This window comes from Salmo salar, chromosome ssa03 (assembly GCF_905237065.1).
Source record: "Salmo salar chromosome ssa03, Ssal_v3.1, whole genome shotgun sequence".
Lineage (NCBI taxonomy): Eukaryota > Metazoa > Chordata > Actinopteri > Salmoniformes > Salmonidae > Salmo > Salmo salar.
In genome coordinates this window covers 211,514-283,602 of record NC_059444.1, presented here as the reverse complement: position 1 = coordinate 283,602, position 72,089 = coordinate 211,514, and the positions used below count along the sequence as shown (strand labels likewise).

General features: G+C 43.7%; 2 long non-coding RNA genes across 2 annotated transcripts; both read right to left on the bottom strand.

The window, feature by feature from the left end:
• Positions 1 to 21,706: 21,706 nt before the first annotated feature.
• LOC123741586 (uncharacterized) lies at positions 21,707 to 22,848 on the bottom strand. Its single transcript, XR_006769027.1, has 3 exons — positions 22,808 to 22,848; positions 21,904 to 22,040; positions 21,707 to 21,808 (listed from the first exon to the last, which is right to left on the bottom strand). It is a non-coding gene; the product is annotated as an uncharacterized lncRNA (long non-coding RNA).
• A 25,628-nt stretch (positions 22,849 to 48,476) lies between these two features.
• Positions 48,477 to 57,365, bottom strand: LOC123741885 (uncharacterized). The gene is made up of 4 exons (XR_006769406.1): positions 57,209 to 57,365; positions 56,870 to 57,006; positions 49,314 to 49,423; positions 48,477 to 48,928 (listed from the first exon to the last, which is right to left on the bottom strand). It is a non-coding gene; the product is annotated as an uncharacterized lncRNA (long non-coding RNA).
• Positions 57,366 to 72,089: the final 14,724 nt, after the last annotated feature.

Genomic DNA, 72,089 nt, shown 5'->3' with positions numbered 1-72,089 from the left:
TGCTTAGTGGTGTTGCAGACTCTGGGGCCTTTCAGAACAGGTGTATATATACTGAGATCATGTGACAGATCATGTGACACTTAGATTGCACACAGCTGTTCTATATTTAACTAATTATGTGACTTCTGAAGGATAATTTGTTGCAACAGATCTTATTTAGGGGCTTCATAGCATACATATGCACCCACCACTTTTCAGATTTTTATTTTTTTCATTGCACTTTACCAATTTGGACTATTTTGTATGTGTCCATTACATGAAATCCAAATAAAAATCAATTTAAATGACAGGTTGTAATGCAAGAAAATAGAAAAAACTCCAAGGGGGCGTAAACCTTTGCAAGGCACTGTTGATCAGCATGTTGTTTGTGCAACAATATCTTAATTTTTAAAATGTTTGTTATTTTACCCCCATTTCTCCCCAAATTCGTGATTTCCGATTGGTAGTTACAGTCTTGTCCCATCGCTGCAACTCCCATTGTGACGCGAGAGAGGCGAAGGTCAAGAGCCATGCGTCCTCCGAAAGACGACCCTGCCAAGACGCCCTGCTTGTTGACACACTGCTCGCTTAATCCGGAAGCCAGCCGCATCTACTTTCTTCACTGCCTCAAAATACGACAACTTCTGCACTACTCTAACCCTGGAAACCTCAACCTGCCTCTCTCGCACGGGACATAACTGATCCCCAGCCCCATTGGCACCCCGACAATTAACACATACCACTACTTTCCCCAATGCTACACATTCCTTTGTCTCATGTCTTTCTGCATACTTCTCACACCTAGGAACCTCCCTCCTACACACTGCTGCCACATGCCCATAGTTATTGATCCTGTCATCAGATAGTGGACAGTTAGGGGGGCTAGGGTCAGTCTGTTATATCTGGAGTATATCTCCTGTCTTATCCGGTGTCCTGTGTGAATTTAAGTATGCTCTCTCTAATTCTCTCTTTCTTTCTTTCTTTCTTTCTCTCTCTCGGAGGACCTGAGCCCTAGGACCATGCCTCAGGACTACCTGGCATGATGACTCCTTGCTGTCCCCAGTCCACCTGGCCGTGCTGCTGCTCCAGTTTCAACTGTTCTGCCTGCGGCTATGGAACCCTGACCTGTTCACCGGACGTGCTACCTGTCCCAGACCTGCTGTTTTCAACTCTCTAGAGACAGCAGGAGCGGTAGAGATACTCTCAATGATCGGCTATGAAAAGCCAACTGACATTTACTCTTGAGGTGCTGACTTGTTGCACCCTCGACAACTACTGTGATTATTATTATTTGACCATGCTGGTCGTTTATGAACATTTGAACATCTTGGCCATGTTCTGTTATAATCTCCACCCGGCACAGCCAGAAGAGGACTGGCCACCCCTCATAGCCTGGTTCCTCTCTAGGTTTCTTCCTAGGTTTTGGCCTTTCTAGGGAGTTTTTCCTAGCCACCGTGCTTTTACACCTGCATTGCTTGCTGTTTGGGGTTTTAGGCTGGGTTTCTGTACAGCACTTTGAGATATCAGCTGATGTAAGAAGGGCTATATAAATACATTTGATTTGATTTGAGTTAGTTATTGATCCTGTCATTAGATAGTAGACAGTTAGTTATTGATCCTGTCATCAGATACAGGACAGTTAGTTATTGATCCTGTCATCAGATACAGGACAGTTAGTTATTGATCCTGTCATCAGATAGAGGACAGTTAGTTATTGATCCTGTCATCAGATAGAGGACAGTTAGTTATTGATCCTGTCATCAGATAGAGGACAGTTAGTTATTCATCCTGTCATCAGATAGAGGACAGTTAGTTATTGATCCTGTCATCAGATAGTGGACAGTTAGTTATTGATCCTGTCATCAGATAGAGGACAGTTAGTTATTGATCCTGTCATCAGATACAGGACAGTTAGTTATTCATCCTGTCATCAGATAGAGGACAGTTAGTTATTGATCCTGTCATCAGATAGTGGACAGTTAGTTATTCACTACCTCTCTCTCCTCTCCTCTTTCTCTCATCTCCTCTCCTCTCTTTCAATATCTGTCAGCTCTCTCTCTCTCTCTTTTTATACCTCTTTCTCCGGTGTGTGTGTGTTTGTGTGTGTGTGTGCACGCGCGCCTGTGTGCGAATAAATAGGAGAGAGAGAGAAAGAGGAAGAGGAAGTGAGAGTTTGAAAATGTGTTTGTGTGTTCTTAGTTACCGTACAGGTTTCAGTCACATCCCCAGGCTACCTAGCTGTTATCAGGCTAGTTGTTATCTCTCCCTCTCTCTCTCTCTCTGACACAATCAAAGTAAAGCTGACACTTCAGAAAGCATTTAAGTGATTTGTGACCCTCTTTCTATAGCAACAGTCATCAAAATTACTAAAAGGTTTTAGAAACCATTCTAATTAATGGACAATGGCTGAAGATACTCCAAAACTTTAATCGTTTTTATAATCCATCAGATTTTTACTGAATTATAGCACATACAATATTTTACTGGAACGGACCAATAATTAATGGAGTTGAGAGATTTTGGTGTGAATTCAGGATTTACATTTATTGGACAATTTCAAAAAATGTTCTTGTAAGAATGCACTCATATATACATTTTGTTATATTATCTGGTATTTTTTTATAATTTTTCTATATCGAAAATGATATGTCTCAATTGCATAAATACACCTGGAGTATTTGCATGTATGAATTCATTAACATAAAGGTTGGAACTGGGCTGCAACCATCAAACACTTGCTCTGTCTACCCTAATTGCAGTCACCTGTGTTGTTTAATTAATTACTGTGTTGTCATGTTCTCTTTCATAATTCAGCAAGTGTGTCAGTGAGGGGATTCGTTTTTCCGGCCCGGGTTACCCCGGTACCCCGGAGGGAGGAGTTTGAGCTGGGTAAAAAGGGATTGTATTCGTTTTGGAGTCGGGCTGCCTCCTGGGCGTGAGCCAGGAGCTCCACTCTGGCCGACGGCGAAGTCAAAGCTCAAAACAAAAGTGACGTAAATAAGCACAAGGAGTAATGGCTCCCGAGCGGTGCAGCGGTATAAGGCACTGCATCTCACTGCATCTCACTGCATCTCAGTGCATCTCACTGCATCTCAGTGCATCTCACTGCATCTCACTGCATCTCAGTGCATCTCAGTGCATCTCAGTGCATCTCACTGCATCTCAGTGCATCTCAGTGCATCTCACTGCATCTCAGTGCATCTCACTGCATCTCACTGCATCTCAGTGCATCTCACTGCATCTCACTGCATCTCAGTGCATCTCAGTGCTTGAGGCGTCACCACAGACACACTGGGTTGATTCCAGGCTGTATCACAACCGGCCGTTATTGGGAGTCCCACAGGGCGGTGCACAATTGGCCCAGCGTCGTCCGGGTTTGGCCGGTGTAGGCCGTCGTTGTAAATAAGAATTTGTTCTTAACTGATTTAGGGTAAGATAAAAGGTTACATAATATATATATATATATATATATATATATATATATATATATATATATATATATATATATATTTAAATGAGTAGGATTCTCTGATTTCAAATACAAATGAAGTTATTGCTTTTGATTAAAAAAAGGCTTTAACTACCTTCCAAATGAAATCTAGTTTGAAAATTAAAACATTTATTCCATGGAAAAGAGATGATGTATGTTTCTTGACGATGCAGTATGCTGCCTTGTTGACAACATGACCGAGGGGCGCAGATTACAGTTTGATTTGAGAAAAGCGCTCTCGCCCGATGACTTGACGGCCCATTGTCCAGTTCAACCCGGGCCAGCGTAATAGAACTCCCACTATAGCAGGATACCGTCAGATTAAAAATCAACACGTTTGGCTCGAGATTACACCCATCTATACATACGTTACATAATATCACCATAATCTGAGTGTTCATTTTCCGAATTTGCTTTAATTTCAGCTCATCTAGTTTGTAAACACTTCAGTCATATTAAATGATAAGCTTCAGCCTTTGACAGGTCATTACAAACATTTTCACGGTCGTAATGTTAACAGGAAAAAAACAACAGGCGCAAGCAAGAAAGAGTCTCAGGAGTAAAATGAAACAGATCAATCCAGAGCATTCAGGGCCTCACCTGTTTAGCTAAAAAATAAATATATATAATAATTATTTATTTATTTATTTAGCCTGTTTTCCACGTTATTTGGCATTAATTCATGTCACATATCCGTTTGCAAACAATGTAAGAAAAAAATATTGAGTTAACAAAGCCGCATACAAACATGGTCTCTTTGTTGAGTAAGGCAGCTCCAAAATGCAGGTGTTTCAGACTAGCTCAGTGCTTTCTGTGGTGGAGGGGCAGCCAGCGGAAAATACAGAGCGTATCCAATGGTAATCTCTGTAGTTGCGCCGTGATTGGCTCAGTGTTGTGTCACTCATGGGGACACTATGAATCTAGAGGGAGAGATTCACAGTTCAAGCCCTCTTGGGTTCTGCCATAGATTTACATTAGAAGTGCCCGTACAAGAAGACTCAAGGTCTTTGGCCACAGATAAAATGAGGTCAAATCAAGTTATATCTACCGTAGCTGTGATTGGACTGATCATGTTACTTATAAAATCTTAGCTAGCAAGCAACACAAGCAGTAATCATCATGAATCACATCGACAATATACTGGCAAAACCTTTTCAATCCTTGTCATATGAAGATTATAAGACTGACTGGGAAAATACATTTTGAAAGGTCATCCAACTAGGAATTCCAAACGGGGAACTCGGTCCTCTTTCCTCTTTTTCGACCTGAAAAATCACTGACGTTATAATTCAACCTTGTTCTGGTTGAGTTCCCAGTTGTCTTGAAAGCACCTTTGATGAAGAAATCTTCCCACCGCCGCACAACCTTCCTGTTCAAGTGAGAACAGCACAACAACAAAAATGTCTTGTATGATAATGCATAAAAAGATAATGTGCTTTTCTTCGTGAGGAGGGGATACTATATCATGTTGTTGTGTCTGGAACCATGAAGAGGGGATACTATATAGTGTTGTTTCTGTAACCATGAAGAGGGGATACTATATAATGTTGTTGTGTCTGTAACCATGAAGAGGGGATACTATATAGTGTCTGTTAGTTACAGACCCAACAACATTATATTATAGTATCCTCTCCTTGTAACCATGGTTGACAGGGACAGTCTCTTCCCTACATAAGGGACGCCGATGGCATTACCCATATGGTTGATGAGTATCTCCTTATATTGAAAATGTATGGTCCATTACTAGACGTCCGCGTGTGTTATTAAAATAGGCCGACGGCCTCAGGTCGTGCCCCAGGGCCGGATCTTCCAGGAAGTCATCAAATAAAATCTCTCTGACATTTGATTTCCGTTTTATAAAAGTTCAAAGTTTTGGTCATTATTCCACTGTTCCGGAACATTCCACCAGATGGCGACTTATTGCAAATGGACAAAACATCACCAAACAGACATGGCCGTTTCTCCTAAACGGAAAAGACTTCGAAGACAAAACTTGGTGAGCACAGGTTTGGCCAAATGGGCATTTAGCCCAGAAACAAGATGGCGTCGAGGCTTCAATGTTTTTTGAGTTAAGGCCCATTTTCTGGGATTAAAGGTCAAAAATGTCAATATAGCGCTAATGTGACTGCTTCACGTCAAAGTACATGAACCTACAGTGTAAGGAAAAAAGAACCAGCCATTTATCTATCGTAATTTACGAGAAATAATTCAATGTCCATTCGGTGATCGATAATGAAATGTGGGTTTTTTCAAAAAAGTTATAGATCCAGTTACGCTAACGTCCAGTGAAATTGCAGAGCGCCAAATTCAGAAACAGAAATACTCATTATAAAAATTCAGAAAACATACAAGTGTTATACATAGGTTTAAAGATGAACTTCTTGTGAATCCAACCATGGTGTCAGATTTCAAAAAGGCTTTACGGCGAAAGCATACCATGCGATTATTTGAGAACATTGCCCAGCAACAAATCATTACAAACAGTAACCAGCCAAGTAGAAGAGTTACACAAGTCAGAAATAGAGATAAAATGAATCACTTACCTTTGATAATCTTCATATGGTTGCACTCAGTAGACATTCATTTACTCAATAAAAGTTTGTTTTGTTCGATAATGTCTCTCTTTATATCCAAAAACCTCTGTTTTGTTTGCGCAATTTCTTCAGAAATCCACAAGCTCAAACGCAGTCACAACAGGCAGACAAAAAATCCAAATTGTATCCGTAAAGTTCATAGAAACATGTCAAACAATGTTTATATTCAATCCTTTTAGCCTAAATAATCGATAATATTTCATACCGGACAATAACATCGTCAATATAAAAGGTAAACAAGAAAGGCGTGCTCTCGGGATTCTGCATGAAAAATCTCTGTGACACTTTAGGGTCCAGTCATTCAGACTGGTCTTACTCCCTCATTTTTCAGAATACAAGCCTGAAACAATTTCTAAAGACTGTTGACATCTAGTGGAAGGCATAGGAACTGCAATTTGAGTCCTAAGTCAATGGATACTGTAAAGGCATTGAATAGAAAACTACAAAAATAAAAAAATCCTATTTCCTCGATGGATTTTTCTCAGGTTTTCACCTGCCAAATCAGTTCTGTTATCCTGTTGGGGGTAGGGGGCAGTATTTGCACGGCCGGATAAAAAACGTACCCGATTTAGTCTGGTTATTACTACTGCCCAGAAACTAGAATATGCATATAATTATTGGCTTTGGATTGAAAACACCCTAAAGTTTCTAAAACTGTTTGAATGGTGTCTGTGAGTATAACAGAACTCATATGGCAGGCAAAAACCTGAGAAGATTTCATGCAGGAAGTGGCCTGTCCGACAAGGTGTCGTTCTTCTTGTCTCTGTTTATTGAAGAGTGAGGATCTTAGCTGTCCCGTGACACTTCCTACGGCTGCCATAGGTTCTCAGAAGGCGGCAAAATACTGAATCGTGGCTTTGCAGGCTCTGGCTGAAAAAAAAAGTAGCGCGTTTGGGTAGTGGCTGGTTACAGTACTGTGAGACTCAGGCTCGTGCCCGCGTCGACCGAAAGCTTTGTTTTCTTTCCTCTGTTTAGCTAAATGGACATTCCCGGTCGGAATATTATTGCTTTTTTACGAGAAAAATGGCATAAAAATGGATTTTAAACAGCGGTTGACATGCTTCGAAGTACGGTAATGGAATATTTAGATTTTTTTTGTCACGAATTGCGCCATGCGCGGGACCCTGATTTACCATTTCGGATAGTGTCTGGGACGCACGAACAAAGCGCCGCTATTCGGATATAACGATGGATTATTTTGGACCAAACCAACATTTGTTATTGAAGTAGCAGTCCTGGGAGTGCATTCTGACGAAGACAACAAAAGGTAATCAAACTTTTATAATAGTAAATCTGATATTGGTGAGTGCTAAACTTGCCGGGTGTCTAAATAGCTAGCCCGTGATGGCTGGGCTATGTACTTAGAATATTGCAAAATGTGCTTTCACCAAAAATCCGTTCCGCTAGCGGAACGTCTAGATGTAAGAGGTTAATGAAAACTGAGGATCTTTGCTGTAACGTGACACTTCCTACGACTCCCATAGGCTCTCAGAAGGCGGGAAAAAGCTGAATGATGTAATTCCAGCCACTGCCTGAAAAACATTAGCGCTTTTGGTAAGTGCTCTATCAGAGGACAATGGGACTGAGGCGCGTGCACGAGTTGACCCCGTGTTTTTATTTTCTCTCTCTTTGAACCTAAACACGCTTTCCCGGTCAGAATATTATCACTTTTTTACGAGAAAAATTGCATAAAAATTGATTTTAAACAGCTGTTGACATGCTTCGAAGTACGGTAATGGAATATTTAGAATTTTTTGTCACGGAATGCGTCGTGCGCGTCACCCTTCTTTACCATTCGGATAGTGTCTTGAACGCATCGAACAAAACAGAGGATATTTGAACATAACTATGGATTATTTTGAACCAAACCAACATTTGTTATTGAAGTAGAAGTCCTGGGAGTGCATTCTGAAGAAGAACAGCAAAGGTAATAACATTTTTCTTATAGTAAATCTGACTTTGGTGAGGGCTAAACTTGGTGGGTGTCTAAATAGCTAGCCCTGTGATGCCGTGCTATCTACTTAGAATATTGCAAAATGTGCTTTCACCAAAAGCTATTTTAAAATTGGACATAGCGAGTGCATAGAGGAGTTCTTTATCTATAATTCTTAAAATAATTATGTTTTTTGTGAACGTTTATCGTGAGTAATTTAGTAAATTCACCGGAAGTTTGCGGGGGTATGCTAGTTCTGAACGTCACATGCTAATGTAAAAAGCTGGTTTTTGATATAAATATGAACTTGATTGAACAAAACAAAATGTCCTAGGGTTGTCATCTGATGAAGATCATCAAAGGTTAGTGCTGCATTTAGCTGTGGTTTGGGTTTATGTGACATTATATGCTAGCTTGAAAAATGGGTGTCTGATTATTTCTGGCTGGCTACTCTGCTGACATAATCTAATGTTTTGCTTTCGTTGTAAAGCCTTTTTGAAATCGGACAGTGTGGTTAGATTAAAACCTGTTAGGGCTAGGGGGCAGTATTGACACGGCTGGATAAAAAACATACCCGATTTAATCTGGTTACCACTCCTACCCAGTAACTAGAATATGCATATACTTATTACATATGGATAGAAAACACCCTAAATTTTCTAAAACTGTTTGAATGGTGTCTGTGAGTATAACAGAACTCAAATGGCAGGTCAAAACCTGAGAGATTCCTTTACAGGAAGTGGCCTGTCTGACCATTTCTTGAACTTCTTTTCCATCTCTATCATTTACTAAGGATCTCTGCTCTAACGTGACACTTCCCACGTCGTCCATAGGCGCTCAGAGCCCGGGAAAAAACAGAATGTCGTCATTCCAGCCCCAGGCTGAAACACATTATCGCCTTTCTCAAGTGGCCGATCAAGGGACTCTGGGCTTATGCGCGTGACCCGACCGCCCCCGCCTTTGGGATTTTTTTCCTCTGTTTGCCGAAAAGGAGATTCCCTGTCGGAATATTATCGCTTTTCTACGAGAAAAATGGCGTAAAAATTGATTTTAAACAGCGGTTGACATGCTTCGAAAGTACGGTAATGGAATATTTAGAATTTTATTGTCACGAATTGCGCCATGCGCGCGACACTTCTTTACTATTTCGGATAGTGTCTGGAACGCATACGAACAAAACGCCGCTATTCGGATATAACGATGGATTATTTTGGACCAAACCAACATTTGTTATTGAAGTAGCAGTCCTGGGTGTGCATTCTGACGAAGACAACAAAAGGTAATCAAACTTTTATAATAGTAAATATGATTATGGTGAGTGCTAAACTTGCCGGGTGTCTAAATAGCGAGCCCGTGATGCCTGGGCTATGTACTTAGAATATTGCAAAATGTGCTTTCACCAAAAAGCTATTTTAAAATCGGACATATCGAGTGCATAGAGGAGGTCTGTATCTATAATTCTTAAAATAATTGTTATGCTTTTTGTGAACGTTTATCGTGAGTAATTTAGTAAAATGTTAGCGAATTCCCCGGAAGTTTGCGGGGGTATGCTAGTTCTGAACGTCACATGCTAATGTAAAAAGCTGGTTTTTGATATAAATATGAACTTGATTGAACAAAACATGCATGTATTGTATAACATAATGTCCTAGGGTTGTCATCTGATGAAGATCATCAAAGGTGAGTGCTGCATTTAGCTGTCTTCTGGGTTTTGGTGACATTATATGCTGGCTTGAAAAATGGGTGTCTGATTATTTCTGGCTTGGTACTCTGCTGACATAATCTAATGTTTTGCTTTCGTTGTAAAGCCTTTTTGAAATTGGACAGTGTGGTTAGATTAACGAGAGTCTTGTCTTTAAATAGCTGTAAAATAGTCATATGTTTGAGAAATTGAAGTAATAGGATTTTGAAGGTTTTGAAAATCGTGCCACAGGCTGCCAGTGGCTGTTACGTAGGTGGGACGAATTCGTCCCGCCTAGCCCAGAGAGGTTAACGAGAGTCTTGTCTTTAAAATGGTGTAAAATAGTCATATGTTTGAGAAATTGAAGTAATAGCATTTCTAAGGTATTTGAATAACGCGCCACGGGATTCAACTGGCTGTTGAGTAGGTGGGACGATTTCATCCCGCCGACCCTAGAGAGGTTAAACTCACAAACATTATTTTTACGGTTTTGGAAACTTTAGAGTGTTTCCTATCCAAATCTACCAATTATATGCATATCCTAGCTTTTGGGCCTGAGTAGCAGGCAGTTTAATTTGGGCATGCTTTTCATCCAAAATTCCGAATGCTGCTACTCCCCTACCCTACTGAAGTTAAGGCGGGTTTCGGAGCTCTACGTGATTTCTGTGATTTTCGGAACTCACACACCTACACAGTCAATGGGGAGTGACACAGTGTGAAGCTAACAGACACATAGAGCCTGCAATAGTTACCTTCGTTCGAACTATCAAAGAACCGTCAGACCTGGAGCTCTGAAACTTTATATACATGTTTTGGAGCTTAAGTCGATAGGGCACGGTGAGTTATGTGGCTCTAGAAGGTACTCAGGCTGAGAAACAGCGTCGTACATTTGCAATGACTGAACAGGCAGTTAACCCACTGTTCCTAGGCCGTCATTGAAAAAAAGAATTTGTTCTTACTTGCCTAGTTAAATAAAGGTAAAATAAAAAATAAATAAAAAAAATCATTTTGACCATCGCGAAAATGACAACATTTGGAAAGGTCCCAGAGTCACAAGACTGGGTGCATTGAAACCACTTCGACCCATAGAGACGGGCCCTAAAGTTTCTGTCCAATAGCTCATTCAGGGACCCCATAGCAACGCCCGGAACAAGTGGATTTTTGCACGAATTAATGGTTAATGCTCAGGCTCTGAATGACCTATCGAGCAGAAACTCGGGATTCGGGGTCGCCTCAGCTAGGCCTACACATAATGTCAGAACTGGACCCGCAGCTACAATGTAACTACGTGTTTTAATTTTTTTATGGTTTAAACAGAAGACGCTGTGAAATTTGGGCCTGCTCTGAAATATGTGATAGTTGGCTTCTAAACGAGTTGGACAAAGTGGGTTTGGTGCCAGTTTGTATCAGTTTGGTGTCAGAATGATATCTTACTGACTGATGGACGCTGACTTGATGGCTGACTTCTGTCCATTTGCAATAAGTTTAAACAGTAATGAACCATCTCCAAATTGACATGCTGAAATCAACACCAACGAGCGATGGAGAGGACCCACTATCACTGCCCGGCCATCCCAAGTTCAATGGGAAAGTCAATTGGGCATTTCTGCTGTATATTACTGCATGTCAAATTTGTGATGGTAAATGTCCATTGTAAGACATTGCAAATGGACAGCCATGCGCCTGGTTACCTGAACGGGTTACCAGTAGCATTTTTTTTAAAGTTTTTTAATGCCTTTAGGGAGGTGCAAGGGGTCCATGGCCGGGTAGGGGCACCCCCACCCGTGCCCAACCAATAGAAGGTGCCCTTGGTCATATTGGACTTTTTTTATCTTTAAAAAACGACAGAGTCCCACTTCTCTCTCATTGCACCAAATTCCTATGTCCTATGACTTCCTATGATCAAACATGACAAATAGACCTTATAGGTTGATTCCAGGCTTAACATAGGGATATATATCATTTGGTCAGTATAAATGCCATTTGGACATTTCTTATGCCATTTTGACATGGTTTACACTGACTTTTGGGTTCGGAAGCCGACTCCTATGATCATATATGGCAAATGGACATAACAACCAGATTTGGTACTTTCAATACGTATGTATGGCATATAATGTATAATTGATTAAAAAATGTTGATAAATGGTCCAGAAAGCAATTTTCTTTTACAAATCTTTTAGATTATCAAAATTGGGTCTTGATTTTGTGAACATTTGCCATATGAAAAGTTACTGTTGAGCGCGCTCGCCATCTTTGGGATTTTTGGTGTATGACACTTTGCATTTGCTATGAGGTTTGGATGAACTGCCGTCCATTTGAGTGGTATTTACGATTGTGTGTATGATTCGCCCAATGCATTTTTGGTAAGGGTCTTTCCTTACCCTTCAAATATTTGTTTTCACCAAAATGTTCAGTTGATATTGTATGAGTTGTTAAGTTTGCCCCACCAAGATTTAAATGCTAAAATCACCATTAAGCCAGAGATTGAAGTGACATGGATTTTGCATCCTGAAACACAGGAAATAGATGCCTGAAAAACACAGATTTTCAGGTGGGCGGGTTATGCGCGTTGCTGCTTTTCCATGTGTGTTTGTGTGTTTGTTTCTGTGTGTATGTGTGTGTGTGTGTGTGTGTTTGTGAAACACATATAGTGTCACGCACTGATCTGTTTAACCTTGTCCTTGTGCTTGTCTCCACCCCCCTCCATGTGTCGCCCATCTTCCCCAATTATCCCCTGGGTATTTATACCTGTTGTCGTGTCTTTGGCATCATTAAACTGAAGACATGTTTATCAAATGACTCTCTGTAATTATTTTTACGCGATTAAACTGATTAATCGTGTAACTGTAATTAACTAGGAGGTCGGGACACCAAGGAAAATATTCAGATTACAAAGTTATAATTTTCCTAACATAACTTTCAGATATTATAATATCTGATCAATTAGTCTCCTGATTAATGATGTGTTATTTACCTCGTCAGTCTCATTCCAAACGTCGTAAATTGTTGGTTATCTGCACGAACCCAGTCTTCACTATGAGTCATCCATACATCAATTGTCTTAAAATCATTTATTTTCTAATCTAAGTCATTCACAGAAATGCATAACAAACAGTAGGTATCGTTACAAAGAAATGATAAAGGATTGTGCCCTAGTGGGCTAAACCGACATGGCGGTTTGTTAGACAAAAGGGGAGTGTAGGTCAGCTGAGAAGGCACAACAGAGTTGATAAATATTAACAATTGATACGCTAATCCTTTACACCTGGATCTTGCAGCTAGCTAGCTGCTACCTGAGTGACTATTGGCAACGTCTGTCCCGGAGTTAACATAAATTATTCTGGAGCTAGCCAGCTGCAGAGTTTCATCAGCCACTCCTGGGCTATTCTGGAGCTAGCCAGCTGAAGAGTTCCATCAGCCTCTCCTTGGCTACAATCACCCGATCCGGACCCGTTTTACTGCCGATGCGGAGCCCCATCGGGCCTTCACGACTGGACCACCGACGTTATCTGCCCGAGGGAGTTATCCAACTGGCCCCTCCGTCGCGACGTAGCCCATCTGCGGCCCGCTAATCGTTAGCTGTCTTATCGGCTGCTATCTGAATAGGTCTATCGGATAATTGTCTTGGGCCACTATAACTAACTATTTTGCCAATTGGACTGGTCCCCCCTACTACACGGAACCCCACTAATCTACAGACGGAACCGCACGAGGCGGCTAAAAACAGACCTCCCTCCATCTTCTACCAGCTTGCTACCTATGGCTCGGCTAGCTATCTAACTCTCACTGGACCCTTTGATCACTCGGCTAAGCATGCCTCTCCTTAATGTCAATATGCCTTGTCCATTGCTGTTCTGGTTAGTGTTTATTGGCTTATTTCACTGTAGAGCCTCTAGCCCTGCTCATTATACCTTATCCAACCTCTCAGTTCCTCCACCCACACATGCTATGACATCTTCTGGTTTCAATGATGTTTCTAGAGACAATTTCTCTCGCATCATCACTAAATGCCTAGGTTTACCTCCACTGTATTCACATCCTACCATACCTTTGTCTGTACATTATACCATGAAGCTATTTTATCGGCCCCAGAAACCTGCTCCTTTTTCTCTCTATTCCGGACGTCACAGACGACCAATTCGTATAGCTTTTAGCCGTACCCTTATCCTCATACTTCTCTGTTCCTCTGGTGATGTAGAGGTGAATCCAGGCCCTGGAGTGCCTAGCTCCACTCCTACTCCCCAGGCGCTCTTTTTTGATGACTTCTGTAACCGTAATAGCCTTGGTTTCATGCATGTTAACATTAGAAGCCTCCTCCCTAAGTTTGTTTTATTCACTGCTTTAGCACACTTTGCCAACCCGGATGTCCTAGCCGTGTCAAATTTCCTGGCTTAGGAAGTCCACCAAAAACTCTGAAATCTTCATCCCTAACTACAACGTTTTCAGACAAGATAGAACGGCCAAAGGGGGCGGTGTTGCAATCTACTGCAGAGATAGCCTGCAGAGTTCTGTCCTACTATCCAGGTCTGTACCCAAACAATTTGAACTTCTACTTTTAAAAATCCATCTCTCTAAAAACAAGTCTCTCACCGTTGCTGCCTGCTATAGACCACCCTCGGCCCCCAGCTGTGCTCTGGATACCATATGTGAAATGATTGCCCCCCATCTATCTTCAGAGCTCGTGCTACTAGGTGACCTAACCTGGGACATGCTTAACACCCCAGCCATCCTATAATCCAAGCTTGACACCCTCAATCGCACACAAATTATTAATGAACCCACCAGGTACCACCCCAAAGCCGTAAACACTGGCATAGATATCATCCTAACCAATTTGCCCTCTAAATACACCTCTGCTGTTTTCAACCAAGATCTCAGTGATCACTGCCTCACTGCCTGCATCCGTAATGGGTCTGCGGTCAAACGACCTCCACTCATCACTGTCAAACGCTCCCTGAAACATTTCAGCGAGCAAGCCTTTCTAATCGACCTGGCCCTAGTATCCTGGAAGGATATTGACCTCATCCCGTCAGTAGAGGATGCCTGGTTATTTTTTTTTTAAAGGCCTTCCTCACCATCTTAAATAAGCATGCCCCATTTAAGAAATTTAGAACCAGGAACAGATATAGCCCTTGGTTCTCCCCAGACCTGACTGCCCTTAACCAACACAAAAACATCCTATGGCATTCTGCATTAGCATCAAACAGCCCCTGTGATATGGAACTTTTCAGGGAAGTTAGAAACCAATATACACAGGCAGTTAGAAAAGCTAAGGCTAGCTTTTTCAAGCAGAAATTTGCTTCCTGCAACACAAATTCAAAAAAGTTATGGGACATTGTAAAGTCCATGGAGAATAAGAACACCTCCTCCCAACTGCCCACTGCACTGAGGATAGAAAACTCTGTCACCACCGATAAACCCACTATAATTGAGAATTTCAATAAGCATTTTTCTACGGCTGGCCATGCTTTCCACCTGGCTACCCCTACTGTAGTCAACAGCACTGCACTCCCCACAGCTACTCGCCCAAGCCTTCCCTATTTCTCCTTCTCCCAAATCCATTCAGCTGATGTTCTGAAAGAGCTGCAAAATCTGGAACCCTACAAATCAGCCGGGCTAGACAATCTGGACCCTTTCTTTCTAAAATTATCTGCCGAAATTATTGCAACCCTTATTACTAGCCTGTTCAACCTCTCTTTCTAGTCGTCTGAGATTCCCATAGATTGGAAAGCAGCTGCTGTCATCCCCCTCTTCAAAGGTGAGGCCACTCCTGACCCAAACGGCTATAGAGCTATATCCATCCTACCCTGCCTTTCTAAAGTCTTTGAAAGCCAAGTCAACAAACAGATTACCGACCATTTCGAATCCCACCGCACCTTCTCTGCTATGCAATCTGGTTTCAGAGCTGGTCATGGGTGCACCTCAGCCACGCTCAAGGTCCTAAAAGATATCGTAACCGCCATCGATAAGAAACAATACTGTGCTGCCGTTTTCATTGAACTGGCCAAAGCTTTCGACTCTGTCAATCACCACATCCTCATCGGCAGACTCAATAGCCTTGCTTTCTCTAATGATTGCATCGCCTGGTTCACCAACTACTTCTCTGATAGAGTTCAGTGTGTCAAATCGGAGGGCCTGTTGTCCGGACCTCTGGCAGTCTCTATGGGGGTGCCACAGGGTTCAATTCTTGGGCCAACTCTTTTCTCTGTATACATCAATGATGTCGCTCTTGCTGCTGCTGAGTCTCTGATCCACCTCTACGCAGACGACACCATTCTGTATACTTCTGGCCCTTCTTTGGACACTGTGTTAAAACCTCTTACATCTAGACGTTCCGCTAGCGGAACACCTGCTCCAATATCCAATGATAGGCGTGGCGCGAATTACAAATTCCTCAAAAATACAAAAACTTCAATTTTTCAAACATATGACTATTTCACAGCATTTTAAAGACAAGACTCTCCTTTATCTAACCACACTGTCCGATTTCAAAAAGGCTTTACAGCGAAAGCAAAACATTAGATTATGTCAGCAGAGTACCAAGCCAGAAATAATCAGACACCCATTTTTCAAGCTAGCATATAAAGTCACAAAAACCCAGAAGACAGCTAAATGCAGCACTAACCTTTGATGATCTTCATCAGATGACACACCTAGGACATTATGTTATACAATACATGCATGTTTTGTTCAATCAAGTTCATATTTATATCAAAAAACAACTTTTTACATTAGCATGTGACGTTCAGAACTAGCATACCCCCCGCAAACTTCCGGAGGAATTTGCTAACAATTTACTAAATTACTCACGATAAACGTTCACAAAAAGCATAACAATTAGTCAACTTCGTCAGAATGCACTCCCAGGACTGCTACTTCAATAACAAATGTTGGTTTGGTCCAAAATAATCCATCGTTATATCCAAATTGCGGCGTTTTGTTCGTGCGTTCCAGACACTATCTGAAAGGGTAAATAAGGGTCGTGCGCATGGTGCAATTCGTGACAAAAAAATCTAAATATTCCATTACCGTACTTCGAAGCATGTCAACCGCTGTTTAAAATCCATTTTTATGCCATTTTTCTCGTAAAAAAAGCGATAATATTCCGACCGGGAATGTCCATTTAGCTAAACAGAGGAAAGTAAACAAAGCTTTCGGTCGACGCGGGCACGAGCCTGAGTCTCACAGTACTGTAACCAGCCACTACCCAAACGCGCTACTTTGTTTCAGCCAGAGCCTGCAAAGCCATGATTCAGCTTTTTACCGCCTTCTGAGACCCTATGGCAGCCGTAGGAAGTGTCACGGGACAGCTAAGATCCTCACTCTTCAATAAACAGAGACAAGAAGAACGACACCTTGTCAGACAGGGCACTTACTGCATGAAACCTTCTCAGTTTTTTGCCTGCCAAATGAGTTCTGTTATACTCACAGACACCATTCAAACAGTTTTAGAAACTTTAGGGTGTTTTAAATCCATATGTAATAAGTATATGCATATTCTAGTTACTGGGTAGGAGTGGTAACCAGATTAAATCGGGTACGTTTTTATCCAGCCGTGAAAATACTGCCCCATAGCCATAACAGGTTAACAACCCTCCAGACGAGCTTCAATGCCATACAACTCTCCTTCCATGGCCGCCAACTGCTCCTAAATACAAGTAAAACTAAATGCATGCTCTTCAACCGATCGCTGCCTGCACCTGCCCGCCTGTCCTGCATCACTACTCTGGACGGTTCTGACTTAGAATATGTGGACAACTACAAATACCTAGGTGTCTGGTTAGACTGTAAACTCTCCTTCCAGACTCACATCAAACATCTCCAATCCAAAGTTAAATCAAGAATTGGCTTCCTATTTCGCAACAAAGCATCCTTCACTCATGCTGCCAAACATACCCTCGTAAAACTGACCATCCTACCGATCCTCGACTTCGGGGATGTCATTTACAAAATAGCCTCCAATACCCTTCTCAACAAACTGGATGCAGTCTATCACAGTGCCATCCATATTGTCACCAAAGCCCCATATACTACCCACCACTGCGACCTGTACGCTCTCGTTGGCTGGCCTTCGCTTCATAATCGTCGCCAAACCCACTGGCTCCAGGTCATCTACTAGACCCTGCTAGGTAAAGTCCCCCCTTATCTCCGCTCACTGGTCACCATAGCAGCACCCACCTGTAGCACGCGCTCCAGCAGGTATATCTCTCTGGTCACCCCCAAAGCCAATTCCTCCTTTGGCCGTCTCTCTTTCCAGTTCTCTGCTGCCAATGACTGGAACGAACTACAAAAATCTCTGAAACTGGAAACACTTATCTCCCTCACTAGCTTTAAGCACCAGCTGTCAGAGCAGCTCACAGATCACTGCACCTGTACATAGCCCATCTATAATTTAGCCCAAACAACTACCACTTCCCCTACTGTATTTATTTATTTTATTTATTTTATTTTGCTCCTTTGCACCCCATTATCTCTATTTCTACTTTGCACTTTCTTCTATTACATATCTACCATTCCAGTGTTTTACTTGCTATATTGTATTTACTTTGCCACCATGGACTTTGTTGCCTTTACCTCCCTTATCTCACCTCATTTGCTCACATTGTATATAGACTTATTTTTCTACTGTATAATTGACTGTATATTTGTTTTACTCCATGTGTAACTCTGTGTTGTTGTATGTTGTCGAACTGCTTTGCTTTATCTTGGCCAGGTCGCAATTGTAAATGAGAACTTGTTCTCAACTTGCCTACCTGGTTAAATAAAGGTGAAATAATAATGTTAAAAAATATTCCAAATAGCTTTATCCTTATTCATTAATTTTGTACAACCATTAGATGTAAGTCTCACAACTGAGGCTATGATATAAACAGAGCCATGGTAATGTGGCCGTATTGTCTCTCATGAGTTTCACAAAAGTGTACCAAACGGACCAGTTCGTAGCTGGATTCTTCACTGATCTTTTATGCCTTCTCCAGAACATAAATGTCATTTGGTTCTCCAGTCCTGTGAGGTGGACAAATTCCTGGGTTCTTTCTATGAAACCCACTCTCTCTGTATGCTGTGGCCATGAGAGTGCCGCAGAGGGCAATGTGATGACACTGTGTTTTCTGTCTGTGCCAGTTCTCTTGTTTGTTCAAGACTACCAGCGTTTAGTGTCTCAGCGCCTGCTTTTTCCAGTCTCTCTTTTCCCGCCCTCCTGGTTTTGACCCCTGCCTGTCCTGACTCCGAGCCCACCTGCCTGACCACTCTGCCTGAGCCTGCCTGCCGTCCTTTACCTGTGCCCCCACTCTGGATTACCGACCTCTGCCTGACCTGACCCTGGGCCTGCCTGCCGTCCTGTACCTTGGCCCCACTACTCTGGATTATCAACCCCTGCCCGCCTTGACCTGTTGTTTGCCTGCCACAGTTGTTACAATAAACATTGTTACCTCTACACAGTCTGCACATGGGTCTTAACTGAAACCTGATATATAGTACATTCACATTTTCAGTTTTAAAGTGTCAGAGATTATATGATACAGCAGAGAGAACAGTCCTTCTATACTCCATGTTAGATCAGCTATTATACAGTAGAGAACAGTCCTTCTAGACTACATGTTAGATCAACTATTATACAGTAGAGAACAGTCCTTCTAGACTCCATGTTAGATCAACTATTATACAGTAGAGAACAGTCCTTCTAGACTCCATGTTAGATCAACTATTATACAGTAGAGAACAGTCCTTCTAGACTCCATGTTAGATCAACTATTATATAATAGAGAACAGTCCTTCTAGACTCCATGTTAGATCAACTATTATACAGTAGAGAACAGTCCTTCTAGACTCCATGTTAGATTAACTATTATACAGTAGAGAACAGTCCTTCTAGACTCCATGTTAGATCAACTATTATATAATAGAGAACAGTCCTTCTAGACTCCATGTTAGATTAACTATTATACAGTAGAGAACAGTTCATTGTATTGTTATTGTATATATTTTGTTTTATTTGTATTGTCTGTATTATATACTTGTTATATAATGTATTTGACAAGGTAAACTGAATAAGATGGAAGTAGTTTGTGATTTATTAAAGCTAAAGGAGCAACCAAACTGTCTACCATGTAACATACTGTATCTACCATGTAACATACTGTATCTGCCGTTTAACATACTGTATCTACCATGTAACAACCTGTATCTACCATGTAACATACTGTATCTACCAAGTAACAACCTGTATCTACCATGTAACATACTGTATCTACCATGTAACATACTGTATCTACCATGTAACATTCTGTATCTACCATGTAACAACCTGTATCTACCATGTAACATTCTGTATCTGCCGTTTAACATACTGTATCTACCATGTAACATACTGTATCTACCATGTAACATACTGTATCTACCATGTAACATACTGTATCTACCATGTAACATTCTGTATCTGCCGTTTAACATACTGTATCTACCATGTAACATACTGTATCTACCATGTAACATTCTGTATCTACCATGTAACATACTGTATCTACCATGTAACATTCTGTATCTGCCATTTAACATACTGTATCTACCATGTAACATACTGTATCTACCATTTAACATACTGTATCTGCCATGTAACATACTGTATCTACCATGTAACATACTGTATCTACCATGTAAAATTCTGTATCTACCATGTAACATTCTGTATCTACCATGTAACATTCTGTATCTACCATGTAACATACTGTATCTACCATGTAACATACTGTATCTACCATGTAACAACCTGTATCTACCATGTAACATACTGTATCTACCATGTAACATACTGTATCTACCATGTAACATTCTGTATCTACCATGTAACATTCTGTATCTGCCGTTTAACATACTGTATCTAGCATGTAACATACTGTATCTACCATGTAACATTCTGTATCTACCATGTAACATACTGTATCTACCATGTAACATTCTGTATCTGCCATTTAACATTCTGTATCTACCATGTAACATTCTGTATCTACCATGTAACATTCTGTATCTACCATGTAACATACTGTATCTAGCATGTAACATACTGTATCTACCATGTAACATATCTGCCCCTTTCATCGTATTTTTGCTCTGTGCCCTCGGCAAGACGCCTGGATGTGACAAAGACTTTGTATGACAAACGGGCAGTGGTAAAACAATGGGACTAGGAAACAGTGCTTGGTGACGACAGGAAATAGGTCTTCCTGTCTCAGTTTCTTGTGAAAAGTGCTGAGGGGAGAGCTTTGGCACGGGGGTCCACCCGAGAGGAGGCAGGCCAGGACACGGTGTGAACTGTTGGCTGACCCCCTGTCTGCCACTGGGGACGTACTCCTAGGTCGGACACCCCTTCTTCCCCCCAGGGGAATCAGTCGGGCGGGACCCAGATGCGGTAGCAGCAAAGAACCGCTTCCCCCACCGTCCACCTCTGGTACTGGAGCCAAACTGTTGGTTAACATCCTGATGGGGGTTTGGTGCTACAGAAAAACTTGGTGCCAGCGAGTTGTCCCCTCTTTGCCGCGAAGAGACACGACCAAGGAGTATAATAGTTAGCAGTACAGAGAGACGACCAAGGATAATCCTACTTCTCACAGATCCATCTGTATTGATAGGAACAGTCATAGTCCCACCAAGCTCCTGTGTCTGATGACCACGAGTAGAAATACACACAGTTCTCAGCCACGCCACCATTAGGTTCTCCACTGTTCCAATACCTGTAGAAGAAACAACACATAGAATCAGACTGTCCACTGTTCCAATACCTGTAGGAGCAACAACACATAGAATCAGGCTGTCCACTGTTCCAATACCTGTAGTAGAAACAACACATAGAATCAGGCTGTCCACTGTTCCAATACCTGTAGGAGCAACAACACATAGAATCAGACTGTCCACTGTTCCAATACCTGTAGAAGAAACAACACATAGAATCAGACTGTCCACTCTGAGCCTACTTCTCCAGACAGTGATGTCATAGTGACACAGAATTCATGAATGTCTTACTGTGTGGTCAGTGGTGTGTCGTCCACCCATTTCCAGGTCCCCTCAGTAACAGAGTCAGTCAGACCAACCCAGACATAGTTCTTTACCCCGCATAACCAATTGACAAATGTCTGTAGTAGTAGAAGAGAGACAACATTGTTAATACACAGCCATTACTGCTCGTTATCTCTCTCTCTCTTTTTTTCTCTCTACCTCACACACACACCTGATCGTCTTCGCTTTTGATAACCACCAGGTCTGCTCCTCTATTTCTGCAGTCCTGTCTGCTCTCCTCCCAGGATTTGTACTCAGTAGAGACGTAGTAACAACTGCTACCAAGCTTCTTCCATCCTTGAGGACACACTGTAAGTTGAACATTTCTTGCTTTAGTCACTTTAATACAACATTGAATTAAGTATCAATCAGACACACAAGGAAGACACTAACTAATGGACGGTTTGGAAGTCAGTTTTTTTCTCACATTTCCTTTAATGTAAGTTGGTCGTACGTGGCATTACATTTACATTTACATTTAGAATCATTTTACGCTCTTATCTGCCAGAGCAGCGAACAGTTTTGACTGGGCTGAGCGGGAACTGTGCTTCCTCAGAGGTAGGGAGGCGAGCAGGCCAGAGGTGGATGAACGGAGTGCCCTTGTTTGGGTGTAGGGCCTGATCAGAGCCTGAAGGTACGGAGGTGCCGTTCCCCTCACAGCTCCGTAGGCAAGCACCATGGTCTTGTAGCGGATGCGAGCTTCGACTGGAAGCCAGTGGAGAGAGCGGAGGAGCGGGGTGACGTGAGAGAACTTGGGAAGGTTGAACACCAGACGGGCTGCGGCGTTCTGGATGAGTTGTAGGGGTTTAATGGCACAGGCAGGGAGCCCAGCCAACAGCGAGTTGCAATAATCCAGACGGGAGATGACAAGTGCCTGGATTAGGACCTGCGCCGCTTCCTGTGTGAGGCAGGGTCGTACTCTGCGAATGTTGTAGAGCATGAACCTACAGGATCGGGTCACCGCCTTGATGTTGGTGGAGAACGACAGGGTGTTGTCCAGGGTCACGCCAAGGCTCTTAGCACTCTGGGAGGAGCATGTGAACTGAACAGAACAATCATTAGCCAATTTCACTCACCTTTCTGAACTAAAGATTGTTTCAGACATTCTGTGTCTTTTGTAGCTGGTCTCTCTCTTTGGTCAGGCTGTTGTTACTGGTCTGTAGCTGGACTCTCTCTTTGGTCAGGCTGTTGTTGCTGGTCTGTAGCTGGTCTCTTTCTGCAGTCAGGGTGTTGTTACTGGTCTGTAGCTGGTCTCTCTCTTTGGTCAGGGTGTTGTTACTGGTCTGTAGCTGGTCTCTCTCTTTGGTCAGGGTGTTGTAACTGGTCTGTAGCTGGTCTCTCTGGTCAGGGTGTTGTAGCTGGTCTGTAGCTGGTCTTTCTCTTTGGTCAGGGTGTGGTAACTGGTCTGTAGCTGGTCTCTCTCTCTGGTCAGGGTGTTGTATCTGGTCTGTAGCTGGTCTCTCTCTTTGATCAGGGTGTTGTATCTGGTCTGCAGCTGGTCTCTTTCTGCAGTCAGGGTGTTGTTACTGGTCTGTAGCTGGTCTCTCTCTTTGGTCATGGTGTTGTATCTGGTCTGTAACTGGTCTCTCTCTTCAGTCAGGGTGTTAGAACTGGTCTGTAGCTGGTCTCTCTCTTTGATCAGGGTGTCGGAACTGGTCTGTAGCTGGTCTCTCTCTTTGATCAGGGTGTTAGAACTGGTCTGTAGCTAGTCTCTCTCTTTGGTCAGGGTGTTGGAACTGGTCTGTAGCTGGTCTCTCTCTTTGGTCAGGGTGTTGTAACTGGTCTGTAGCTGGTCTCTCTGGTCAGGGTGTTGTAGCTGGTCTGTAGCTGGTCTTTCTCTTTGGTCAGGGTGTGGTAACTGGTCGGTAGCTGGTCTCTCTCTCTGGTCAGGGTGTTGTATCTGGTCTGTAGCTGGTCTCTCTCTTTGATCAGGGTGTTGTATCTGGTCTGCAGCTGGTCTCTTTCTGCAGTCAGGGTGTTGTTACTGGTCTGTAGCTGGTCTCTCTCTTTGGTCATGGTGTTGTATCTGGTCTGTAACTGGTCTCTCTCTTCAGTCAGGGTGTTAGAACTGGTCTGTAGCTGGTCTCTCTCTTTGATCAGGGTGTTAGAACTGGTCTGTAGCTGGTCTCTCTCTTTGATCAGGGTGTTAGAACTGGTCTGTAGCTAGTCTCTCTCTTTGGTCAGGGTGTTGGAACTGGTCTGTAGCTGGTCTCTCTCTTTGGTCAGGGTGTTGGAACTGGTCTGTAGCTGGTCTCTCTCTTTGATCAGGGTGTTAGAACTGGTCTGTAGCTGGTCTCCCTCTTTGGTCAGGGTGTCGGAACTGGTCAATTGGTTTCTCTCTGTGAAATAATACAATCAACAACCAAGATAAAAGTGGAAAAGTTAATCAGACATTTCCCGGATTGAGGTCAATTTCAATACCAGTCAATTCAGGAAGTACACTGGAATTATTTTCAATTAGAAACGTGGAATTGGAATTTGGTGTATTTTCTTAATTAAATTGAATGGAATTGAACCCTCGTCATTACACCACTGATGATGAAGAATGTTTGAGTGAGAACATAAACTCACGGTAGAGTAACAGGCCTATGATCCAAGCCAGCAGGAGAACACACAGCATCCCCAGACACACTGCAGCAGTTGGGAAATGTCTCTTCCACCTCCAAAGATACACTGAAGCACATATTATTATCATAAGAACTTGATCATCTATATGTCTTTCTTTCCAGTTGCTCTTTGAATCACTGAGGGAAATACACAAGCTTGACAAGGGACAGAACACTAGAACTGAGTTCCAGCACCTCACATATTCTACTGTTTGAGTTCCAGAACCTCTTACAGAATATTGGCTTAAAGGCTGAGTTCAGGCACCCAAAATGTCTGCCGGCATCTATTTAAATCCAAATCACATTCCATTTGTCAATTGCTTCATAAAACAACAGGTGTATGCTAATAGTGAAATGCTGACTTATGGGTCATTTTCCAACAATGCAGAGAGAAATAAATAGAAATACTGACAAGGATTAAATAACGAATAACATTAACAAGTAAAAATAACATGGCTATATACAGGGAGTACCAATACAGTGTTGATGTGCAGGGGTACAAGGTAACCAGAAAATTTATTTTCCAAATTTTGTGTTAGTCTGAATAAAATTAAAATAATTGTCACTGTTCTGGAAATATGTTTTTAGAAATGTTTACAAATGAATTAAAAATGAAAAGCTGGAGTATTGTGAGTCAATAATTATTCAACCCCTTTATGGCAAGTCTAAATAAGTTCAGGATTAAACATTTGTTTAACAAGTCACATAATAAGTTGCAAGGACTCACTCTGTGTGCAATAATAGTGTTTAATATGATTTTGTACCCCACACATACTGTATCTGTAAGGTCCTCAGTCGAGCAGTGAATTTCAATCACAAATTCAACCACAAAGACCAAGGTGGTTTTCCAATGCCTCGCAAAGGGCACCTATTGATAAGTAAAAAAGAAATACAGATGTTGAATATCCGTTTGAGCATGGTGAAGTTATTACACTTTGGATGGTGTATCAATATACCCAGTCACTAAAAAGATACAGGAGTCCTTCTTAACTCAGTTGCCGGAGAGGAAGGAAACCGCTCAGGGATTTCACCATACGGCCAATGGTGACTTTAAAACAGTTACAGAGTTTAATGGTTGTGAAAACTGAGGATGGATCAACATTGTAGCTACTCCTCAACACTAACCTACTTGACAGAGTGAAAATAAGGAAGCTGTCCAAAATAAATAATACTGTTAAAAGTGTGGCAAAGAAATTACAATTTTGTCCTGAATACAAAGTGTTGTATTGGATTTTCCCAAAACATAACACATTGGAGTACCACTCTCCATAGTTTCAGGATTAAAAAAAGAAATGGACTGGAATTAAACAGGCAAAATCCTACAGAAAAACCTGGTTGTTTGCTTGCCACCAGACACTGGGAGAAAATTTCACCTTTCAGTTGGACAATAACCTAAAACACAAGGCCAAATCTACACTGGTAGCACCCGACACCGGAGATGAGAAGCAGGTATGGGGAGTAAAAATGTAATAAGGAACAGACATGAAACAAGACAGGCACAGCGTCAGCACACGGGCAGAACAACGACATTCGACAATCAATGCGGCAGCAGGGGAACAGAGATAGGGAACTGACAAATATAGGGGAGGTAATTTCGCTGATGCGCGTGACGTGGAAAGGCAGGAGTGCGTAATGCTGGGGAGCCTGGCGTCTTCGAGCAGCAGGGGGAGGGGGAGCAGGCGTGACAACACTGGAGTTTGCAGAGTTACAGGTTTGACTTAAATCTGCTTGAAAATCTACCGTAAGACTTGAAAATGGTTGTCTAGCAATTCTCAACAACCAATTTGACAGAATGGGGTGAAGAATTTTGAAAATAATTTTGAATACCAATGTTACCAATGAATACCAATACCAGGCCAAATATATACACTCCTGTCTTATAACATGAATATCTGAACAGTCTTTATATCTATTATAGACGTTGTGACGTACAGCAGGTCAGCCACCAGGGGGAGACTCGTCGAGGCCTGGTGACAGATGGAGTATACATCACAAGGCGATGGCTCCATCTGCTGGACGTGCCAGGTCTCGACGGGCTCTCCGGCCAGGACTAATTGGGGCTGATTGGGAGCTGGTGAGTAATCAAGGACTAACTGCTCACCAGCTGTACAAATCCCATAAAGCTGCCAGAAGGGCAGCACACAGGGGAGAGAGTGGGGGAAGAAAGGACTCCCGAATATTTGGGGACGGTTTCAGAGGTAACAGGAGTGAGTTCAGTTTTTGATCCCAACAGGATACAGCAAGACTCGGAGCCCAGAAGACGGTATCCCGGAGAGGGTCTCATGGGGGAGACCTATCCTTTTCTTTTGAACTATTATTTTAATAAACACCTTTGAAACTGAGCTAATCCTTCTCTGTCCGTGTCTGATCTGTGTAAACGTTTTGACCCACCCCCCTGGTCTGCCACAACGTGTTTGTGCAGTAGCGAACCTATAGGCATTCAGTATATGACAGGATCGTGATTCTGAAAGGACAGCAACCGTAATTCCAGCACACTCATGTAGGAGAGGGCACTTTTTATAAAACAAAAAGGGCCAGTAGTGTAGTGAAGGGTATACGCAGGTTTTCCCGTGGGCATTGTTATACTCACTTATTAATCCCTACTGATGTGTATCGAAGTAGTGTAGTGGAGGTATACGACTTATCAATTATGCAGTACAATAGAGGAGTCGTACACAAAGTAGCCTACGCAATTGCAAAGCACGCGAAATATATTCACATGCGCGCCGCACACACAGCCTAGTTTCAGTGGAATATCATCTGCAAGCAGCCAGAGCACACAGCTTTCAATGGCCGATTACGGGAACGACGGAGGGAGAGGAAATTCGACGTCCAGGGATTCCACCTTGCCTTGGATCCCGGAAGTCCCCGACGGTCCCGTTGCAGAGAGAACTCAAAGCTTCCCGACCCCCGAGAGTCGTCGAAGTCGGCCGAGTCACCACCTCCCGAGCCTATGCAACTAGGCAGAACTGGGCTGTCGCCAGCAGAATGGCAATACAGGATCAACACGAAGAGTTGTCTATATTGCGGGATTCTTGGTCATTTTGTGTCCTCTTGTCCTTTAAAAGACCAGGCTCACCGGTAGGAGCGAGTACTCTGGTGGGTCATATGGAGAACAGGTCTGCTTCCCTTGCTCGCACCCCTTTTCATGCCATTCTGCTGTGGTGTAACCAGTCTAACTCTCTTCGGGTCCTCATTGACTCTGGGGCCGATGAGAGCTTTTTGGACGCTACCCTGGCTTCCGAGCTGAACATTCCCATTCAGCCTCTCTCCACTCCCATGGATGTTAGAGCGCTGGACAGGTGCTCTATAGGCCGGTTCACTTATAATACCCCTCCCATCAACCTACAGGTGTCAGGGAATCACAGCAAGACTATTCAATTTCTCTTCATCAAGTCCCGTGGTTTTGGGATTCTCCTGGCTCCAGCGACACAATCCCCTCATCAACTGGTCTACTGGTGCCATCATGGGCTGGAGTCCATTCTGCCTCGCCCATTGTCTGAAGTCAGCGCAACCTTCCCCGGGACGTCTTCCTGGGGGCTCAGAAAGTGCCCCGGACCTCTCCGCCATCCCCACAGAGCACCAGGATTTCCGGGAGGTGTTCAGTAAGGCCCAGGCCATTTCGCTTCCGCCGCACAGACCCTATGACTGCGGGATTGACCTTCTCCCTAGCAACACGCCACCCCGGGGACGCCTGTACTCTCTGTCAGTACCGGAGACCAAAGCTATGGAGACCTACATTGGGGCCTCCCTAGCTGCAGAATTTATCCATCCCTCTTCCTCTCCCACCGGTGCAGGGTTTTTCTTCGTGGAGAAAACGGACAAGACCCTGCGACTGTGCATTTACTAGCGAGGACTCAATGGCAGTAATGTTAACTTGTTATGGATAGGGGGCAGTATTTTCACGGCCGGATAAAAAACGTACCCAATTTAATCTGGTTATTACTCCTGCCCGAAAACTAGCATATGCATGTAATTAGTAGATTTGGATAGAAAACACTCCAAAGTTTCTAAAACTGTTTGAATGGTGTCTGTGAGTATAACAGAACTCAAATGGCAGGCCAAAACCTGAGAAGATTCTGTACAGGAAGTACCATGTCTGACCATTTCTTGGCCTTCTTTGTCATCTCTATCCAAAACAAAGGATCTCTGCTGTAACGTCACACTTTCTAACGCTCCCATAGGCTCTCAGAAGGCGGCAGAACATTGAATGATGACTCTGCTGTCCATGGCTGAAAAACAGTAGCGCATTTGGTAAGTGGTCGATCTAAGAACAATGAGATTGGGGGCGCGCGTGCACGTGAAGAGTCCATTTTAGATTTTGAGTCTTTGAACGGAAAGGACGTCTCCCGGTCGGAATATTATCGCTTTAAAATCGCATAAAAATTGATTTTAAACAGCGTTTGACATGCTTCGAATTACGGTAATGGAATATTTTTTTTTAAATTGTCACGATACGCGTCCGCGCGTCACCCTTCGTCACCCTTCGGATAGTGTCTTGAACGCAAGAACAAAACGCCGCTATTTGGATATAACTATGGATTATTTGGAACCAAACCAACATTTGTTGTTGAAGTAGAAGTCCTGGGAGTGCATTCTGATGAAGAACAGCAAAGGTAATCCAATTTTTCTTATAGTAAATCTGAGTTCGGTGAGTACCAAACTTGGTGGGTGTCAAATTAGCTAGCCCGTGATGGCGAGCTATCTACCCAGAATATTGCAAAATGTGCTTTCACCGAAAAGCTATTTTAAAATCGGACACCGCGATTGCATAAAGGAGTTCTGTATCTATAATTCTTAAAATAATTGTTATGTTTTTTGTGAACGTTTATCGTGAGTAATTTAGTAAATTCACCGGAAGTGTTCGGTGGGTATGCTAGTTCTGAACGTCACATGCTAATGTAAAAAGCTGGTTTTTGATATAAATATGAACTTGATTGAACAAAACATGCATGTATTGTATAACATAATGTCCTAGCATTGTCATCTGATGAAGATCATCAAAGGTTAGTGCTGCATTTAGCTGTGGTTTGGGTTTATGTGACATTATATATAGCAGCGTTTTGTTCTTGCGTTCAAGACACTATCCGAAGGGTGACGCGCCGGCGCATATCATGCCAAAAACGTCTAAATATTCCATTACCGTACTTCGAAGCATGTCAAACGCTGTTTAAAATCAATTTTTATGCGATTTTTCTCGTAAAATAGCGATAATATTCCGACCGGGAGACGTCGTTTTTGTTCAAAGACTGAAAATGTCAAATGAACTCTTCACGTGCACGCGTGCGCCCGTCTCATTGTTCTCAGATCGACCACTATCCAAATGCGCTACTGTTTTTCAGCCAGGGACTGCAGAGTCATCATTCCCCGTTCTGGCGCCTTCTGAGAGCCTATGGGAGCCTTAGAAAATGTCACGTTATTAAACATAAAGAGGCTATAGAAGGCCAAGAAATTGTCAAAGAGGGCACTTCCTGTATGCAATCTTCTCAGGTTTTGGCCTGCCATATGAGTTCTGTTATACTCACAGACACCATTCAAACAGTTTTAGAAACTTTAGGGTGTTTTCTATCCAAATCAAACAATTATATGCATATTGTAGTTTCTGGGCAGGAGTAGTAACCAGATTAAATCGGGTACGTTTTTTATCCGGCAGTGAAAATACTGCCCCCTATCCTAAACAGGTTAACGTAAAAATGCAATAATATTCCAACCGGACAATAGCGTATTCATTCCAGGAGAAAAAGAAGGAACGGCGCGCTCGCGGGCTCGCGCATCACCAAGCCCTTTGTCCTCAGGCAGTCCACTCATTGACTGAGCTACTATTCTCTGCCCAGTAACAGGAGAAGGATGAAAAAACTTTCTAAAGGCTGTTAACAGCCAATGGAAGCCTTAGGAAGTGCAATGTGACCCCACAGACACTGTAGTTTCGACAATTCTCAGATTTCCCACTTCCTGGTTGGATTTTTCTCAGGTTTTTGCCTACCATATGAGTTATGTTATACTCACAGACATCATTCAAACAGTTTTAGAAACTTCAGAGTGTTTTCTATCCGAATCTACTAATACTATGCAAATATTTGACTCTGGGCCCGAGTATTAGGCAGTTTACTCTGGGCACGCTTTTCAACCGAAAATACTGCTCCCTATACCCTAAAAAGTTAAGCTGCATCCCTGCGCCTTCTTCTCCCACCGCCTCAATGCCACGGAGAGAACTACGCTGTGGGGAATTGGGAGCTTCTCGCGGTGAAGATGGTATTGGAGGAATGGGGGCACTGGCTGGAAGGGGCGGAACATCTGTTCATTGTGTGTACCGACCACAAAAACCTGGAGTATCTCCGCACCGCCAAGAGCCAAGCGCCTCAACTCCAGGCAAGCAAATGGGCCCTGTTGTTTACCCTGTTCAACTTTTCCCTCTCTTACCGGCCAGGGTCCAAGAACTTCAAGCCGGATGCCCTGTTTCGCAGCTATAGCCATACTTTCCACCGCGGAGCTCGAGACCATCCTTCCCACCTCATACCTGGCGACGGCACTCAGCTGGCTTATAAGGAAACAGGTCCCGGAGGCACAGCGGTCCCAGCCGAACCCTGGGGGGGCCCAGATAACCGAATATTTGTGCCTGACGCTGTCCACTCCAGTACTGGAGTTGGCCCATTCTCCCAGGCTTGCCTGTCACCCGGGCTCCCGTCGGACACTGGGCTTCATGCGACAACGCTTTTGGTGGCCTACTATGGTTTCGGATGTCGCAGGCTGCACGGTCTGTAAGCAGAACAAGACTCCTCGGCAAGCTCCGGCTGGTCTACTTCAACCACTGCCTGTCCCTCATTCTCCCTGGTCCCACATATCCCTGGATTTCGTCACAGGTCTCCCCCCGTCTGAGGGCAACACTGCCATCCTGACTGTGGTCGACCGGTTTTCCAAAGTCGCCCACTTCATTTCTCTCCCCAAACTACCCTCTGCCAAAGAGACGGCCCAGCTCATGGTGCAGCACGTGTTACAGATCCATGGACTGCCCGTGGACATGGTCTCCAACCGGGGTCCTCAGTTCCGTCCCAGTTCTGGAAGGCGTTCTGCACCCTCATTGGGTCATCGGCCAGCCTGTCCTCTGGTTTCCACCCACAGTCCAACAGCCAGTCGGAGCGAGCCAACCAGGACCTCGAGACTACTCTGCGCTGCCTGGATTAATTACATTTACATTTAAGTCATTTAGCAGACGCTCTTATCCAGAGCGACTTACAAATTGGTGCATTCACCTTATAATATCCAGTGGAACAACCACTTTACAATAGTGCATCTAAATCTTTTAAGGGGGGGGTTAGAAGGATTACTTTATCCTATCCCAGGTATTCCTTGAAGAGGTGGGGTTTCAGGTGTCTCCGGAAGGTGGTGATTGACTCCGCTGTCCTTAATTAATAAACTGTTACTTCGACATTGTCTGCATCTGGTCTTACCTTAAAACACGATAATTATTCTGAATGTATAAGAATGCATACAGTTGAAGTAGGAAGTTTACATACACCTTAGCCAAATACATTTAAACGCAGTTTTTCACAATTCCTGACATTTAATCCTTGTAAAAAATCCCTGTTTTAGGTCAGTTAGAATCACCACTTTATTGTAAGAATTTGAAATGTCAGAATAATAGTAGAGAGAATGATTTATTTCATATTTTATTTTTTTCATCACATTCCCAGTGAGTCAGAAGTTTACATACACTCAATTAGTATTTGGTAGCATTGCCTTTAAATTGTTTAACTTGGGTCAAACGTTCCGGGTAGCCTTCCACAAGCTTCCCACAATAAGTTGGGTGAATTTTGGCCCATTCCTCCTGACAGAGCTGGTGTAACTGAGTCATGTTTGTAGGCCTCCTTGCTCGCACATGCTTTTTCAGTTCTGCCCACATATTTTCTATAGGATTGAGGTCAGGTCTTTAAGATGGCCACTCCATGATGCTGCCACCACCTTGACTTTGTTGTCCGTAACTTCTTTGGGCTCAATTCCCATTTACGGGATCGATTTGATAACATCCGGTGAAATGGCAGAGCGCCAAAATCAAAAAAATATAACAAATATTTAACATTCATACATTCACAAGTGCAACACACCAAATTAAAGCTTAGCTTCTCGTTAATCTAGCCACCGTGTCAGATTTCAAAAAGGCTTTACGGCGAAAGCAAACCATGCTATTATCTTAGGACAGCGCCCAGCATACCAACACATGAAAATCAGATTTCAACCCGCCAGGCGCACCACAAAAGTCAGAAATAACGATTTAATTCATGTCTTACTGTTGAAGAACTTCTTCTGTTGGCACTCCAATATGTCTCATAAACATCACAAATGGTCCTTTTGTTCGATTAATTCCATCGTTATATCTCCAAAATGTCAATTTATTTGGCGCGTTTGATTCAGAAAAACACAGGTTCCAATTCGCCCAGCATGACTACAAAATATCTAATAAGTTACCTGTAAACGCTGTCCAAACATTTGAAAGAACTTTCCTAATACAACTTTAGGTATTTTTTACGTAAATAATCGATCAAATTTAAGACGAGATAAACGGTGTTCAATACCGGATAAAAACAACGTGAAGCACGTGACCTGGAGCGCGCATCAAAACATTAGAGTGCACTAGGCTGTACCCTCGTTCTGAACTGCCGTACTTCTTCATTTCTCTAAAGAAAAACATCAACCAATTTCTAAAGACTGCTGACATCCAGTGGAAGCGATAGGAACTGCAAGCAAGTGCCTTATAAATCTAGATACACATAGAAAATCCATTGAAAACACTGTCACCTCAACAACAAAACAATTCCTGGATGGTTTGTCCTCGGGGTTTCGCCTGCCAAATAAGTTCTGTTATACTCACAGACATAATTTTAACAGTTTTAGAAACTTTAGAGTGTTTTATATGCATATCCTAGCTTCTGGTACTGAGTAGCAGGCAGTTTACTTTGGGCACGTTTTTCATCCAGACGTCAAAATACTGCCCCCAAGCCCAAAGAAGTTAAGCCATTTTGTCACAACTTTGGAAGTATGCTTGGGGTCATTGTCTATTTGGAAGAACCGTTTGTGACCAAGCTTTAACTTCCTGACTGATGTCAATATATCCACACCATTTTCAATCCTCATGATGCCATCTATTTTGTGAAGTGCACCAGTTCCTCCTGCAGCAAAGCACCCCCACAACATGATGCTGCCACCCCCCCTGCTTCATGGTTGGGATGGTGTTCTTTGGCTTGCAAGCCTCCCCCTTTTCCCTCCAAACATAACGATGGTCATTATGGCCAAACAGTTCTATTTTTGTTTCATCAGACCAGAGGACATTTCTCCAAAAAGTACGATCTTTGTCCCCATGTGCAGCTGCATACCGTAGTCTGACTTTTTTATGGCTGTTTTGGAGCAGTGGCTTCTTCCTTGCTGAGCGGCCTTTCAGGTTATGTCGATATAGGACTCGTTTTACTGTGGATATAGATACTTTTGAACCTATTTCCTCCAGCATCTTCACAAGGTTCTTTGCTGTTGTTCTGGGATTGATTTGCACTTTTCATACCAAAGTACATTCATCTCTAGTAGACAGAACGTGTCTCCTTCCTGAGCGGTAGGACGGCTGCGTGGTCCCATGGTGTTTATACTTGCGTACTATTGTTTGTACAGATGAATGTGGTACATTAAGGCGTTTTGAAATTGCTCCCATGGGTGAACCAGACTTTTCTGAGGTCTTGGCTGATTTCTTTTGATTTTCCAATGATGTCAAGGAAAGAGGCACTGAGTTTGAAGGTAGGCCTTGAAATACATCCACAGGTACACCTCCAATTGACTCAAATTATGTCAATTAGCCTATCAGAACCTTCTAAAGCCATGACATCATTTTCTGGAATTTTCCAAGCTGTTTAAAGGCACAGTCAACTTAGTGTATGTAATCTTCTGACCCACTGGAATTGTGATACAGTGAATTATAAGTGAAATAATCTGTCTGTAAACAATTGTTGGAAAAATGACTTGTGTCATGCACAAAGTAGATATCCTAAACGATTTGCCAAAACTATAGTTTGTTAACAAGAAGTGGTTGAAAAACGAGCTTTAAAACTTCTTATGGGTATGTGGGAGGCTACCGTCCCACCTGGCCAACATCCGGTGAAATTGCAGAGCGCCAAATACAAAAACAGAAATACTCATAATAAAAATTCATAAAACATCAAGTGTTATACATCGGCTTAAAGATTAACTTCTTGTTAATCCAAAGTGGTGTCAGATTTCAAAAAGGCTTTACGGCGAAAGCATACCATGCGATTATCTGAGGATTGCGCCCAGCACACAAAACATTACAAACAGTTACCAGCCAAGTATTGGAGTTACAAAAGTCAGAAATAGTGATAAAATTAATCACTTACCTTTGATGATCTTCATATGGTTGCACTCACAAGACTCCCAGTTTCACAATAAATGTTCATTTTGTTCGATATAGTCCCTCTTTATATCCCAAAACCTCAGTTTTGTTGGCGCGTTTTGTTCAGTAATCCAATGGCTCAAAGGCTGTCACAACAGCCAGACGAAAATCCAAATAGTATCCGTAAAGTTCGTAGAAACATGTCAAACGATGTTTATAATCAATCCTCAGGTTGTTTTTAGTCATAATAATCGATAATATTTCAACCGGACAACAGCTTCGTCAATATAAAAGAAAAACAAGAAAGGCGCGCTCTCGGTCACGAGCAGAAAAACAGCTCTGGGGACTTTCCACTATCCACTTACTCAGAGTGGTCTTACTCCCTCATTTTTCAGAATACAAGCCTGAAACAATTTCTAAAGATGGTTGACATCTACTGGAAGCCATAGCAAGTGCAATTTGAGTCCTAAGTCATGGGATACTGTATAGGCAGTCAATGGAAAACTACAAACATTAAAAAGATCCCACTTCCTGGATGGATTTTCCAGTTCTGTTATACTCACAGACGTTATTCTAACAGTTTTGGAAACTTTAGAGTGTTTTCTATCCAAATCTATCAATAATATGCATATCCTAGCTTCTGGGCCTGAGTAACAGGCAGTTTACTTTGGGCACGCTTTTCATCCGGAGGTGAAAATAGTGCCCCCTAACCTAGTGAGGTTAATGACTCCAACCTAAGTGTATTTAAAGTTCCGACTTCAACTGTATGATTTCTGAAAAATGAACACAGAAACACTGTACATCAACTCGTATTATGGTTGTGATTTGACAAAATTACAATCATGGTCTTGAATTGGACTCGCATTTTTCTGGTCTCGGTCTTCACTCGGTCTCCCTTTAGATGGTCTGAAACACAACACTGATGAATACTATCTGAAAGTACTGTACATATAGGAATGGGTAAAGTGACTAGGCAACAGGATAGTAGACAGGAGCAGCTGTGTGTGTGTGTGTGTGTGTGTGTATTGGGGTGTCAGTGTGTTGGTAGAGTCCAGTGTGTGTGCATAGAGTCAGTGCAGGAAAGTTAGTGCAAAAAAGTGTATGTCTCTGTGGGTGTGTGTGTGTGTGTGTGTTGGGGTGTAAGTGTGTGTCAGTGTCTAGCATTATAACAGGATAAACTGTTACCTGAATGTTGATCACCCACTCCATCCTTCTTGCGGGGCATGATGGGTCTTTTGTTGTAAATATGATCATCAATGTTAATGGTCTTTATTTCATTAGGTTCTTCGTCTTCAAATCCATTTGTGTATTCATAGATTCCCTTTGACATCTTTATACGCTTGTGGTCAAATGCAGTAACAGTAGACTCTTGTAACTTCTGTTCATCTAACTTCTACTGTTGTAACTTCTACTACTGTAACTTCTACTGCTGTAACTTCTACTCTTGTAACATCTACTGTTGTAACTTCTACTACTGTAACTTCTACTACTGTAACTTCTACTGTTGTAACTTCTACTGTTGTAACCTCTACTGCTGTAACTTCTACTGCTGTAACTTCTACTGCTGTAACTTCTACTGCTGTAACTTCTACTGTTGTAACTTCTACTGCTGTAACTTCTACTGCTGTAACTTCTACTGCTGTAACTTTTACTGCTGTAACTTCTACTCTTCTAACTTCTACTGTTATAACTTCTACTACTGTAAAGTCTACTGCTGTAAAGTCTGCTGTTATCTCAGTTGTAGGTTTGTGTCTGTTCTCTGCACAGCTGGAGCCTCTGTGTGACTCAGTCTAATGTAAGAGACAGTTTTAACTGTCAACCTCATTAAAGGGGAAACTGTCTAACCAATAGTATGACACTAACCACCACCATGTGACTCCAGACTTATTTTCTGAGAACCATGTTTGTTTCCCACAGTGAAGATTAGTTTGTATATTTAGTTTATGTTAGTTTAGTTTACCACAGTGCAGATTAGTTCGTATATTTAGTGGATTCTACTAATCACAGCTTGATGATGAAGAGTTAATTATTTGTATCAGCTGTGTATTGTTATGGAAAAAACTAAAACATGCACCTCCTGGGGTTCCCAGGACTGAGTTTAGGAAATGCTACATTAAGTCTTGCACTCTGTGGTCGGCCATCAATGACCATGTAGAGTTTTATACACTATGCTGTGTCCTGTGTGACATTGACACCAGAGAGAATAGTTATTCAGAGGTGTCTCTATCTCTCTCAGACAGGGTCTGAGGTCTACATTTACTGTCTCCAGATAGCTAGATGTGTCACGTTCTTCAAAATGAGTGGACCAAGGCACAGCGTGTGTTGGGTTCCACATCTTTATTTCAGTGAAACTAGAAACAAAACTTACAAAGAACGTGAAGTCGTAGTGTCACAAGCACATACAAAAACAAACAATATCCCACAAACACAGGTGGGAAAACTGCTACCTAAATATGATCCCCAATTAGAGGCAACGATTACCAGCTGCCTCTAACTGGGAACAATACAAAAACACCAACATAGAAAATATAGACTAAAACACCCCCTAGTCACACCCTGACCTACTACACCATAGAGAACCAAGGGCTCTCTATGGTCAGGGCGTGACAGTACCCCCCCAAAGGTGCGGACTCCGGCCACAAAACCTGAAACCAAATGGGGAGGAAAAGGGGTGATTAGTGTCGGTGGCGGCTCCGGTGCAGGTCGTAGCCCCGCTCAGACCCTGGATCCGGCCATCGCGCCGGGGATGAACGCCGTGCCTGGACTGGGCACCGGGCGCAAAGGATGGCTCTGGCCATGGAGCTGGGTTGGACGCCGTGCCTGGACTGGGCACCGGCGCAGAGGAAGGCTCCGGCTTTGGAGCGGGACTGGACGCCGTGCCTGGACTGGGCACCGGTGTAGAGGAAGGCTCCTGCCATGGAGACGGGACCGGACGCCGTGCCTGGACTGGGCACCGGCGCAGAAGAAGCCTCCGGCCTGTTGACTGTCACTGGAGGTTCCGGAACGTTGACCGTCGCTGGAGGTTCCGGACCGTTGACCGTCGCTGTCACGCCCTGACCTACTACACCATAGAGAACCAAGGGCTGTCTATGGTCATGGCGTGACAAGATGCAAGACGGTGTATTGCAAAAAATGACTGAGCATGTGCACACGTGCGCTTCACACTGCTACAACATGATAGCTGCAGGACATCAACAGCAGAGAAGTTAGGTCTAACTCTTCATACTGCTACAATGTGATAGCTGCAGGACATAAACAGCAGAGAAGTCTAGTCTAACTCTTCATACTGCTACAACATGATAGCTGTAGGACATAAACAGCAGAGAAGTCTAAAGTTTCATAGTCTTAGTAGTTTAAGACATTTCACCTTGCACACCATCGATGGCCATGTATAGTTATTTTAATCTCTACTGTCTCAGTGAGGAGAGTTATTCAGAGATATGTATTAGAATGTATGTCTGCATCTATCTCAGAGGTTTTTCAATGGCGATAACATTCACACCATTTGAAACTTTGGCGGTTCACTTCCTGTTAAACTGTAAGCAGAGGTTTAAACTGACACTCTGATATGATGTTGACACCAGCAGCAAGATGAACAGTAGATAGCTCAATGCAAGACGGCGCACTCACAATATTAACTACTGTCTCCTGAGTGACATGGACACCAGAGATAATATTTAATCAGAGATGTCTCTGTCTTTTTTCAGAGAGGGCCTAAGGTCTACAATTACTCTCACTTCTCATATCCTCTTCCTCATCCTCTATCGACATCAGAACAAGTGGAGAGACACTAACTGCATTGCACACTACTCTACCAACTTCCTGTTTATCAGAGGAAAGTATGGTGTCACTAAGTACAGAAGTGTGAATGAGTGTAACAACAGCTATGTGTGAGAGTCAGCGTGTCACGTGCTTCTTACTGGGAAAAAGGAAAACGACTTACTGTAACTTGCATGTTGATCATTTGCATGAGACCTGGCTCGGATTAGAGTACTACACTTCTCAAGGGCTGTGTCTGAGGAGTCCTGTTTGTAATTCCTCCCTTCATTCACCAGTAATAAGGGGTGTGTCTGAGGAGTCCTGTGTGTAATTCCTCCCTTCCTTCACCAGTAATAAGGGGTGTGTCTGAGGAGTCCTGTGGGTAATTCCTCCCTTCCTTCACCAGTAATAAGGGGTGTGTCTGAGGAGTCCTGTGGGTAATTCCTCCCTTCCTTCACCAGTAATAAGGGGCGTGTCTGAGGAGTCCTGTGGGTAATTCCTCCCTTCCTTCACCAGTAATAAGGGGTGTGTCTGAGGAGTCCTGTGTGTAATTCCTCCCTTCCTTCACCAGTAATAAGGGGTGTGTCTGAGGAGTCCTGTGTGTAATTCCTCCCTTCCTTCACCAGTAATAAGGGGTGTGTCTGAGGAGTCCTGTGTGTAATTCCTCCCTTCCTTCACCAGTAATAAGGGGTGTGTCTGAGGAGTCCTGTGACATTGGAGTGAATTCCCTGTGTGCCCCGCCCATCTGACTCCCATTGACCCCAACACCTCTGGATGTTTTACATTACCATTTGTATCACTTTATATTGACCTCAGGACGCCGGTTCACCTCCTCAGGACTCCGGTTCACCTCCTCAGGATGCCGGTTCACCACCTCAGGACTCCGGTTCACCTCCTCAGGACGCCGGTTCACCACCTCAGGACTCCGGTTCACCTCCTCAGGACGCCGGTTCACCACCTCAGGACGCCGGTTCACCTCCTCAGGACTCCTGTTCACCTCCTCAGGACGCCGGTTCACCGGTTCACCACCTCAGGACGCCGGTTCACCACCTCAGGACACCACCTCAGGGCTCCGGTTCCCCACCTCAGGACTCCGGTTCACCTCCTCAGGACTCCGGTTCACCTCCTCAGGACTCCGGTTCACCTCCTCAGCACTCCGGTTCACCATCACACATTGAATTCAGAAAGTATTTAGACCCTTGACTTTTTCCACATTTTGTTACATTACAACGGCAGTGTAGCCTAGTGGTTAGAGCGTTGGGCTAGTAACCGAAAGTTTGCAAGTTCAAATCCCCTAGCTGACAAGGAACAATCTGTTGTTCTGCCCCTGAACAATCCAGTTAACCCACTGTTCCTAGCCTGTCATTGAAAAAAAGAATTTGTTCTTAACTAATTTGCCTAGATAAATAAAGGTAAAATAAAAACCTTATTCCTCTCCATATCTCTCTCTCAATTAAATTACATTCAAAGGATTTATTGGCATGGGAAACACGTTTACAATGCCAAAGCAAGAGGAATGTGAAATGAACAACAGACAACATTAGTAAACATTACACTCACAAAAGAATATAGACGTTTCAAAAGTTATATTATTGACTAGGTACTGTGTTGTAACAATGTGCAAATAGTTGAAGTATGAAAGGAAACAGATAAAAATAGGTTGCGATGGTGTTTGTGTTCCACTGGTTGTCCCGTTCTGGGTCACAATTCTTGCAGTTGTGGTGACACTGTCACGCCCTGACCTAATAGATATGGGAGTTTCTCTCTCTCTGTGTGTGTGTGTGTGTGTGTGTGTGTGTGTGTGAAAACGAGAAAGAGGTAGTGAGAGGTTGAAAATGTGTGTGTTCTTAGTTACCATCCATGTCTCGGTCATATCCCTTTGACTAGCTGTTATCAGTCATATCCCCAGACTAGCTGTTATCTGTCATATCCCCAGACTAGCTGTTATCAGTCATATCCCCAGACTAGCTGTTATCAGTCATATCCCCAGACTAGCTGTTATCAGTCATATCCCTTTGACTAGCTGTTATCAGTCATATCCCCAGACTAGCTGTTATCAGTCATATCCCCAGACTAGCTGTTGTCAGTCATATCCTTAGACTAGCTGTTATCAGTCATATCCCCAGACTAGCTGTTATCACTCATATCCCCAGACTAGCTGTTATCAGTCATATCCCCAGACTAGCTGTTATCAGACATATCACCAGACTAGCTGTTATCAGTCATATCCCCAGACTAGCTGTTATCAGTCATATCCCTTAGACTAGCTGTTATCAGTCATATCCCCAGACTAGCTGTTATCAGTCATATCCCCAGACTAGCTGTTATCAGTCATATCCCCAGAATAGCTGTTATCAGTCATATCCCCAGACTAGCTGTTATCAGTCATATCCTTAGACTAGCTGTTATCAGTTATATCCCCAGACTAGCTGTTATCAGTCATATCCCCAGACTAGCTGTTATCAGTCATATCCCCAGACTAGCTGTTATCAGTCATATCCCCAGACTAGCTGTTATCAGTCATATCGCCAGACTAGCTGGTATCAGTCATATCCTTAGACTAGCTGTTATCAGTCATATCCCCAGACTAGCTGTTATCTGTCATATCCCCAGACCAGCTGTTATCAGTCATATCCCCAGACTAGCTGTTATCAGTCATATCCCCAGACTAGCTGTTATCAGTCATATCCCCAGACTAGCTGTTATCAGTCATATCCCCAGACTAGCTGTTATCAGTCATATCCCCAGACTAGCTGTTATCAGTCATATCCCCAGACTAGCTGTTATCAGTCATATCCCCAGACTAGCTGTTATCAGTCATATCCCCAGACTAGCTGTTATCACCTGTTGTATTCGGCACTTGTGACAAATAACATTTGATTATTCCCCACCACCTGGGACCTGTAACACATGCGTAATACAATAATAGGAGAAAGCATTGTCACTTTAATACCACTCACCTTGAATTAAGAATCATGAAAGTCAGTGAAGAGGACCGTGCTTAGAAGACAGAACAAAGAATAAACATGGGTAATGTAGTTGACAAAACCCCAGTGAAAAGAAACAACAGCAAAGTAGGTGTTATAAAACAGCATTTTATTACTGCTACCTCACACCCACAGTGACTTATAACACTTTACTTTAACACATGGAGTAGCAAAGGGTTGTTATCATCATTCATTTGTAAGCGTGGTTTTTATTCAAGCAAAATACTTAAAAAGTAAAAGCCACACACACTTCACTTTCTCCAAAGATACATTTAATCTGGAACGTTATATTCCTTTACTACAAAAAACATACACAACCTTAATAAAATAATAGTAATAATATAATGTAAAACATACACAACCTTCATAAAATGATAGTAATAATATAATGTAAAACATACACAACCTTAATAAAATAATAGTAATAATATAATGTGAAACGAACACAACCTTAATGAAATGATAGTAATAATATAATGTAAAACATATACAACCTTAGTAAAATAATAGTAATAATATAATCTAAAACGTACACATCACCACTATGTAGATGGTTTGTTTGCTCCAATCCACATCAGTACAAGTTATTCTCTGCACTCCGGAACTGCACATCCCACACCAGACAAGAGTTATGATACAATCCAGATATTAACCTACTGTAGCATGGGAGAGTAACCTCTAGTAGCATGGGAGAGAAACCTACAGTAGCTTGGGAGAGTAACCTACAGTAGCATGGGAGAGTAACCTACAGTAGAATGAGAGAGTGATTTACAGTAGAATGAGAGAGTAACCTACAGTAGCTGAACAGTCAACTCAGCCATATGGGAGAGTAAACTACAGTAGCTGAACAGTCAGCTCAGCCATATGGAGAATAACCTACAGTAGCATGTAGCTGAACAGTCAACTCAGACATATGGGACAATAACCTAGAGTAGCTGAACAGACAACTCAGCCATATGGGAGAATAACCTACAGTAGCATGTAGCTGAACAGTCAACTCAGCCATATGGGAGAATAACCTACAGTAGCTGAACAGTCAGCTCAGCCATATGGAGAATAACCTACAGTAACATGTAGCTGAACAGTCAACTCAGCCATATAGAGAATAACCTACAGTAGCATGTAGCTGAACAGTCAACTCAGCCACATGGGAGAATAACCTACAGTAGCATGTAGCTGAACAGTCAACTCAGCCGTATGGGAGAATAACCTACAGTAGCATGTAGCTGAACAGTCAACTCAGCCATGTGGGAGAATAACCTACAGTAGCTGAACAGTCAACTCAGCGATATGGGAGAGTAAACTACAGTAGCTGAACAGTCAACTCAGCCATATGGGAGAGTAAACTACAGTAGCTGAACAGTCAGCTCAGCCATATGGAGAATAACCTACAGTAGCATGTAGCTGAACAGTCAACTCAGACATATGGGACAATAACCTAGAGTAGCTGAACAGACAACTCAGCCATATGGGAGAATAACCTACAGTAGCATGTAGCTGAACAGTCAACTCAGCCATATGGGAGAATAACCTACAGTAGCTGAACAGTCAACTCAGCCATATGGAGAATAACCTACAGTAGCTGAACAGTCAGCTCAGCCATATGGAGAATAACCTACAGTAGCATGTAGCTGAACAGTCAACTCAGCCATATAGAGAATAACCTACAGTAGCATGTAGCTGAACAGTCAACTCAGCCACATGGGAGAATAACCTACAGTAGCATGTAGCTGAACAGTTAACTCAGCCGTATGGGAGAATAACCTACAGTAGCATGTAGCTGAACAGTCAACTCAGCAATATGGGAGAATAACCTACAGTAGCTGAACAGTCAACTCAGCCGTATGGAGAATAACCTACAGTATCTGAACAGTCAACTCAGCCATATGGAGAAATACCTACATTAGGATGTAGCTGAACAGTCAACTCAGCCATATGGGAGAATAACGTACAGTAGCATGTAGCTGAACAGTCAACTCAGCCATATGGGAGAATAACCTACAGAAGCTGAACTGTCAACTCAGCCGTATGGAGAATAACCTACAGTGGCTGAACAGTCAACTCAGCCATATGGAGAATAACCTACAGTAACTGAACAGTCAACTCAGCCGTATGGGAGAGTAACCTACAGTAGCATGTAGCCGAACAGTCAACTCAGCCATATGGAGAATAACCTACAGTAGCATGTAGCTGAACAGTCAACTCAGCCATATGGTGTATAACCTACAGTAGCATGTAGCTGAACAGTCAACTCAGCCATATGGAGAATAACCTACAGTAGCTGAACAGTCAACCCAGCCATATGGAGAATAACCTACAGTAGTTGAACAGTCAACTCAGCCATATGGAGAATAACCTACAGTATCTGAACAGTCAACTCAGCCATATGGAGAAATACCTACAGTAGCTGAACAGTCAGCTCAGCCATATGGAGAATAACCTACAGTAGCATGTAGCTGAACAGTCATCTCAGACATATGGGACAATAACCTACAGTAGCATGTAGCTGAACAGTCAACTCAGCCATATGGGAGAATAACCTACAGTAGCATGTAGCTGAAAAGTCAACTCAGCCATATGGGAGAATAACCGACAGTAGCATGTAGCTGAACAGTCAACTCAGCCGTATGGAGAATAACCTACAGTAGTTGAACAGTCAACTCAGCCATATGGAGAAATACCTACAGTAGCTGAACAGTCAACTCAGCCGTATGGAGAATAACCTACAGTATCTGAACAGTCAACTCAGCCATATGGAGAATAACCTACAGTAGCTGAACAGTCAACTCAGCCGTATGGGAGAATAACCTACAGTAGCTGAACAGTCAACTCAGCCATATGGAGAATAACCTACAGTAGCTGAACAGTCAACTCAGCCATATGGGAGAATAACCTACAGTAGGATGTAGCTGAACAGTCAACTCAGCCATATGGGAGAATAACCTACAGTAGCTGAACAGTCAACGCAGCCATATGGAGAATAACCTACAGTGGCTGAACAGTCAACTCAACCATATGGAGAATAACCTACAGTAGCTGAACAGTCAACTCAGCCGTTTTGGAGAATAACCTACAGTAGCATGTAGCTGAACAGTCAACTAAGCCATATGGAGAATAACCTACAGTAGCCGAACAGTCAACTCAGCCATATGGAGAATAACCTACAGTAGCTGAACAGTCAACCCAGCCGTATGGAGAATAACCTACAGTACTTGAACAGTCAACTCAGCCATATGGAGAATAACCTACTCTAGGATGTAGCTGAACAGTCAACTCAGCCATATGGGAGAATAACCTACAGTAGCTGAACAGTCAACTCAGCCATATGGAGAATAACCTACAGTGGCTGAACAGTCAACTCAACCATATGGAGAATAACCTACAGTAGCTGAACAGTCAACGCAGCCGTTTTGGAGAATAACCTACAGTAGCATGTACCTGAACAGTCAACTCCAGCCATATGGAGAATAACCTACAGTAGCCGAACAGTCAACTCAGCCATATGGAGAATAACCTACAGTAGCTGAACAGTCAACCCAGCCGTATGGAGAATAACCTACAGTACTTGAACAGTCAACTCAGCCATATGGAGAATAACCTACAGTAGGATGTAGCTGAACAGTCAACTCAGCCATATGGGAGAATAACCTACAGTAGCTGAACAGTCAACTCAGCCATATGGAGAATAACCTACAGTGGCTGAACAGTCAACTCAACCATATGGAGAATAACCTACAGTAGCTGAACAGTCAACTCAGCCGTTTTGGAGAATAACCTACAGTAGCATGTAGCTGAACAGTCAACACAGCCATATGGAGAATAATCTACAGTAGCCGAACAGTCAACTCAGCCATATGGAGAATAACCTACAGTAGCTGAACAGTCAACCCAGCCGTATGGAGAATAACCTACAGTAGTTGAACAGTCAACTCAGCCATATGGAGAATAACCTACAGTAGCATGTAGCTGAACAGTCAACTCAGCCATATGGGAGAGTAAACTACAGTAGCATGTAGCTGAACAGTCAACTCAGCCATATGGGAGAGTAAACTACAGTAGCTGAACAGTCAGCTCATCCATATGGAGAATAACCTACAGTAGCATGTAGCTGAACAGTCAACTCAGCCATATGTGACAATAACCTACAGTAGCATGTAGCTGAACAGTCAACTCAGCCATATGGGAGAATAACCTACAGAAGCTGAACAGTCAACTCAGCCGTATGGAGAATAACCTACAGTGGCTATACAGTCAACTCAGCCATATGGAGAATAACCTACAGTAGCTGAACAGTCAACTCAGCCGTATGGGAGAGTAACCTACAGTAGCATGTAGCCGAACAGTCAACTCAGCCATATGGAGAATAACCTACAGTAGCATGTAGCTGAACTGTCAACTCAGCCATATGGAGTATAACCTACAGTAGCATGTAGCTGAACAGTCAACTCAGCCATATGGAGAATAACCTACAGTAGCTGAACAGTCAACTCAGCCGTATGGAGAATAACCTACAGTAGCATGTAGCCGAACAGTCAACTCAGCCATATGGAGAACAACCTACAGTAGCTGAACAGTCAACCCAGCCATATGGAGAATAACCTACAGTAGTTGAACAGTCAACTCAGCCATATGGAGAATAACCTACAGTATCTGAACAGTCAACTCAGCCATATGGAGAAATACCTACAGTAGCTGAACAGTCAGCTCAGCCATATGGAGAATAACCTACAGTAGCATGTAGCTGAACAGTCAACTCAGACATATGGAGAATAACCTACAGTAGCTGAACAGTCAACTCAGCCGTATGGGAGAATAACCTACAGTAGCATGTAGCTGAACAGTCAACTCAGCCATATGGGGAGAATAACCTACAGTAGCATGTAGCTGAACAGTCAACTCAGCCATATGGGAGAATAACCTACAGTAGCATGTAGCTGAACAGTCAACTCAGCCATATGGGAGAATAACCGACAGTAGCATGTAGCTGAACAGTCAACTCAGCCGTATGGAGAATAACCTACAGTAGTTGAACAGTCAACTCAGCCATATGGAGAAATACCTACAGTAGCTGAACAGTCAACTCAGCCGTATGGAGGATAACCTACAGTAGCTGAACAGTCAACTCAGCTGTATGGAGAATAACCTACAGTATCTGAACAGTCAACTCAGCCGTATGGGAGAATAACCTACAGTAGCATGTAGCTGAACAGTCAACTCAGCCATATGGGAGAATAACCTACAGTATCTGAACAGTCAACTCAGCCATATGTAGAAATACCTACAGTAGCTGAACAGTCAACTCAGCCATATGGAGAATAACCTACAGTAGCTGAACAGTCAACCCAGCCGTATGGAGAATAACCTACAGTAGTTGAACAGTCAACTCAGCCATATGGAGAATAACCTACAGTAGCATGTAGCTGAACAGTCAACTCAGCCATATGGGAGAATAACCTACAGTAGCATGTAGCTGAACAGTCATCTCAGCCGTATGTAGAATAACCTACAGTAGCTGAACAGTCAACCCAGCCGTATGGAGAATAACCTACAGTAGCTGAACAGTCAACTCAGCCATATGGGAGAATAACCTACAGTAGCATGTAGGTGAACAGTCAACTCAGCCATATGGGAGAGTAAACTACAGTAGCTGAACAGTCAGCTCAGCCATATGGAGAATAACCTACAGTAGCATGTAGCTGAACAGTCAACTCAGCCATATGGGAGAGTAACCTACAGTAGCATGTAGCTGAACAGTCAACTCAGCCATATAGGAGAGTAAACTACGGTAGCTGAACAGTCAGCTCAGCCATTGTGGAGAGTAAACTACAGTTGCATGTAGCTGAACAGTCAACTCAGCCGTATGGAGAATAACCTACAGTAGCTGAACAGTCAACTCAGCCATATGGAGAATAACCTACAGTAGCTGAACAGTCAACTCAGCCGTATGGAGAATAACCTACAGTAGCATGTAGCTGAACAGTCAACTCAGCCATATGGAGAATAACCTACAGTAGCTGAACAGTCAACTCAGCCATATGGAGAATAACCTACAGTAGCTGAACAGTCAACTCAGCCATATGGAGAATAACCTACAGTAGCTGAACAGTCAACTCAGCCATATGGAGAATAACCTACAGTAGCATGTAGCTGAACAGTCAACTCAGCCATATGGAGAATAACCTACAGTAGCTGAACAGTCAACTCAGCCATATGGAGAATAACCTACAGTAGCATGTAGCTGAACAGTCAACTCAGTCATATGGAGAATAACCTACAGTAGCTGAACAGTCAACTCAGCCATATGGAGAATAACCTACAGTAAGTGAACAGTCAACTCAGCCATATGGGAGAGTAACCTACAGTAGCTGAACAGTCAACTAAGCCATATGGGAGAGTAACCTACAGTAGCTGAACAGTCAACTCAGCCATATGGGAGAATAACCTACAGTAGCTGAACAGTCAACTCAGCCATATGGAGAATAACCTACAGTACCTGAACAGTCAACTCAGCCATATGGAGAATAACCTACAGTAGCTGAACAGTCAACTCAGCCGTATGGAGAATAACCTACAGTAGCATGTAGCTGAACAGTCAACTCAGCCATATGGGAGAATAACCTACAGTAGCTGAACAGTCAACTCAGCTATATGGGAGAATAATCTACAGTAGCTGAACAGTCAACTCAGCCATATGGAGAATAACCTACAGTAGCTGAACAGTCAACTCAGCCATATGGGAGAATAACCTACAGTAGCTGAACAGTCAACTCAGCCATATGGGAGAATAACCTACAGTAGCATGTAACTGAACAGTCAACTCAGCCGTATGGGAGAATAACCTACAGTAGCTGAACAGTCAACTCAGCCATATGGAGAATAACCTACAGTAGCTGAACAGTCAACTCAGCCATATGGAGAATAACCTACAGTAGCTGAACAGTCAACTCAGCCATATGGAGAATAACCTACAGTAGCTGAACAGTCAACTCAGCCATATGGAGAATAACCTACAGTAGCTGAACAGTCAACTCAGCTATATGGAGAATAACCTACAGTAGCTGAACAGTCAACTCAGGATTCATTTCCTTTTACTTTGAGTCCTTAGTGGTGAATTACTACGACAATAAAGAGAACAGTCCTTCTGTTATCAGTTCATTGTATTGTTATTGCATATGTTTTGTTATTTTTATTATAATGTATTATACATTTGTATTGTTATATATTGTATGTACTTGACAAGGTAAATTGAATAAGCAGAAAAAAGTTTACGATTGATAGTACTTAGCATAATCCTATTTAGCAGTTCAGAGTACCGAGGATGAATCCTATTTCTCACAGATCCATCTGTATTTATAGGAACAGTAATAGTCCCACCATTCTCCTTTGTCTGATGTCCAGGAGTAGAAATACACACAGTTGTCAGCCACGCCACCATTAGGCTCTCCACTGTTCCAATAACTGTAGAAGAAACAACACATAGAATCAGACTGTCCACTGTTCCAATAACTGTAGAAGAAACAACACATAGAATCAGACTGTCCACTGTTCCAATACCTGTAGGAGAAACAACACACAGAATCAGGCTGTCCACTGTTCCAATACCTGTAGGAGAAACAACACATAGCATCAGACTGTCCACTGTTCCAATACCTGTAGGAGAAACAACACATAGAATCAGACTGTCCACTGTTCCAATACCTGTAGAAGAAACAACACATAGAATCAGACTGTCCACTGTTCCAATACCTGTAGGAGAAACAACACATAGAATCAGACTGTCCACTCTGAACCTACTACCCCAGACAGTGACGTCATAGTGACACAGAATTCATGAATGTCTTACTTTGTGGTCAGTGGTGTGTCGTCCACCCATTTCCAGGTCCCCTCAGTAACAGAGTCAGTCAGACCAATCCAGACATAGTCATATACTCCACATAACCAATTGACCAATGTCTGTAGTTAAGGGAGAGAGACAACATTGTTAATCTCTCTCTCTCTCTCTCTCTCTCTCTCTCTCTCTCTCTCTCTCTCTCTCTCTCTCTCTCTCTCTCTCTCTCTCTCTCTCTCTCTCTCTCTCTTGTGTGTGTGTGTGCATGCTGGGAGTTTTTTGGAGTTTGAGTGTTTGGTGCGGAGGACTCTGTCCTAACTTTCTAGACTCTTTTCTTGATCTTTTTCTTACATTTTATTTTCTATGGTGGAGGGTTAATGCAATATTTGTTTTAGCGGTATCCACCGTTTTTTTTCAGAGTTAGGGTGGAAGAGGACAGAGTAAGGTTTCTGGGGTTTGCAAGGTGTGGTATGCGCGATGGCTTCTCAGCCTAGCGCGGAGGAGACGCTGTCGATACGGCATGGATTCAGGTGTGTTCCTGAGAATGGAGTTAAGGTGGAGGAGGTTCTGCTCGCGGTCGACGAACAGGTAGTAGCTGAATTTATACATTCTGCTTCTAGAATGAACAAAGCGGTGGTGGTGTTCATGAAAAGAGAACATTTGGTTGGTAGGCTAATTGCTAGCGGAATATTTGTAAGGGATGTGTTGGTGCCAGTTTTACCTCTTTCCACCCCTTCGACAAGAGTAGTTGTTGCAAATTTACCTCCGTTTATTACGGACTATCAAATCAGGAAAGAGCTGAGTCGTTTTGGTAAGTTTGCTAGCGGGTTTCGTGTACTGTCGGCAGGTTTTCAGGCAGCTGCTGTTAAGCACGTTGTTTCGTTCCGGAGGCAAGTGTTTATGTTTCTGAACAACAATGAGCAACAGCTAAATGTGCATTTTAAAGTGAGGCATGGGGAGGGGCTCTATGCAGGGTTTGCCAGCACAGACAGTCTACGGTGTTTTGAGTGTGGGGATTTGGGGCATAAGAGCTTTGCGTGCCCACATAAAGGCCATAGACAAAGTGAGGGTACAAGCGCCGGTGGGGGAAATCGAGGTCAAAGTGCAGGGGGAAATGAGATGCAGACAGCAGAGGCTGGGTCTAGTCAGACTAGAGATGGTGGTGTAGTGGAGGCTGGGTCTAGTCAGGCTAGAGATGGTGGTGTAGCGGAGGCTGGGTCTAGTCAGGCTAGAGATGGTGGGGTAGTGGAGGCTAAGCCTAGTCAGGCTAGAGATGGTGGGGTAGCTGAGGCTGGGCTTAGCTATGATATGGAGGATGGTGTAAATGATGCTGGGCCTAGTCATGCTATGGAGGGTGGTGTAGAGGATGCTAGGTCTAGTCAGGTTATGCTAGTGGATGAGGAGAGTATAGTGGGGAAGTGTAAGAGACTAGGGGGGAGGAGGAGGGTGCCAAGCGGAAAAGGAAAAAGGGTGTGGTTAAAGGCACAATGGAAATTTTGCCTGTTGCTGTGGGGGATGCCCTGACCAGAGAGGAAGAGCAGGTGGTCAGGGTGGGAGATAGAGATGAGGAGGAAATTGAGTCTGAGGAAGAGGATGAGGAGATATTTTTTTCAGACTCCTCTTCAATAGGCCCGGAGCTGACAGCCAGTCAAGCAGAGGGGTCTAAGTACACGTTGAGAGAACTGACAAAGTTCCTGAATGAGACCAAGGGGAAAAAAGTTAATCTTGAGGCTTTTTTCCCTGATTCAAGAAAGTTTGTACGATCAGTACAACATGCTGTGAAAAATGAGGGGCATGGTGTCCTCTCACCCAGGAAACGGTTTAGGTTGAGGAAGTGGGTCACAACAGTGCGTAAGGGTTTACCTTCGGACACTGTTTAGATGTATACTTTCTTTCTGACACTGGGACTTTTGAGCTTTGCTATTGGTCTTTTTTCTCTGCTGGCTTTTCTCCCACTTCTTATGGAGACTCTTCGCGTAGGCTCGCTCAATATAAATGGCGCCAGAGATGCGGGAAAGAGGAGTGTGTTGGGTGAATATGTAAAACAAAAAAAAGTACAGGTGTTGTTTCTGCAGGAGACACATAGTGATGTGTTGAATGAAGTCGATTGGGGGCTCTGGTGGAAAGGGGCAAGTGTGTTGAGCCATGGGACAAATCTTAGTGCAGGAGTGGCAGTCCTTTTTGCACCGGGTCTGTCTGTCAAAATTTGCTCCTCAAAGGAGGTGTGTAGGGGTAGGCTCCTTGTTGTTAAAGCAGAAATTAACAACATGGGTTTTGTCTTTATAAATGTGTATGCGCCTAACACAGGGAGAGAAAAAGGGGTTCTATTTGGGAGTCTTAGACAGGAACTCTCACAGGTAGCGCCTGAGGAGACACTGGTGGTCGGAGGGGACTGGAACTTCACAATGTATTTTACAAAAGACAGAAATGGGGAAGAGCCTCATTCAGTGTCAGTGGGAGTGTTAAGGGACATTATTAATCAGTTCGACTTAGTGGATGTTTGGAGAACTAAACATCCGAACACAAGACAGTACACATGGGTGAAGGTTTTTGGGGCTAGGGTGGGTGCAGCCCGACTTGATCGGTTTTATATGTCTAGGAATCGGAGCAATAGGCTGTTGGGCGCTACCATTCTCCCGGTGGGGTTTTCCGATCATCACATAACCATGGCTCGGCTGTCTATTTCACCAGGGCCCCGGCAGGTATCCTATTGGAAATTCAATGTAAAGCTCTTACAAGATGCCACTTTTTGCGCAGGTTTCCAGACCTTCTGGGAAAGGTGGAGGCAGCAAATAGAGGAGTATGAGTCTCTGAGCCAATGGTGGGATGTGGGGAAAGTCCAAATTCGGCTTTTCTGTCAACAATACACAGCTCTCTCATCCTCAGAGGCTAGGAGAGTATTGGGGGAACTAGAGCGGTGTATTAGTGAGATGGAGGTAGAGATGGTGGGGCAAGGCAATGTAGGCCTCCAGGCTAATTTAGCTGAATTACGCAGGGACCTGGGCAGTTTTTTCCAGGTTAAAGCAAAGGGAGCACTTGTAAGAGCTAGATTCTCCATGCTCAATGAGATGGATGCTCCCAGCTCCTTCTTCTTTGGTTTGGAAAGACAGAGCAGTGAAACCAAAGGTATGCATTGTCTACGGCTGTCTGATGGGCGGGTGACCTCTGTGGTGGGTGAGATGCGGGAGCGGACTGTGGAGTTTTATACTGAATTGTATAGGGCAGAAGAGTGTGATCCTTTGTGTGCTCAGGTCTTGTTCACAGGACTCCCTAAACTCTCTCTGGCACAGAGGGACGATTTGGACGTTCCTCTGTTGTCCCATGAACTGGCAGAGGCCGTAACCCAGATGTCCCCGGTCGTGCACCGGGGGTCGATGGACTCCCAGTGGAGTTTTATAAAAAATTCTGGGGAATAATTGGACAGGACTTCTTTTGCGTGTTGCGTGAATGCGTCGGGGTAGGAGAGTTGCCGATGAGCTGCCGTCGGGCGGCTCTGACTCTCCTGCCCAAAAAAGGGGACTTGTGTGAACTTAAGAACTGGAGGCCTGTGGCATTGCTCTGTGCGGACTACAAGATATTTGCCAAGGTCCTCTCTAACAGACTGAAGTCCCACTTGGACTCGATAGTACTTAAGGACCAAACATATTGTGTAACGGGACGCTCAATCACGGACAACCTGTTCTTAATTAGGGACATGTTGGACTTGTCGAGAGGTTCTAATGTGAACTTTGGACTGGTCTCTTTAGATCAAGAGAAGGCTTTTGACAGAGTGGACCATGAATATCTGTTTAATGTGATGTCTGTGTTTGGGTTTGGGAGGAGTTTTTTGACCTGTGTGAAGCTGTTGTATGCTGGGGCGTCATGTATGGTTAAGGTGGGAGGGGGGCTCAGTAGGCCAGTCTGGGTGAGACGGGGCATTAGACAAGGATGCCCTCTATCTGGGCAGTTATACACATTAGCCATTGAGCCTTTTTTAGGCCTGCTACGCAGGAGACTGCAGGGAGTGTGCTGGACAGGTATGGGTGTGGTGACAGGCATAGCAGTGTCAGCATATGCAGATGATTATTTCTGTGATGGTCAGGGATGGTAAGGATATGCAGGCACTGGAGACCAGTCTGAAGGTGTACGAGGGAGCTTCATCAGCTAAGGTAAACTGGGGCAAGAGCAAAGCTCTGTTATGTGAGGCATGGGGGGATAGGGCTCCTCCTCTGCTTCCAGGGGGTTTGCAGTGGGGTTGTGAAGGGCTTAAAGTGTTGGGGGTGTACCTGGGCTCGGAGAGGTGGGTCAGGAAGAACTGGGAGGGGCTGTCACAGGCAGTGGTGTCAAGACTGGCCAGGTGGAGGTGGCTCCTGTCCCAAGTGTCATATAGAGGGAGGGTGCTGACAATTAACAACCTGGTGACATCTTCCCTGTGGCATAAACTTGCTGTCCTCAACCCCCCCGCCGGTCTGCTCGCAGACCTGCAACGCAAGCTGGTGGACTTCTTCTGGTCGGGCCATCACTGGCTGAGGGCGGCAGTGTTGTATATGACCGTCCACGAAGGAGGACAGGGCCTGGTGGAACTGGAGAGCAGGATGGCTGCTTTCCGGCTAAAGGCGGCACAGAGACTGCTGTACCATACTGATGTTGGCTGGAGGGAACCAGCATGCGCGCTGCTGAGGAGAGCTGGAGATTTAGGGTTGGACCGGCAGCTGTTCCTCATGAAGCTGGAGAGGCTGAGTACAGCAGGTCTCTCAGATTTTTACTCTGCGGTGCTGAGGGCCTGGCAGCTGCTAAGGCACACACGAGAAGGGGGTGTGGAGCCTGGGCTGTGGGTGTGGGAGGAGCCTATCTTCCACAACCCAGCCATCCCTCTGAGATCGGTCCAGTCGGCCACCCTGCAGAGGCAACTGATGGCAGGGGGTGTAAAAAGGCTGGGTGACTTGAGACTCCTGGGAGAGGAGGGGTGGAAAAGCCCGGAAGTCTTGGCACAGCAAACAGGAATAACGTCTCTTAGGCTGCTGGAGAGATTCCTGGAGGAGGTCCAGGAGGCACCGTCTGAGCCGGTAAGGGGGATGTTTGAGCAGCCAAAGGGAGAGGGGCCACCAATGTTTCCGCCACTGCAGGTGACGGCAGAGACTGGAGACTGGCAAGGGGGTCTGGAGGACTTGTTAGATTTTAACACTCCGAGCCTGGGGGAGTTTGAAGGGGTGGGAGGTAAAGCCCTCTACAACCTCTGTGTTAAGGTGAGGAACATTAGGAGCCTAACAGGAGTGAAGGCACATCAGTGGCAGGGTGTATGTGGAGCGGAGAGTATGGTGGGTTTTAGATGGAGGGGGCTCTACAAACCCCCAGTACCAAAGAGGTCAGGGGACCTCCAGTGGAGGGTTCTTCATGGAGCCCTGGCCAATAACAGCTGGTTGGCACGGGTTGAACCGGGAGCCGGGCAGGAGTGTCCTTTCTGTAAAATGAAAGAAACTGTGATTCATGTGTTTTCTGTGTGCACCAGATTAATGCCATTAATGTCTCTGTTGGAATGTCTGTGTGAGAGGTTGGGGGTGGTCTTTACTGGTGGGGTGTTCATAATGGGATACAGGTATTCAAGTAAGGAGAAGGAAAAATGTGTTTTGTTGAATTTTCTGTTTGCTCAGGCAAAGTTAGCTATTTGGCTAACAAGGAGGAACAGGGTCAAAGGTGGGGGGATAACAGACCCTTTATTATTGTTTAATGGGATGGTCTCTGCGCGCCTTAGGGTTGAGTTTGAGTTCTATAAAATGATAAAAAGTGTGGAGATGTTTCAGGAGATATGGTGTGTTGGGGGGCTGTCTGTATAGCTGGGGAAGATGTTTTGGATATACGGTTGTAGGAGTGGGTATTGTCTTGAGTATTGTGATGTTGGTTTGTATCATGTGGTTGCTGGAAAGGCAAGTATGGTACATGTATGCATTACAGGATGTATTTTTGGTTTTATTTTTAAGGGGGAGGTTGGGTGGTGAGTTTTAAATGAAATGAGAATGTTTCAGTAAAGAAAGTCAAAAGTCTCTCTCTCTCTCTCTCTCTCTCTCTCTCGAAACATATGTTTACATTGTCAAAGCAAGTTAACTAGATTATAAACAAAACTGAAATAAACAATACAAATGAACAGTAAACATTATACTTACAAAAGTTCCAAAACAATAAAGATATTTCAAATGTCATATTATTTGCAAGTAGTTAAAGTACTAAATAAATCAATAAAGATAGTAAAGAAAATAAAAATGCAAATCAATTTATAAAATTTCTGACATGCGTTTTTCTGGATATTTTGTTGTTATTCTGTCTCTCACTGTTCAAATAAACCAACCATTAGAATTATAGACTGATCCTTTCTTTGTCAGTGGGCAAACGTACAAAATCAACAGAGGATCAAATACTTTTTTCCCCCACTGTAGCCGGTCTTCTGTTGAGTGCCAGGTGTGCCTACGGCGGCCTTTCTCAATACAAGGCTATACTCACTGAGTCTGTATATAGTCAAAGCTTTCCTTAAGTCTGGGTCAGTCACAGGGGTCAGGTATTCTACCACTGTGTTCTCTCTGTTTAGAGCCAGATATCATTCTAGTTTGCTCTATTTTTTTGTTAATACTTTCTAACATGTCAAGTAATTATTATTTGTGTAATTGTGTTGCTGTCCTGGTGCTCTGTGGGGTCTGTTTGTGTTTTTGAACAGAGACCCAGGACCAGCTTGCTTAGGGGACTCTTCTCCAGATTCATCTCTCTGTAGGTGATGGCTTTGTTATGGAAGGTTTGGGAATCGCTTCCTTTTAGGTGGTTGTAGAATTTAACGACTCTTTTCTGGAATTTGATAATTAGCGGGTATCGGCCTAATTCTGCTTTGTATGCATCATTTGGTGTTTTACATTGTACACAGAGGATATTTTTAGAATGATGTATGCAGAGTCTCAATTTGATGTTTGTCCCATTTTGTGAATTCTTGGTTGGTGAGCGGCAATGGGTTCTATAACTGATTAAAACAATGTTTAGCCAGATCCTAATTGGTATGTCAATTTTATGTTCCTTCTGATGGCATAGAAGGCCCTTCTTGCCTTGTCTCTCAGATCGGTCACAGCTTTGTGGAAGTTACCTGTGGAGCTGATGTTTAGACCGAGATATGTATAGTTTTGTGTGCTCTAGGGCAACGGTGTCTAGATGGAATTTTTATTCATGGTCCTGGCAACTGGACCTTTTATGGAACACCCATTATTTTTGTCTTACTGAGATTTACTGTCAGGGCCCAGGTCTGTCAGGGCCCAGGTCTGATAGAATCTGTGCAGAAGATCTAGGTGCTGCTGTTGGCCCTCCTTGGTTGGGGACAGAAGCTCCAGATCATCAGCAAACAGTAGACATTTGACTTCAGATTATAGTAGGGTGAGACCGGGTGCTGCAGACTGTTCTAGTGCCCTCGTCAATTCGTTGATATATATGTTGAAGAGGGTGGGGCTTAAGCTGCATCCCTGTCTCACTCTCTTTTGTCACTCACTCACTCACTCACTCACTCACTCACTCACTCACTCACTCACTCACTCACTCACTCACCCTCTCGCTTTGTCACACACCTGTTTCTCTTCGCTGTTGATGACCACCAGGTCTGCTCCTCTATTTCTGCAGTCCTGTCTGCTCTCCTCCCAGGATTTGTACTCAGTAGAGACATAGTAACAACTGCTACCAAGCTTCTTCCATTCTTGCGGACACACTAGAAGTTGAACATTTCTTGCTTTAGTCACTTTAATACGACGTTTAATTAAGTATCAATCAAACACTCAAGGAAGACACTAACTAATGGACGGTTTGGAAGCATCATTTTTCATTTAATATAAGTTAAATTCCTGTCTGTAAGTGACGTGAACTGATACAGAGACTGTCAAACAGAATAGTCATGAGACTATTTGACTCACCTTTCTCAACTAAAGATTGTTTCAGACGTTCTATCTCTTTCTGTAGCTGGTCTCTCTCTTTGGTCAGGGTGTTGTATCTGGTCTGTAGCTGGTCTCTCTCTTTGGTCAGGGTGTTGTAGCTGGTCTGTAGCTGGTCTCTCTGTTTGGTCAGGGAGTTGTTGCTAGTCTGTAGCTGGTCTCTCTCTTTGATCAGGGTGTTGTAACTGGTCTGTAGCTGGTCTCTCTCTTTGGTCAGGGTGTTGTAACTGGTCTGTAGCTGGTCTCTCTCTTTGATCAGGGTGTTGTAACTGGTCTGTAGCTGGTCTCTCTCTTTGGTCAGGGTGCTGTTGCTAGTCTGTCGCTGGTCTCTCTCTTTGGTCAGGGTGTTGTTGCTAGTCTGTAGCTGGTCTCTCAAGTTGTTGCCGCTGGTCTGTAACTGGTCTCCATCTTTGGTCAGGGTGTTGTAACTGGTCAATTGGTTTCTCTCTGAAATAATGAGATCATTGAACAAGGTAACAGTGGAAAAGTTAATCAGACATTACCAAGGTTGGGGTCAGTTGCATTCAATTCCAGTCAATTCAGGAAATACACTGGAATTCCAATTGATTTCCAATTTTTGGAATTTAAATTTGGCTTACTTTCTGAATGGAATTGACTGAAATGTAAATGTAATTGAACCCTGGTCATTACATCACTGATGATGAAGAATGTTTGAGTGAGAACATATCAAACTCACGGTAGAGTAACAGGCCTATGATCCCAGCCAGTAGGAGAACACACAGCAGCCCCAGACACACTGCAACAGCTCCAGAGTATCTCTTCCACCACTGACAAAACACTGAAGCACAAATGATTACCATAAGAACTTGCTCTTTATCAGCGTTGTAGTTGGTTTCTACATATGTGTCCAGTTTCTCTTTGAAAAACGCATGGTTGACATGGAACAGACCACCAGAACTGAGTTCCAGAACCTCTAACAGATGATTGGCTTGAACATAATGCAGAGTCCAGGTACCCAAATGACTGCCGGCACCTATTTCAATCAAAATGAAACGTAATTTGTCATTTGATTGGTAAACAACAGGTGTATGCTAATAGTAAAATGCTGAATTACGGGTCCTTTTCCAACAATGCCGAGTTGAAGATACAACATTTAAAATAGCGACACAATAAATAAATACACAGTGAAAAAACTAAGAAGAATAACAAGTCAAAATAACATGGCTACAGTGCATTTGGAAAGTTTTCAGACCTCTTGACTTTTTCTACATTTTGTTACGCCTTATTCTAAAATGGATTCAATTGTTTTTTTCCCTCATCCATAAAAATTGTCTTGATCAATCTAGACACAGAGCCTTTTTGGTACAATGTTCACTAGTATTCGAGCAGCAGCCCAACTCTTATGGTAGTGAACGGGTCAAGATTTCCTTCCTGACTGGCTGCCTCCATGTAGCTCGGCCGGGCCCGTCTCTCTCCAGAGGAGAGGCAGCGGCAAATCAGCACTAGAAGCTGCCTGTTCTGTGGCCAGGTTGGTCACTTTGTCTCCACTTGTTCCCTGCGTCCAGCAAAAGTGGTGCTCAGCAGTAGTGGGGGATATACTGTTGAGCCAAATCGCCGGCCCATCTCCCCCCAGACACCTGCTTGACGGTGCCCTCGTGTTGCAGAGCCTGGCTTTTCCCTCTGCCTGCTCTCACTGACTCAGGCGCCGAAGAGAGTTTCCTGGACTGTGGTGTCGTTAACAGTCGGGCTTGGACACTGTTCCACTCGATTCACCCCTTGATTCCAACGCTCACAACGGACAGCTCCTCGCCCGTCTTTTTATTTTATTTTTTATTTCACCTTATTATTGACATACAGTCAATAATACAGTAGAAAAATAACTCTATATAGAATGTGAGCAAATGAGGTGAGATAAGGGAGGTAAAGGCAAAAAAAGGCCATGGTGGCAAAGTAAATACAATATTGCAAGTAAAACACTGGAATGGTAAATTTGTAGTAGAAGAAAGTGCAAAGTAGAAATAGAGATAATGGGGTGCAAAGGAGCAAAATAAATAAATACAGTAGGGGAAGTGGTAGTTGTTTGGGCTAAATTATAGATGGGCTACGTACAGGTGCAGTGATCTGTGAGCTGCTCTGACAGCTGGTGCTTAAAGCTAGTGAGGAGATAAGTGTTTCCAGCTTCAGAGATTGTTGTAGTTCGTTCCAGTCATTGGCAGCAAAGAACTGGAAGGAGAGACGGCCAAAGGAGGAATTGGCTTTGGGGGTGACCAGAGAGATATACCTGCTGGAGTGCGTGCTACAGGTGGGTGCTGCTATGGTGACCAGTGAGCGGAGAGAAGGGGGACTTTACCTAAGCAGGGTCTTGTAGATGACCTGGAGCCAGTGGGCTTGGCGGAGATTATAAAGCGAGGGCCAGCCAACGAGAGCGTACAGGTCGCAGTGGTGGGTAGTATATGGGGCTTTGGTGACAAAACGGATGGCACTGTGATAGACTGCATCCAGTTTGTTGAGTAGGGTATTGGAGGCTATTTTGTAAATGACATCGCCAAGTCGAGGATCGGTAGGATGGTCAGTTTTACGAGGGTATGTTTGGCAGCATGAGTGAAGGATGCTTTGTTGCGAAATAGGAAGCCAATTCTAGATTTAACTTTGGATTGGAGATGTTTGATGTAAGTCTGGAAGGAGAGTTTACAGTCTAACCAGACACCCAGGTATTTGTAGTTGTCCATATATTCTAAGTCAGAACCGTCCAGAGTAGTGATGCTGGACAGGCGGGCAGGTGCAGGCAGCGATCGGTTGAAAAGCATGCATTTAGTTGTTTAGGAGCAGTTGGAGGCCACGGAAGGAGAGTTGTATGGCATTGAAGCTCGTCTGGAGGGTTGTTAACGGGATCGATTTGACAACATCCGGTGAAATGGCAGAGTGCCAAATTTAAAAAAATATATTTAAAATATTTAACTTTCAAGTGCACACACCAAATTAAAGCTGAACTTCTTGTTTTTCTAGCCACCGTGTCAGATTTCAACATGGCTTTACGGCGAAAGCAAACCATGCTATAATCTCAGGACAGCACACCATCAAACAAACACTGACAATCATATTTCATCCCGCCAGGCGTGACACAAAACTCAGAAATAACATATAATTAACGCCTTGCCTTTATCTCGCCATCACGGTGGACAACTCCATTGTGTCCTCCTCCCAGAGTGCTAAGAGCCTCGGCGTGACCCTGGACAACACCCTGTCGTTCTCCGCTAACATCAAGGCGGTGACCCGATCCTGTAGGTTCATGCTATACAACATTCGCAGAGTACGACCCTGCCTTACACAGGAAGTGGCGCAGGTCCTAATCCAGGCACTTGTCATCTCCCGTCTGGATTACTGCAAATCCCTGTTGGCGGGGCTCCCTGCCTGTGCCATCAAACCCCTACAACTCATCCAGAACGCCGCAGCCCGTCTGGTGTTCAACCTTCTCAAGTTCTCTCACGTCACCTCGCTCCTCCGCACACTCCACTGGCTTCCAGTTGAAGCTCGCATCTGCTACAAGACCATGGTGCTTGCCTACGGAGCTGTGAGGGGAACGGCACCTCCGTACCTTCAGGCTCTGATCAGGCCCTACACCCAAACAAGGGCACTGCGTTCATCCACCTCTGGCCTGCTGGCCCCCCTACCGCTCTTGGAAGCACAGTTCCCGCTCAGCCCAGTCAAAACTGTTCGCTGCTCTGGCACCCCAATGGTGGAACAAGCTCCCTCACGACGCCAGGACAGCGGAGTCAATCACCACCTTCCGTAGACACCTGAAAACCCACCTCTTTAAGGAATACCTGGGATAGGATATAGTAATCCTTCTAACCCCCCCCGCCCCCCCCCCCAAAAAAAACATATAGATGTACTATTGTAAAGTGGTTGTTCCACTGGATATCTTAAGGTGAATGCACCAATTTGTAAGTCGCTCTGGATAAGAGCGTCTGCTAAATGACGTAAATGTAAATGTAAAAATGACGAGCTTCTTCTGTTGGCACTCCAATATGTCCCATAAACATCACAAATGGTCCTTTTGTTTGATTAATTCCGTCGTTATATATCCAAAATGTCCACGTTTGATCCAGGAGAAACACCGGTAACAACTTGCGCAATATGACTACAAAATCTCTCAGAAATTACCTGTAATCTTTGTCCCAGCACTTCAAACAACTTTCCTAATACAACTTTAGGTATTTTTTTACGTAAATAATCGATAAAATTTAAGACGGGATAAACTGCGTTCAATACCGGAGGAAAACAAAGTGGAGAGTGTTTCAGGTCACGCGCCTCTATCAAACAGTACACTTCACTCGACCCTCTTTCTGAACAGGGCTACTTCTTCATTACACAAAGGAAAAACATCAACAAATTTTTAAAGACTGTTGACATCCAGTGGAAGCGATAGGAACTGCAAGCAACTGCCTTAAAATTCTAGATTCTCAATGAAAACCCATGCATATATTTATTGGCTTTGGATTGAAAACACCCTAAAGTTTCTAAAACTGTTTGAATGGTGTCTGAGTATAACAGAACTCAAATGGCAGGCCAAAACCTGAGAAGATTCCATACATATGACTATTTTTACACCATTTTAAAGACAAGACTCTCCTTTATCTAACCACACTGTCCGATTTCAAAAAGGCTTTACAACAAAAGCAAAACATTAGATTATGTCAGGAGAGTATCCAGCCAGAAATAATCTGATACCCATTTGTCAAGCTAGCATATAATGTCACAAAAAACAAAACCACAGCTAAATGCAGCACTAACCTTTGATGATCTTCATCAGATGACAACCCTAGGACATTATGTTATACAATACATGCATGTTTTGTTCAATGAAGTTCATATTTATTTCAAAAACCAGCTTTTTACATTAGCATGTGACGTTCAGAACTAGCATTCCCACCGAACACTTCCGGTGAATTTACTAAATTACTCACGATAAACGTTCACAAAAAACATAACAATTATTTTAAGAATTATAGATACAGAACTCCTTTATGCAATCGCGGTGTCCGATTTTAAAATAGCTTTTCGGTGAAAGCACATTTTGCAATATTCTGGGTAGATAGCTCGCCATCACGGGCTAGCTAATTTGACACCCACCAAGTTTGGTACTCACCAAACTCAGATTTACTATAAGAAAAATTGGATTACCTTTGCTGTTCTTCATCAGAATGCACTCCCAGGACTTCTACTTCAACAACAAATGTTGGTTTGTGTCACGTCCTGACCAGCAGGTGGAGTAGGTGTATAAGTGTTGGTCGGGCGTGGCAGAAAAGTTGTGTTTTCTTTGTTCTGTCTAGGTTGGGTGTTTCTATGTAGAGGTAATTGGGGTGGACTTCCAATTGAAGGCAGCTGTGTGGTGTTGCCTTTGATTGGAAGTCCTATATTAGTTGGGTGTGTTTGTCTGTGTGTTTGTGGGGAATTGTTGTGAGCACTGCTTTTTTGGTTTAGCCTGCTACACTGTCGTATCGTGAGTACTGTTCATTGTTTTGTTTATTGTTTTTTCAGTGGATGCTTTACTCCTTTTAAAAAAAAAATATGAGCATCCATATTCCCGCTGCGCCTTGGTCCTCCTTTCAACAGCACAATGGATTATGTGACAGAATTTCCCACCAACACAGGACCAAGCAGCGGAAGAATTCTGCGAGGACTGGGGAACACGACGGGTAAGGGAGACCGAGAGGCACCCCCAATAATTTTTTAGGGGGGCACAAGGGCTGTGTGACGGGGCAAGATTGGAAACCCAGGCCAGCGCCCCGTGCACCCTTGTTAAAAGTAAACAGACTGGACAGGTCCCGTGCTTTGGGGTAGGTGCCATGGTAAGGCCTGGTATTTTTAGGCCAGTAGGCTCAATACCAGCACCCGCACGCGTTGCCAGGAGAAAGTAGGCATCGAGCCAGCACCGGAGATGCCAAGCCTGCGCTTAAGACTGCCAGTGCGACTCAACGGTCCGGTGTTTCCCGTTACACGCACTAGCCTTGAGGTGCGTGTTCCCAATCTGGTACGCCCAGTACCAGCACCACGCACCAGGCTTCAAGTGCGTAAACCCAGCCTCGCCAGTTAACAGTCACCAGAGCTGCCCGCCAGTCAACAGTCGCCAGAGCTGCCCGCCAGTCAACAGTCGCCAGAGCTGCCCGCCAGTCAACAGTCGCCAGAGCTGCCCGCCAGTCAACAGTCGCCAGAGCTGCCCGCCAGTCAACAGTCGTCAGAGCTGCCCGCCAGTCAACAGTCGTCAGAGCTGCCCTCGCCAGTCAACAGTCGTCAGAGCTGCCCGCCAGTCAACAGTCGCCAGAGCTGCCCGCCAGTCAACAGTCGCCAGAGTGGCCCGACCGCCCCAACCGCCGGAGCGGCGGACCGCCCGAGCCGCCGGAGCGGCCGGACTGCCCCGAGCTGCCGGACTGTCCCGACTGCCTGGAACGGCCAGAACCTGAGCCGCCTCCAACATAGGTGGGTTGGGGAGGGGGATGTAGCACAGTGCCGTGGTTGACAGCAGCCACCCTCCCTTCCCCTCCCTGTAGTTAGGGGAAATTTACGGGTTGTTTTGGGTGTTCTGTATTTTTTCTTTTGAAGGTGCATTCGGGGTCTGCACCTTTAGGGGGGGGGGGGGTAATGTCACGTCCTGACCAGCAGGTGGAGTAGGTGTATAAGTGTTGGTCAGGGCGTGGCAGAAGAAGTTGTGTTTTCTTTGTTCTGTCTAGGTTGGGTGTTTCTATGTAGAGGTAATTGGGGTGGACTTCCAATTGAAGGCAGCTGTGTGGTGTTGCCTTTGATTGGAAGTCCTATATTAGTTGGGTGTGTTTGTCTGTGTGTTTGTGGGGAATTGTTGTGAGCACTGCTTTTTTGGTTTAGCCTGCTACACTGTCGTATCGTGAGTACTGTTCATTGTTTTGTTTATTGTTTTTTCAGTGGATGCTTTACTCCTTTTTTTAAATTAAAATATGAGCATCCATATTCCCGCTGCGCCTTGGTCCTCCTTTCAACAGCCACGATGGATTATGTGACAGTTTGGTTCCAAATAATCCATAGTTATATCCAAATAAGCGGCGTTTTGTTCGTGCGTTCAAGACACTATCCGAAGGTTAATGAAGGGTGACGCGCCGGCGCATATCGTGACAAAAAAATTCAAAATATTCCATTACCGTACTTCGAAGCATGTCAAACGCTGTTTAAAATCAATTTTATGCGATTTTTCCGTAAAATAGCGATATTATTCCGACCGGAGACGTCGTTTTCGTTCAAATACTGAAAATGTAAAATGGACTCTTCACGTGCACGCCCGTCTCATTGTTCTCAGATCGACCACTATCCAAATGCGCTACTGTTTTTCAGCCTGGGACTGCAGAGTCATCATTCAACGTTCTGGTGCCTTCTGAGAGCCTATGGGAGCCTTAGAAAGTGTCAAGTTACAGCAGAGATCCTCTATTTTCGATAGAGATGACAAAGAAAGCCAAGAAATGGTCAGACAGGGTACTTCCTGTACAGAATCTTCTCAGGTTTTGGCCTGCCATATGAGTTCTGTTATACTCACAGACACCATTCAAACAGTTTTAAAACTTTAGGGTGTTTTCTATCCAAATCAAACAATTATATGCATATTCTAGTTTCTGGGCAGGAGTAATAAACAGATTACATCGGTACGTTTTTTATCCGGCCGTGAAAATACTGCCCCTATCCATAACAGGTTAAATACATTTTAGAATAATGCTGTAACGTAACAAAATTTGGAAAGTCAAGGGGTGTGAATACTTTCTGAATGCACTGTATATACAGGGAGTACCAGGACCAAGCTGATGTGTAGGGGTATGAGGTAATAGAGGTAGCTATGTACAGGGAGTAACAGTACCAAGCTGATGTGTAGGGGTACGAGGTAATAGAGGTAGCTATGTACAGGAGTACCAGTACCAAGCAGATGTGAAGGGGTACGAGGTAATAGAGGTAGCTATGTACAGGGAGTAACAGTACCAAGCTGATGTGAAGGGGTACGAGGTAATAGAGGTAGCTATGTACAGGGAGTACCAGTACCAAGCTGATGTGTAGGGGTACGAGGTAATAGAGGTAGCTATGTACAGGGAGTAACAGTACCAAGCTGATGTGTAGGGGTCACGAGGTAATAGAGGTAGCTATGTGCAGGGAGTACCAGTACCAAGCAGATGTGAAGGGGACGAGGTAATAGAGGTAGCTATGTACAGGGAGTACCAGTACCAAGCTGATGTGAAGGGGTACGAGGTAATAGAGGTAGCTATGTACAGGGGAGTAACAGTACCAAGCTGATGTGTAGGGGTACGAGGTAATAGAGGTAGCTATGTACAGGAGTACCAGTACCAAGCAGATGTGAAGGGGTACGAGGTAATAGAGGTAGCTATGTACAGGGAGTACCAGTACCAAGCTGATGTGTAGGGGTGCACGAGGTAATAGAGGTAGCTATCTACAGGGAGTACCAGTACCAAGCTGATGTGTAGGGGACGAGGTAATAGAGGTAGCTATGTACAGGGAGTACCAGTACCAAGCTGATGTGTAGGGTGCGAGGTAATAGTGGTAGCTATGTACAGGGAGTACCAGTACCAAGCTGATGTAAAGGGGTACGAGGTAATAGAGGTAGCTATGTACAGGGAGTACCTACCGATGTGTAGGGGTACGAGGTAATAGAGGTAGCTATGTACAGGGAGTACCAGTACCAAGCTGATGTGTAGGGGTACGAGGTAATAGAGGTAGCTATGTACAGGAGTACCAGGACCAAGCTGATGTGTAGGGGTACGAGGTAATAGAGGTAGCTATGTACAGGGAGTACCAGTACCAAGCTGATGTGTAGGGGTACGAGGTAATAGAGGCAGCTATGTACAGGGGAGTACCAGTACCAAGCTGATGTGTAGGGGTACGAGGTAATAGAGGTAGCTATGTACAGGGAGTACCAGTACCAAGCTGATGTGAAGGGGCACGAGGTAATAGAGGGTAGCTATGTAGAGGGAGTACCAGTACCAAGCTGATGTGTAGGGTACGAGGTAATAGAGGTAGCTATGTACAGGGAGTAACAGTACCAAGCTGATGTGAAGGGGTACGAGGTAATAGAGGTAGCTAGTGCCATCAGAAAAGTGCCTTTTTCCACATTTTGTTGTTACTGACTGACTTTTAAATGATGTTTTATCACTGACCTGCACACAATACCCCATAATGTCAAAGAGGAATTATGTTTATATATATATATATATATATATATATAACATAATATTTATATATAACATAATATTTATATACTGACCTGTTATAACATATAAGGTTTTATATATAAAATGAAAAACTGAAATGTTTTGATTCAATAAGTATTCAACCACTTCAACCTAAATAAGCTCATTTATAATAAGTCATTTGCTTACAAGTCACATAATAAGTTGCAATGAATCACTCTGCTTGCAATTATAGTGTTTAACCCTCTAGAGTCTGAGCCGGGGGAGGGGAGGGTCTGAGCCAACATATGGAATTGTTTTAAGATACCAAGGATTATTTAGCTATTTGATTTATAATTTTAAGACCCATTAATGTATAAAAACAAATGTGAAAAAATTATTACATGAAGCATTGAATTTGGCATTTACGCTATTAGCCAATGGAAACACATTGAATAACAGGTTCACGACATGGAACAACAGATAGTCCCCAAAAATATCAAAAGGATGTTTGTTCTGAAGTGTCTGTCCTATATCTGAGAGATATTAGAAAGATCAGGAAACATGTAATTTTTTTAACATATATTTATCCCCTTATTTTGGGCACTAAACTATCTCCATATATACTTCCATTCACTTTCTTTTACTGGTACCAGGGACCTTCAGAGTGGTGTGAGGCTTGTGGACGTCCTAAATGGAGAACCCCATCCCGTTTGTGAGAGTCTCATCTTTCAATAGAGGGGTTATAATAGTTTGTAGGCCAAACCGTTCAGATGCTACGTAAGATTTTGAGAGAAGACCGATTTTCAGGATGTCTCATGGTCTGACAAACATCGCTCTTGCTCTGCCACATTTCACCACAGATACAGGGTGATATCTGAGGATGGATCAACATTGTAGTTACTCCACAATACTAACCTACTTGACAGAGTGAAAAGAAGGAAGCTTGTGCAGAATAAAAAATATTCCAAAACATGCATCTTGTTTGCAACAAGGCACTTAAGTAATACTGCAAAGAAATGTGGCAAAGCAATTCACTTTTTTGTACTGAATACAGGGGGCAATCCAACACAACACATTACTGAGTACTTCTCTCAATAGTTTCAATCATAGTGGTGGCTGCATCATGTTATCGGTATGCTTGTAATTGTTAAGGAATGGGGAGTTTTTCAGGATAAAATGTTTTATAGAATGGAGCTCAGTACAGGAAAAATCCTAGAAGAAAACTTGGTTCAGTCTGCTTTCCACCAGACAACCAACAACACAAGACCAAATCTACACTGGAGTTTGCAGAGTTACAGTTGTGATCTAAATCTGCTTGCAAATCTATGGTAAGACTTCAAAATGGTTGCCAAGCAATGATCAACAACCAATTTGACAGATCTTGAAGAAATTTGAAAAGAAAAAGCTCTTAGAGATTCAACTTACCCAGAGACTCACAGTTGTAATCGCTGCCAAACGTGGATTCTAACATGTATTGACTTGGGTGTGAATATTTATGTAAATGAGAAATGTCTGTATTTATGTTGTGTGTGGTGTCAGTGTCAGTACATGTGAGCCTGTTGTAGAATCCAGTGTGTATGCATATAGTCAGTGTAGGAAATGTAGTGCAAAAAAGTTGTGTGTGTGTGCGGGTGCATGTGTGAGTGTGTGTGCATGTGTGTGTTGGGGTGTAAGTGTGTGTCAGTGTCAAGCACTATACCAGGATAAACTGTTACCTGAATGTTGATCACCAACTCCATCCTTCTTGCAGGGCATGATGGGTCTTTCGTTGTTGTATATTTGATCATTAAAATCCATGGTCTCTATTTCATTTATTTTTTGCCTCTAAATCCATCGCTGTTTTTCATAGATTTCCTCTGACATCTTTACACACGTGTGTTCAAAATGCAGTAACTTCTACTGTTGTAACTTCTACTGTTGTAACTTCTACTGTTGTAACTTCTACTGTTGTAAAGTCTGCTGTTATCTCAGTTGTAGGTTTGTGTCTGTTCTCTGCACAGCTGGAGCCTCTGTGTGACTCATTCTAATGTAAGAGACAGTTTTAACTGTCAACCTCATTAAAGGGGAAACTGTCTAACCAATAGTATGACACTAACCACACACCATGTGACTCCCAGACTTATTTTCTGAGAACCATGTTTGTTTCCCACAGTGAAGATTAGTTTGTATATTTAGTTTATGTTAGTTTAGTTTACCACAGTGCAGATTAGTTCGTATATTTAGTGGATTCTACTAATCACAGCTTGATGATGAAGAGTTAATTATTTGTATCAGCTGTATATTGTTATGGAAAAAACTAAAACATGCACCTCCTGGGGTTCCAGGACTAGTTTAGGGAAATGCTGCATTAAGTCTTGCACTCTGTGGTCGGCCATCAATGACCATGTAGAGTTTTTTATACACTATGCTGTGGTCCTGTGTGACATTGACACCAGAGAGATAATAGTTATTCAGAGGTGTCTCTATCTCTCTCAGACAGGGTCTGAGGTCTACATTTACTGTCTCCAGATAGCTAGATGTGTCACGTTCTTCAAAATGAGTGGACCAAGGCACAGCGTGTGTTGGGTTCCACATCTTTATTTCAGTGAAACTAGAAACAAAACTTACAAAGAACGTGATAGTCGTAGTGTCACAAGCACTACAAAACAAACAATATCCCACAAAACACAGGTGGGAAAACTGCTACCTAAATATGATCCCCAAACAGAGGCAATGATTACCAGCTGCCTCTAACTGGGAACAATACAAAAACACCAACATAGAAAATATAGACTAAAACACCCCCTAGTCACACCCTGACCTACTACACCATAGAGAGACCTAGGGCTCTCTATGGTCAGGGCGTGACAGTACCCCCAAAGTAGCGGACTCCGGCCACAAAACCTGAAACCAAATGGGGAGGAAAGGGGTGATTAGTGTCGGTGGCGGCTCGGTGCAGGTCGTAGCCCCGCTCAGACCCTGGATCCGGCCATCGCGCCGGGCTGAACGCCGTGCCTGGACTGGCACCGGGCGCAGATGGCTCTGGCAACTGGAGCTGGGTTGGCGCCGTTGCCTGGACTGGGCACCGGCGTCGAGAGGAACTCAGCTTTGAGCGGGACTGGACGCCGTGCCTGGACTGGGCACCGGTGTAGAGGAAGGCTCCCTGCCATGGAGCGGACTGGACGCCGTGCCTGGACTGGGCACCGCGCAGAAGAATCCTCCGGCCTGTTGACTGTCACTGGAGGTTCCGGACGTTGACCGTCGCTGGAGAGTTCCGGACTGTTAACCGTCTCTGGAGGTTCCGGACCGTTGACGGTCGCTGTCACGCCCTGACCTACTACACCATAGAGAACCAAGGGCTGTCTATGGTCGTGGCGTGACAAGATGCAAGACGGTTATTGCAAAAAATGACTGAGCATGTGCACACGTGCGCTTCACACTGCTAGCAACATGATAGCTGCAGGACATAAACAGCAGAGAAGTTAGGTCTAACTCTCTTCATACTGGTACAACGTGGATAGCTGCAGGACACATAAACAGCAGAGAAGTCTAGTCTAACTCTTCATACTGCTACAATGTGATAGCTGCAGGACATAAACAGCAGAGAAGTTAGGTCTAACTCTTCATACTGCTACAATGTGATAGCTGCAGGACATAAACAGCAGAGAAGTCTAGTCTAACTGTTCATACTGCTACAACATGATAGCTGTAGGACATAAACAGCAGAGAAGTCTAAAGTTTCATACTCTTAGTAGTTTAAGACATTTCTGCCACACCATCGATGGCCATGTATAGTTATTTTAATCTCTACTGTCTCAGTGAGGAGAGTTATTCAGAGATAATGTATTAGAATGTATGTCTGCATCTATCTCAGAGGTTTTTCAATGGCGATAACATTCACACCATTTGAAACTTTGGCGGTTCACTTCCTGTTAAACTGTAAGCAGAGGTTTAAACTGACACTCTGATATGATGTTGACACCAGCAGCAAGATGAACAGTAGATGGCTCAATGCAAGACGGCGCACTCACAATATTAACTACTGTCTCCTGAGTGACATGGACACCAGAGATAATATTTACTCAGAGATGTCTCTGTCTTTTTTTTCAGAGAGGGCCTAAGGTCTACAATTACTCTCACTTCTCATATCCTCTTCCTCATCCTCATATCGACATCAGAACAAGTGGAGAGACACTAACTGCATTGCACATACTCTTACCAACCTGTTTATCAGAGGAAAGTATGGTGTCACTAAGTACAGAAGTGTGAATGAGTGTAACAACAGCTATGTGTGAGAGTCAGCGTGTCACGTGCTTCTTACTGGGAAAAAGGAAAACGACTTACTGTAACTTGCATGTTGATCATTTGCATGAGACCTGGCTCGGATTAGAGTACTACACTTCTCAAGGGCTGTGTCTGAGGAGTCCTGTGTTAATTCTTCCTTCATTCACCAGTAATAAGGGGTGTGTCTGAGGAGGTCCTGTGTAATTCCTCCTTCCTTCACCAGTAATAAGGGGTGTGTCTGGGGAGTCCTGTGTGTAATTCCTACCTTCCTTCACCAGTAATAAGGGGTGTGTCTGAGGAGTCCTGTGTGTAATTCCTCCTTCATTCACCAGTAATAAGGGGTGTGTCTGGGGAGTCCTGTGTGTAATTCTACCTTCCTTCACCAGTCAATAAGGGGTGTGTCTGGGAGTCCTGTGTGTAATTCCTCCCTTCCTTCACTTAATAAGGGGTGTGTCTGGGAGTCCTGTGTGTAATTCCTCCCTTCCTTCACCAGTAATAAGGGGTGTGTCTGAGGAGTCCTGTGTTAATGTCCTCCCTTCCTTGCACCAGTAATAAGGGGTGTGTCTGAGGAGTCCTGTGACATTGGGTGAATTCCTGTGTGCCCCCGCCCATCTGACTCCCATTGACCCCAACACCTCTGGATGTTTCACATTACCATTTGTATCAGTTTGTATTGACCTCAGGTCGTCGGTTCACCACCTCTAGACGCCAAGGTTCACCTCCCTCAGGACGTCGGTTCACCTCCCTCAGGACCCCGGTTCACCACCTCAGGACTTCGGTTCAACACCTCAGGACGCCGTTTTCACCTCCACTCCAGCGCCGGTTCACCTCTCAGGACGCCTTGGTTCCATCACCTCAGGACGCCTCGGTTCACCTCTTCAGATGCCACTTGAATTCAGAAAGTATTTAGACCCCTTGACTTTTCCACATTTTGTTACTTTACAACGGCAGGGTAGCCTAGTGGTTAGAGCGTTGACAGCTAATAACCGAAAGTTTGCAAGTTCAAATCCCCGAGCTGACAAAGGAACAATCTGTTGTTTGCCCCTGGAACAATCAGTTAACCCACTGTTCCTAGCCTGTCATTGAAAGTAAGAATTTGTTCTTAACTACATTTGCCTAGTTAAATAAAGGTAAAATAAAAACCTTATTTCTCTCTCAATTAAATTACATTCAAAGGTTATTGTGCATGGGAAAGACATGTATACATTGCCAAAGCAAGAGGAATGTGAAATGAACAACAGACAACATTAGTAAACATTACACTCACAAAAGATTAGTAGATGTTTCAAAAAGTTAGCATTTATTGACTCCATGTACTGTGTTGCCAACAATATACAAATAGTTAAATGAAAGGAAACAGATAAATATAGGCTGCGATGGTGTTTGTGTTCCACTGGTTGTTCCCCGTTCTGGGTCACAATTCTTGCAGCTGTGGTGACACA